At 31.7% G+C, this 72,089-nt stretch overlaps 3 protein-coding genes and 2 pseudogenes across 4 annotated transcripts; 4 read left to right on the top strand and 1 right to left on the bottom strand.

Moving 5' to 3' along the window:
* Positions 1 to 11,342: 11,342 nt before the first annotated feature.
* Positions 11,343 to 17,959, top strand: LOC123207486. 2 transcript variants are annotated; one of them, XM_044624964.1, is made up of 10 exons: positions 11,343 to 11,595; positions 14,445 to 14,567; positions 15,177 to 15,234; positions 15,375 to 15,463; positions 15,658 to 15,730; positions 15,848 to 15,936; positions 16,154 to 16,217; positions 16,331 to 16,419; positions 16,563 to 16,721; positions 17,221 to 17,959. In XM_044624964.1, exons 2-10 carry the CDS (start codon positions 14,463 to 14,465, stop codon positions 17,299 to 17,301), a joined length of 807 nt encoding a protein of 268 aa, XP_044480899.1. In that variant the 5' UTR covers positions 11,343 to 11,595; positions 14,445 to 14,462; the 3' UTR covers positions 17,302 to 17,959. The 2 variants fall into 2 exon arrangements, with proteins under 2 accessions (XP_044480899.1, XP_044480890.1); XM_044624955.1 differs by lacking the exon at positions 11,343 to 11,595 and having other exon boundaries at positions 13,869 to 14,567.
* Positions 17,960 to 29,131: 11,172 nt separating this feature from the next.
* Positions 29,132 to 34,145, top strand: LOC123207789 (annotated as a pseudogene).
* A 747-nt stretch (positions 34,146 to 34,892) lies between these two features.
* On the bottom strand, positions 34,893 to 36,086 carry LOC123209726 (cyclin-P3-1-like). Its single transcript, XM_044627855.1, has 2 exons — positions 35,348 to 36,086; positions 34,893 to 35,263 (listed from the first exon to the last, which is right to left on the bottom strand). Exons 1-2 carry the CDS (start codon positions 35,743 to 35,745, stop codon positions 35,044 to 35,046), a joined length of 618 nt encoding a protein of 205 aa, XP_044483790.1. The 5' UTR covers positions 35,746 to 36,086; the 3' UTR covers positions 34,893 to 35,043.
* Positions 36,087 to 40,049: 3,963 nt separating this feature from the next.
* LOC123208725 lies at positions 40,050 to 42,357 on the top strand (annotated as a pseudogene).
* A 13,185-nt stretch (positions 42,358 to 55,542) lies between these two features.
* LOC123208724 (putative UDP-glucuronate:xylan alpha-glucuronosyltransferase 4) lies at positions 55,543 to 60,503 on the top strand. The gene is made up of 2 exons (XM_044626241.1): positions 55,543 to 56,380; positions 59,476 to 60,503. Exons 1-2 carry the CDS (start codon positions 55,543 to 55,545, stop codon positions 60,402 to 60,404), a joined length of 1,767 nt encoding a protein of 588 aa, XP_044482176.1. The 3' UTR covers positions 60,405 to 60,503.
* Positions 60,504 to 72,089: the final 11,586 nt, after the last annotated feature.

Raw genomic sequence — 72,089 nt, 5'->3', positions numbered from 1 at the left:
AATTATTCTCATTTAGATACAATTTTTTTAATGAGAGACTGGCTAGAGATGATAAGATGCTATCATTGAATTTGTTTCCAGTTAAACTTAGTTGCTCCAAGTTTCTCAGCCTTGATAGCCTCTCAAAACCTGCAACTACTCAAACATTTTCAAGCCAATAAATTGTTTCATGTATATAATCATATAATGTATCACAAAATTATTCACAGAATATATGTGAGGACCTTTGTCAGTATTTTTATTAAATGCTTACAAATAATATAAATCTACAAAGGAGAAATTTTTGAGGAATTTGTAGATTATATTAAAATCATATGATACTAGGTAGATGTAACTAAATTAACAGAAAATTAAATATAATGCTAAATATAGAAATAATAAAGTTCAAAGGAGAAAGATAATTGACCTTTGCTCTCAACACAACCGTTTATATTATTGTTATCTAAATACAGTATTTGTAGTCGTTGGAAAGGAAAAAACAAAGATGCATTTAGATATCGGGGCTCTTCCAGATTCGAATAACTTTCTCTAGAAAGATCAAGTTCGATGACTCTGCCACTGATGTTGTTGCACTTAACCATTTCCCATGCATAACAGTCTGAATTCTCTACCCAATTGGAAAGCTTGAGACGTTTGTAATTAAAATCATAATAATTGAAAAAAGGTTTAAGTTGCAGAAGGGCACTTCTCTCTTCATCCAGACAACACTCATCCAAACAAACCAACTTCATTACTAACAACATCAAAATCCACTTACAACCCATTTCTAATCTGTATAATAAGCTATATATTGCTAGCTCTTGTGACTCACAACACAATGCCCTTACTCTATATATATTACAATGAGACCCTCATTTCTCTTGGATTTCCACGTGTTTTCCATTAATAAAATATTTTTTTCTTCTTTTATTTAAAATCAATAACTTTTTAGTAATGCAATTAAAAAGTATTAATACTTTGCTCAACTCTCAGTCTCCAAACAATGAAATATACATTAAATAAAAATAAAACAACTAAAATAAAAGGAAATTAATAAATGAATAATATTATCCATATAGACGAAAAAAAAGTAGAATTTTCACATCAATTTGTTAAAGATTGTTTGTATAATAAATATAATTTGTTTGCATAATATTACTTTTGAATATATACTAATATTATAATTTATAATTACTTTGTTTGTCTAATTTAAAAATACCAAACACATTTTAGACGTAATATTATTTTTCATTTCTGCGTTTATACAGTTTCTTAGACTTTGAGTCAATGCGAATGCAACAATTACCTCTTTTTCTCGTCTTTATTGCTTTAAATTGGAGTTGGCACATTTTGTTGGCATGATTTTCTTTCCATTCCTATTCTCTCTTTCCATTATCTTGTGAAAAATTATTATATAAATCTTTATTTGCAGTTTTTAGACCGTTCAGATTAATTAGCAACAGTTATTCTGGATGTGACACCGCAAATTTAAAAATATTAATCTTATTTGTACAGAGTATTTTCTGAGAATGGATTTTGTACAAAGTAATTTACTCAATATAATCTTTTCTCAAGCAACTATTAAAAAAAATTTTTACCCTAATAAGAATAAGGGAAATTATAATAAATGGCCAAATTACCCCTCTATTAAGCAAAAATGTCTAATTTTACTATTTCTAAGCAAAAACACCCAAATTCACCATTCTTAAGCAAAAATGCCCTAATGTTTTTAAAATATCAAAATTACTCTTCATCACATTTATATAAACTCCCTCACTCTCACTCTCATTACATACATATTTTATATCACTTAAATACTCACTTTCACTCTCATTTTTATTTAATATCAATTACTACGGATTCGTTTAGAAAGAAGAAATTCGTATTTCTGAATTCGAATTGAAAAACATCAATTTGTGAAAACTACATTGAAAATAATATGTTATGAATAAATAAATATATTGAAATACTTTAGAATGTCAATAATAAAAAAATTACTTAAAAATCGTGGAAACCGTGGGAATTCCTTGTTAATATACAAGGGCAGTTTTGTCATTTCACAAAAGTTGGGCATTTTTTATTAAACCTTATTGTTTTGGATAATTTTGCTTAAACCCCCTTAATTTTGGCCATTTATTATAATTTTCCTAAAATAATAAAAGAACAATATATTATTATATGATTGGACAATTAAAAATGTAATATAAAATAATATCCAATATTATTTGTACATATAGTTAGTTTTATATATATATATATATATATATATATATATATATATATATGAAAGGGGTAAATAACACTTTACTCCTAAAATTTTATTAAATATATTTACCCCTAAAATTTTATTAAATAATTTTATACCATATTTTCCAAGTTAATGTAAACTGGTTGACAGGTACCCTGCTTATTTACTACCCTAGTTAATGTAATTAAAGAAACACATAAGATTTTACTTGTATTGATTAAAACTATACTTTATGAATTTCTTCAATAGTAAATCATGGAAACAAATTTAACTTTTTTTTATTTAGTGGGAGCCTATTCATATTCGATTCACGTTTGTCTTTTTTTTATAGACTTTTTGAGTCAATGTGAATGCAACAATTGCCTTTTTCTCATTTATATTTGTACTCTATTAATATTCCAATTACATAGACTTAGAAGACCATCAATTTTTTCTAACAGTGTTATGAACGTAGCCTCATTTTTCAAGTCAAGAATTTATAGAAGCTAGGTGTTACAATTACATTGGTTGACATAAAGGAGTATTAAATTTTTCTTAAAGTATATTTACATTATTAGAGAAAATATAACCTACAATGATCATGATTCCTTCGCACTTTTATCGATGTGATTGTAAATATTTAAAGTTTTCTAAAATTAAATGAAATACTCCTAATTTTTCAAGTCTCTCAACAAAATTGTCTGAACTTATAAAAGATTAATTTCATTATGAGTTTAAATTTAGAATTCTAAGAAGGCTCCACCACCTTAACAACCATTGACCAAGACTTATGTTTGGAAGAATCTTATATGGAGATCCATCACTTTAATTTATTTAATTTAATCATTTTCTCCCACAAAGAAATTATAATAAATGGCCAAATTACCCCTCTATTAAGCAAAAATGTCTAATTTTACTATTTCTAAGCAAAAACGCACAAATTCACCATTCTTAAGCAAAAATGCCCTAATGTTTTTAAAATATCAAAATTACCCTTCATCACATTTATATAAACTCCCTCACTCTCACTCTCATTACATACATATTTTATATCACTTAAATACTCACTTTGACTCTCATTTTTATTTAATATCAATTACTACGGATTCGTTTAGAAAGAAGAAATTCGTATTTCTGAATTCGAATTGAAAAAAATCAATTTGTGAAAACTACATTGAAAATAATATGTTATGAATAAATAAATATATTGAAATACTTTAGAATGTCAATAATAAAAAAATTACTTAAAAATCGTGGAAACCATGGGAATTCCTTATTTATATACAAGGGCAGTTTTGTCATTTCACAAAAGTTGGGTATTTTTGCTTAAACCTTATTGTTTTGGATAATTTTACTTAAACCCCCTTAATTTTGGCCATTTATTATAATTTTCCTAAAATAATAAAAGAACAATATATTATTACATGATTAGACAATTAAAAATATAATATAAAATAATATCCAATATTATTTGTACATATAGATATTTATATATATATATATATATATATATATATATATATATATATATATATATATATATATATAAGGGGTAAATAACACTTTACTCCTAAAATTTTATTAAATATATTTACCCCTAAAATTTTATTAAATAATTTTATACCATATTTTCCAAGTTAATGTAAACTGGTTGACAGGTACACTGCTTATTTACTACCCTAGTTAATGTAATTAAAGAAACATATAAGGATTTCATAAGATTTTACTTGTATTGATTAAAGCTATACTTTATGAATTTCTTCAATAGTAAATCATGGAAACAAATTTAACTTTTTTTTATTTAGTGGGAGCCTATTCATATTCGATTCACGTTTGTCCTTTTTTTTTTAGACTTTTTGAGTCAATGTGAATGCAACAATTGCCTTTTTCTCATTCATATTTGTACTCTATTAATATTCCAATTACATAGACTTAGAAGACCATCAACTTTTTCTAACAGTGTTGTGAACGTAGCCTCATTTTTCAAGTCAAGAATTTATAGAAGCTAGGTGTTACAATTACATTGGTTGACATAAAGGAGTATTAAATTTTTCTTAAAGTGTATTTACATTATTAGAGAAAATATGACCTACAATGATCATGATTCCTTCGCACTTTTATCGATGTGATTGTAAATATTTAAAGTTTTCTAAAATTAAGTGAAATACTCCTAATTTTTCAAGTCTCTCAACACAATTGTCTGAACTTATAAAAGATTAATTTCATTATGAGTTTAAATTTAGAATTCTAAGAAGGCTCCACCACCTTAACAACCATTGACCAAGACTTATGTTTGGAAGAATCTTATATGGAGATCCATCACTTTAATTTACTTAATTTAATCATTTTCTCCCACAAAGAAATTATAATAAAGGCCAAATTACCCCTCTATTAAGCAAAAATGTCTAATTTTACTATTTCTAAGCAAAAACGCACAAATTCACCATTCTTAAGCAAAAATACCCTAATGTTTTTAAAATATCAAAATTACCCTTCATCACATTTATATAAACTCCATCACTCTCACTCTCATTACATACATATTTTATATCACTTAAATACTCACTTTGACTCTCATTTTTATTTAATATCAATTACTACGGATTCATTTAGAAAGAAGAAATTCGTATTTCTGAATTCGAATTGAAAAAAATCAATTTGTGAAAACTACATTGAAAATAATATGTTATGAATAAATAAATATATTGAAATACTTTAGAATGTCAATAATAAAAAAATTACTTAAAAATCGTGGAAACCATGGGAATTCCTTGTTTATATACAAGGGCAGTTTTGTCATTTCACAAAAGTTGGGCATTTTTGCTTAAACCTTATTGTTTTGGATAATTTCACTTAAACCCCCTTAATTTTGGCCATTTATTATAATTTTCCTAAAATAATAAAAGAACAATATATTATTGTATATTTTAGGAATATAACTGAAAATTTTGAAACTATTGAGAGGTATATTGTAAATTTTAAAAATTTTAAGAAAGCCCCAAACTTTTTTCAAATAAAAAGAAACCCATAAAATTTCATGAACACCCCTAATATTTTAAAAATTATAATTTACTTTCAATCATATAATTATACGTCATTAACACTCCGATCTATATTTGTATCAATGATTTTTTTATTATTTTTAATTAAAATTAATTAGGGTTGTTTAATAGTAAAGTGTAATTTAGCTTGAGGGTTTTTTTTTTTCTTTTCAGTAATTTTATAAAAAAGTTAACAAAATTTGTTAAAAAATTTAACATATGGGAGGGAAATTGGCTTTTCCAAACTATATATCATTTCGTCAAACCTTAGGTGGGAAATAGTCATCAGGCCTACTAAATAATATTGTATTATAATTATATATAACATGAAATGAATACATGAAATGAATATATAAAATAAACAAGTAAATTATATATATATATATATATATATATATATATATATATATATATATATATATAACAAGTGATATAAATCCCCATTTTGTTGTATTTTATTTGAGTCTTTAAAACGTAACTATCACTTATGAAACTATTGAAAGGGATTTAAAAAATTTCAAAAATACTCTCAAATTTTTCAAATTTCCAAAAACCCTTGAAAAAATTATTAACATCCCAAAATTTACAAAAATTACAAAACACCTCAAAGATACGATTATACATCATTGACACTCTTATGCTTATTTATACTTGCAATTTTTTATTTTTAATTGAAATTAATATAAATTAGTGATATAAAAAGTTATTTAATAAATTTTGGGGACAAAGTGTGATTTGGTTTGAGGGCTTTTTTTTCTTTTCAATAATTTTATAAAAAAAATATAACAAATTTTTTGATAAATTTTTGCATATGGTGAGAAAATAATTTTTTTTTTTAAACTTAAATGGTGAAAATTTGTCATTTCATCAAACCTTGGGTGTGAAATAGTTATTTGACCTATATATAATATAAAACAATACAGTTTATGATTTGGTTTGAAAACCACCTAACTTGCAACCCAAAACCGTAAATTATTTTTCTAAATTTATTAACCGAAACCAAATTTAAACCAAACCAAACCAATACATAAAATTTATTTGTGGGAGAAAATGATTAAATTAAGTAAATTAAAGTGATGGATCTCCATATAAGATTCTTCCAAACATAAGTCTTGGTCAATGGTTGTTAAGGTGGTGGAGCCTTCTTAGAATTCTAAATTTAAACTCATAATGAAATTAATCTTTTATAAGTTCAGACAATTGTGTTGAGAGATTTGAAAAATTAGGAGTATTTCACTTAATTTTAGAAAACTTTAAATATTTACAATCACATCGATAAAAGTGCGAAGGAATCATGATCATTGTAGGTCATATTTTCTCTAATAATGTAAATACACTTTAAGAAAAATTTAATACTCCTTTATGTCAACCAATGTAATTGTAACACCTAGCTTCTATAAATTCTTGACTTGAAAAATGAGGCTACGTTCACAACACTGTTAGAAAAAGTTGATGGTCTTCTAAGTCTATGTAATTGGAATATTAATAGAGTACAAATATGAATAAGAAAAAGGCAATTGTTGCATTCACATTGACTCAAAAAGTCTAAAAAAAAAAGGACAAACGTGAATCGAATATGAATAGGCTCCCACTAAATAAAAAAAAGTTAAATTTGTTTCCATGATTTACTATTGAAGAAATTCATAAAGTATAGCTTTAATCAATACAAGTAAAATCTTATGAAATCCTTATATGTTTCTTTAATTACATTAACTAGGGTAGTAAATAAGCAGTGTACCTGTCAACCAGTTTACATTAACTTGGAAAATATGGTATAAAATTATTTAATAAAATTTTAGGGGTAAATATATTTAATAAAATTTTAGGAGTAAAGTGTTATTTAATAAACCATAATCCAAACTTATTTGAAAAGTTTATTTTCTACAACTAATTTTTCAGTTACAAGTCATTATATTTTGACAATTAAATTTTTAGCTGCAAGATAGAGATAAACTTAATGTTCTACAACTAATTTTTTAGTTACAAATAATTTTATTTTGGCAACTAAATGTTTTGTTGCAAAATTATTTCATCCTTTCGATTATTTAGCAACTAAAATTTTAGTTATAAATACATTTGTTTGGCAACTATAATGTTAGTTGAGAAATACGTGAATAAAATTAATTTTTTGTAACTAAAAATTTAGTTACAATTAATTATGTTTTGACAACTAAATTTTTAGCTGTAAAATAAAGGTAAACTTAATGTTTTGTAACTAATTTTTTTAGTTACAAATAATTATAAATTGTTATTTTAGGAAAAACTTGTATTTTAGTAACTAATAATTTTTATATTGTTATTTTTAAAGATGTAAAGAAGAAAAAAATAAAATTTTATAAATAAAATAATAATTTTATCTTTAAAACTAATCGACTTAATACTCCATGAATAATAAAGTTTTTTAAAATTAAAGAATAAGAATTTAGAAATACAGCAACAACAACACTATATATACATATATATATATATATTCCATACAATCAAAAGTCAAATTCACACTACGTAACCACCGCGTTGAATCCAAGTCCTGGAGACTTTTCTCTTTGGCTTTAACTAAGAAGAGAAAGACAGTTTACATAGATAGAACCAAATGGGTCAATTTCTAAATCATCAAAACGCGTTGCCTTTTCCACAATCCCTCTGTAAATGTTACTGGGTGCAGCATTTACTGGTTGATAGACGACAGGAAGCAGAAGACTTGGACTCATAACTCATTGATTCATTTTAAACCTAATTTCCAAAAGTCCCGTTCACACTTAATTTTCCCAATCTGACTCTGCAATCAAATCATTCTTAATCATCTTTTCCTATGAATACCAATTGATTGTCTTTATGATTACCAAAGATTTTCATTTCATATTATGGCAGATTTACCTTTATGTAAAAGCTTGTCTGTCTGATTAATAAAGAGGTGCTTTTCAAACTGATCTAAATAGATAAGAATGATGTAAATAGTTAGATATTATTATTATATAATTTACTATATCAATATGATTAATTCAAACACTCTTGAATGGTCTATTTATAGTTTTGTGAGAAGTAATTTTTGAAAATATTTTCAATGCTCTAACAAACCCCAAAAATGACTTTGACCGTTGTTGAAGAGAAACCCCCTAAAGGAAGAAAAGAAAATCCAAATATTTATGAAAATATTGGGAAAAAATCCTTTAAAAATATAAATAAAACAGTTGAATTACTCTTTTAAATACAAAGAAATTGTAGTTATTACAACTGACAAAACGCCTCAAAAATCTCTAAAACCATGATAAAAATATTTTTGAAAAGAAACATCAATAATCATCCTAATCCTAGAAGAAGAATTCCAAATTAAAGATCTAAAATTTTTAATAAAAATTGTTTTTTCAAAGGGTTTCATTATGTCTCAATTGATTTTAAAAAATCACAAAAATTTTATGAATTTATTTGTGTAGATTGCGACTCTTGTAAGTTCAAATATTATCAAAATAAAAAAAATCTAAATTTCATAACTCATTTATGTATGCATATTACGAAAATTCTTAATCTTTTTAATTGAGGTAAAGATCTTTCAACACAAAATTTCTTGAATAAAGTTTGAAAAAAAAAAAACATGTTCCATTTAAATAAAAAATTAACAAATGATTGCAAAAGCCATCAAAGATATCAATGCTCCTGCAAAATAAATGATGCACAAGCACCCGTGCCTAATTTTCAAAAGAAAAGTTTGCAGGATCCAAGATTTCGGACAAATTCACATGCAAAGTTGCTTAATGATTCAAATGATGCACAATCACCCGTGACTAAGTTTCAAAAGAAAGTTTGCAAGAATCAAGATTTCTGACAAATTCGCCTGTACCAGGCTACAAAGGAAGATCTGATGGGTCTCTCCATAATTTTTAAATTAGATTGGTAATCAAATCAAATACTTTATTAGTTCACAATTTTACCAATTTAATCAAAAAAAATTAATTAATTCAATTTATTATTAAATTAAAATTTAAAAAAATTTAAAAATTTGATCAAATCTAATTTGATCATATATGATTGAATTAATAATAAAACTAACTTTTTATATTAATAAAACTAGATTTAAAATTAATTTTCAATTTAATCAATCGAATAAACTAATCTGATCTAATTTTAAAATCATTGGGATCTATTCGTATGCAGCTAAAAATTTCACATAACAGACAATACACTTTCATGAACGTGTATTTATTTTTACTTCATTTAATTGGTCCCAATGAACGTGAATCATCCTTCAGAGATTGCTGTCAAACTAAATTATTGTTGTCGTACATTAGTATATAAAATTATATACTTCATTTAATTCGTATGTATTTTCGGATAGACACTTATTATATAAAATTAAATACGGTAGATTCCAAAAAAAAAATTTAATTTTTTTTCAAAATAAATTAAATCAAATTAATAAAAATAATTTACTCTAATTTAAATTATAATTTGAATAATAATTTTTAATATTTTATAATATATAATATATATTATAAAATATATTAAATTAATATAATTTAATAAATATATCATATGGTATAATACGTGTTATATTATATAATAAATATTAGTGATATAAATTAATTTTACAAGAGAAAAAATACCGGGAAAATGCCACATGTTGCGTCACAATCTTGAGTGCAATACAGTTGTTTATTCTAACTCACAATAATGACACTGTAAAAGTCCTTTTTTTTTTATCAAGACGGAGATGACTGTTGCCTGTCAACGAGAATATCTGATCAACGAGTTGCTAACTGGCATTGGTAAAAGTCTTTTTCTGGTCAGCCCTGTATTTACAGGGTGCCTAGAAGCATTCGTAGTGTAGATAAAAAAGTTTACACTCCTGAGTTAATTTTGAAAGTTATATACAAATTAAATTTATTTAAATTTGAGTTTAAATTTAATTTAAATAAGTCTAAAATGAGTCAATTTTATACAAATTTAATTAAATTTAAATTTGAATTTGAGTTATTCGTTAAATTTATAAATTAAAAATTTTAATATAAAATGATATTATTTTAATTAATATGTATTAAAAGAATATTATTTTGATAACAAATTAATCAAAAGATCAAATTCAAAATAAACTGAACCAAATTTAAATTTAATTTTCATGCATTTGGACTCCAATTCGAGCTTAAAAGGAAGGTTTAGCTTTCCTTATCCCTCGATTAATCCAACCGACACTATGGAAGTGACAGGTACATCTCATATGGGAGGAATCAAATCTATCTTCTTTTGTACGGATCAATGGTGGGGTTGAAGTTGAAGACATCAGAAAATGCCCCAAGATGGTAACTGTGATTTCACGTCTTTAATCATAAATGTATATAATTACGGAATCACGTGAAATCAGGCCCACTTCATCTTCAATGCTCCTTTTATTAGGCCCCACAAATGGTGTCCCATAATGGGGAGTGTATGGAATATAAGTATGTATAATGGGGGTAAGTGAAATTTGACAACATGCGTTTGGGGGGTTTATTGTAATTTTAGTACACTATACCGGGGAATTAAATCCGACGAAGCATATCAATTTCACTAATCGTCTTAGGGGTTTATTGTAATATTATTAAACATAGGAGAAGGTAATTGAAATTTTTTCTATGCATGGGGTTATGAATGTAGACTTTCTTATTGGAGGGTTAATTGAAAATAGCACACATATTGGAGGGTTTAAGGGAATTTAGTTATACATAATGGAGGTCAATTTTTCCACCGTATAATCTATATGCAATACACGCGAAATCTCGGGTTCACTGAAAATTTTTATTATTCCCTAAATGTTTGTATTTGGTGTTGTTATAATTTGTTTGACTTTGCTCAATTGTTATGAGCATTAACCAAAACTTTCAGTTTTTTTTTCCCTGTTAAAGAAAAATGCAAGGTTTTGTAGGTCCAAATAACCAAGTGGTGAGAAGAACTTTGGATGGAAAGTATATATGAGAGGACACAAGAATATTATTAGTCTACTCAAAAATTATCTGGCATCATGATTTAGCTTGTACAATGAAGCTACAAATGCCAGCCACAGAAGTGGTTCATGATTTATCTTGTACAGTAAAGCTACATGAGTCAAAAATTGGTGGGAATGCAAGAATATAAGCATGCAAATTAGTCAATAATGGGGACAGTGAATTGTCTATATAAACATCCCCTCACCTTCATTTGTATACACACCTCTTCATCCAAACACTCTTGCTTCTGGCTTCCTATTTCTTCACTCTTGCTTCTTTCTTCTTCTTTTTCGCAGCCTTGGTTTAATGAAATTATATTTCTTATTTTGCAATTCACTCATTTTGCAATTTATTTAACTATATTTATAATATATTATCAACACGATCAACTCAGGTATATTGTAATCTTTTTATTATGTCATTATATTATTTGTATATTATAAATACAGATATTCTAATTATGATGTCTCAATTATCTTCATGTTTTTTTGTTTTGATTTTTATCTCACTGAATTTTTCTTTGACAAGGTTAATATAATTATCTGTAAGTAGTAAAAATCTAACAACACGATTAACTCAGGTATATTGTAATCTTTTTATTATGTCATTATATTATTTGTATATTACAAATACATATATTCTAATTATGATGTCTCAATTATCTTTATGTTTTTTTGTTTTGATTTTTATCTTATTGAGTTTTTCTTTGATAAAGTTAATATAATTATCTGTAAGTAGTAGAAATCTAACAATACGATCAACTCAGGTATATTGTAATCTTTTTATTATGTCATTATATTATTTGTATATTATAAATACAAATATTCTAATTATGATGTCTCAATTATCTTTATATTTTTTTGTTTTGATTTTTATCTCATTAAGTTTTTTTTTTAATAAGATTAATATAATTATTTGTAAATAGTAAAAATCTAAAAGAGAGTGTTGCATGTCTGATGAATTTTCCACCATATGCCACAAATTTAGAAAAATTGGTAGGAATGCAAGAATATAAACATGCAAATTAGTTAATAACGGGGACAGTGAATTGTCTATATAAACATCCCCTTACCTTCATTTGTATACACACCTCTTCATCCAAACAGTCTTGCTTCTTGTTTCCTATTTCTTCACTCTTACTTCTTTCTTCTTCTTTTCTGCAGCCTTGGTTTAATGAAATTATATTTTTCATTTTGCAACTCACTCATTTTGTAATTTATTCAATTATATTTATAACACAAATGACATTTATTATGTCAAAATTATTTTTAAAATTATTCAAAAAAGGTAATATCCACCTATCCATCTTACAAACAAAAACAAAAGTGATAGAAAGAAAAAATACAAAAATTCCCTAAACAAAGTTTGAAGAAACAAAATTTCACGCAAAAAGAAACAAAATAATTAAAACATGTTTGCAAAAGTCATTATACGATGATGCACAACCACATGTAACTAATTTTCAAAAGAAAAAGTTTGCAAGAATCAAGATTATGGCTGATTCAGGTGCAAGTATGTTCAATAATTCTGACAAAGCTGCAAAATGAAATTCTGATGGATCTATTCGTATCCAACTAAAAATTTCTCATAACAGCAAATATTCTTTTATCAACATGTATTTATTTTTTCTTAATTTAATTGGTCTGAGTGAATGTGAATCAAAGAATTCGGCCACCTAGAAGAGTTGCTGTCAAATTAAAATTATGAAGGACTTATTAATTAAATTTGTTATTTATTTTATTTTATATATATATATATATATAAAAAATTATTTTTTTAACATATAAAGATAATCGTTTTTTAAGTCGATTTTATCTTTGAAAAAAAAAAATTATAAGATTTAGAATTAGTCTGATGGTTGGTCAATCAACTAATTTTTTAAAAATAAATTGGTTTATTAAGTGTTTGACTAGATGGTTGGCCAACCCCCCGACTAATAAATTTTTAATAATAAATTAATTAACCAATCAAATTTTTATAAATAGATTAATTAGCTAGGTGTTTGACCCCCTGACCAACCATCCCAATGTCGAAATCATAAAAAATTTTCATATTTTCATCTCACTTTAACTCATATTTTACTCTTATTTCGGTGAGTGAGTGAGTCTTATGTCTTAATTAGGTGAGTTTATACTTGATTAGGTGAATCTTAACTGGATAAATATAAAATTTAAAAATATTTTAAATATTTTATATTTTAGGATATATATGTATAATAAAAAAAATGACTCTATATATGAAAAAAATAAATTATTTTATTCAATAACCCAAATAATGGTGTATGAACTATAATATTTTAATATTTTATTTATTGAAAAATGTATATAAAATATATAATAAAAAATTAAATTCTTAATATATAATCGGATCATCTTAATGAAAATCTTTTAAAATTATTCTTTTGTGTTATATTAAAACCATTTATTTATATATATAATATTAATAAAATTAATTAAATTATAATTGTTTAAAATATAATATAAATATAAAATATATTTATAATATATATTTGAAGAAAATAATAAAATAAATATAAAAATAAATTATACATCTAATTACTTATTAAAAAATTTTATCAAACACATATATTTTTTTAAAAAAATATAGTTTATAGTTTGTTTTGATTTGAAAATTGTTTAAACTGTAACTTAAATAGAAAAAAATGGTTTGAAAAATCTTTAATCTAAACTAAACCGTTTTACAAACCAACCGAACTAAAATGTAATTTTTAAATGGTTTGGTTTAATTTTATAATTTGAAGTAAATTATACACACCTTTAAAATCAAATATAAAGCCAGAAGAGGAAACACATTACAGATAAATATAGTAATACAAGGTGAGGCAGTGAGATGGCATAAGTTTAAGTGACACATTTATAAAATCAAATATATTATGGTACGAGCTGAAATATAATCAAGAGCGAGGAAGAACTCTCTGGTGCAATTCTTATTTTCCGGGGCCAAAAGATTCAGTTTCAATTTCACTTTTTTAGTTATTTTAATTAATGATATATTCTTATCATTTATTCATTTTCATCCACCCAAAATTAATCAAATGTTTATTTGAGCTTGGGATTTTTGTACTAACACATAAAATTATTTCAAAATTAAAAAACACCTGTTAGTTTTGAATAAACGAATCTAAACTCTATTATGTTAAAACTGATCAAAAAACAAAATTTGTCAAAATTTTCTTCTGAGGGTGATTATCAGTTGATTGTTATTGACTATTGTTATATACAGACCTTTGACTTCAGAACAATGAACAAGGAGATGAGTGCTGCCTCGACACAAGAGGATTTGGTCAAAGAGTCGTCAATTGACATTGATGAAAGCTCAGAGTCCGAGTCTGATCCTAGTTTAAGGGTAGGGTGTTTGAGTGTTTCGTGTGGGGGAATCATATTACTTGATAGAAGCTTCTAAATCGTTTAATTATCGAAGATATGATTATTGCTTGATATGTTTGTGTCTTCATGGACTGTCTTTTGATGATATTATCCCATCGTTATGTGACAGGGAGGTATCACTGAGAATGTAGTTTCGCCTCCTCCTTGTCTGTCCTCGAGTAATGGTTATCTATTAATTAAGGATACTTCTGTCGTTTCAATTTATGATTTTGAGTGATTATTTGAAGTTTGCTTGGTTTGATTTGGTCACTCTGTTTTGTATTTTCTTTATCTGGTGGAGGTAAGGGATGCTAGAAACCCTCCTCTGTCTCATTATCCCAAGCGTAATCAAGTATTGTATACTCAAACTCGTGATGGTAACATAGTAAGTGTCTTTTCTTCCTCAACATCTGGTTAAGAGGAAATTGCCACATGCTACCTCACAATCTTGAGTGTTTCGTGTGGTAGAATCATATTACTTGCTGGAAGCTGCTAAACCATTTAATTATCAATGATATGATCATTACTTGATATGTTTTTGTCTTCATGGGCTGTCTTTTGCTGATATTATCCCATCGTTATGTGACAGGGAGTTATCACTGAGAATGCAGCTCCGCCCATCAAGCCTGTTTTTGTTCCTTACTCAGGTAATGATTATCCTATTCCTTGCTCGGGTAATGGTTATCTATTAAGTGTACTTCTGTCATTTCAATTTATTATTTTGAGTGATTATTTGAAGTTTGCTTGGTTTGATTTGGCCATTCTGTTTTGTATTTTCTTTATCTAGCGTTTCCAAGGGATTTTGAAAACCCTCCTCTGTCTCAGTATCCCAGGCACAATGAGGGGGTGTACACTCGAACTTGTGATAATAACAGAGTATGGGTCTTTTCTTCCTCAAACATCATATATTTTTTCTGGTTAAGAGGAAATTGAGTATTTAGTGTGGTGGAACCATATTACTTGCTGGACGCTGCTAAACCAGTTAATTATCGAAGATATGATCATTGCTTGATATGTTTGTGTCTTCATGGACTGTCTTTTGATGATATTATCCCATCATTATGTGACAGGGAGGTATAACTGAGAATATAGTTCCGCCTCCACCTCCGCCTAGGTCTCCGCCTCGGAATTATGAATGCTCGAGTAATGGTTATCTATTAATTAAGTGTACTTCTGTCATTTCAATTTATGATTTTGAGTGATTATTTAAAGTTTGCTTGGTTTGATTTGGCCATTCTGTTTTGTATTTTCTTTATCTAGCGTATGCAAGGGATTTTGAAAACCCTCCTCTGTCTCAGTTTCCCAAGCGCAATCAAACATTGTCCACTCAAACTCGTGATAATAACAGAGTAAGGGTCTTTTCTTCCTCAAACATCATATATTTTTTCTGGTTAATAGGAAAATGCCACATGTTACCTCATAATCTTGAGTATTTCGTGTGGTAGAATCATATTACTTGCTGGAAGCTGCTGAACCATTTAATTATCAATGATATGATCGTTACTTGATATGTTTTTGTCTTTATGGGCTGTCTTTTGATGATATTATCCCATCGTTATGTGACAGGGAGTTATCACTGAGAATGCAGCTCCGCCCATCAAACCTGTTCCTGGTCCATTTCATTGCTCGGGTAATGGTTATCTATTAAGTGTACTTTTGTCATTTCAATTTATTATTTTGAGTGATTATTTGAAGTTTGCTTGGTTTGATTTGGCGACTCTGTTTTGTATTTTCTTTATCTAGCACATGCAAGGGATTTTGAAAACCCTCCTCTGTCTCAGTATCCCAGGCACAATGAGGGGGTGTACACTCGAACTTGTGATAATAACAGAGTATGGGTCTTTTCTTCCTCAAACATCATATATTTTTTCTGGTTAATAGGAAAATGCCACATGTTACCTCACAATCTTGAATGCAATAGAGTTGTTTATTCTAACTCACAATAATGACACTGTAAATGTCCTTTTTTTAACAGAACATGGAGATGACTACTGCCTATAAACAAGATCTGGTCAAAGAGTTGCTAAATGACACTGATGAAAGCCTGAAGCTCAAGTCTATTCGTGGTCAGTGCTCTATTTACAGGGTGCCTAAAAAGATTCGTAGTGTAAATGAGCAAGTCTACACTCCTGAGGTAATTTCAGTTGGCCCCCTCAACCATGACAAATGGGAATTATCTCACATGGAAAAGAAAGAGAAGTATGTGAAAAGCTTTTTTCAAAATTTAACAACAGGGAAAGAAGAGAAAATAGATAAGATTCTAAGTTTCATCAAGGACAATGAAAAAAAAATTCGTGATTGTTACGCAGAAACATTTTCACTTGAGAGTCATGAGTTTGTTATGATGATTTTATATGATTCTATTTTTATTATGGAGATCTTCTTAAGAGTGAGCTTAGATGTTGTAAGTGATATATTATTATTGGATACACCAGCAGCAGTCGATACTTTATGCACTGACTTGCAATTATTTGAAAATCAACTTCCGTATTTTGTCCTCAAGAAAATATACAAGTTGGCTTCCGTTGACACCTCCTTACCTCCCTTCATGGACCTTTGTGTTAATTTCTTTGGCAAATTTATGGGTGTTCGATTGAGTACTTCAACCGTTGATAAGGTTAAACATTTCACAGATTGGAGAAGAATTAGTCTACTCGAAGGCTACTCGTCAGTGTCAGATAAAAACTGGGTTTCTGATTTACCTTGTGCAGTAAAGCTACATGAGTCAGGGTTAAAGTTTAAGTGTATTGAAATTGAAACAGGACAGAGCGTACTTGATGTAAAATTTGAAGCTAATGAATTGCAGATACCACGGCTAGATGTATATGACTCTACGGAATGTCTGCTTAGAAACATTATGGCTTTGGAGCAGTGCCTTTACCGGGAGAATGCTCAGGTTTGCAATTATGTTGAACTGATGGATTACCTTATTAATGATGAAACGGATGTGGAATTGCTCATTGGAAGTGGAATTATTTCCAATCATATGGGGGACGATGCTTCAGTGGCAACTATGTTTAACAAACTTAATCAACATATACCTAAAAGCAAATCGTCTTACTATAACTTAAGCGAGCAGCTCAAAGAACACTACAACAATCCCTGGAATAGAGCCAAGACAACTTTGAAAAGAGTATATTTCAGCAATTCATGGAGAAGCACAGCAACTGTCGCAGCGATAATACTCTTGTTTCTTACTATTATAGGAACTATATGTTCTATCTTGCAGGTTGTGTAATTTTAATTGATAATTGTGTTAGATCTAGAATCTACTTGCATTACTGTAATATGCGGTGTGAAGCTCCTTGTTTTACTAAGAATATGTGTTTGTATACTTTCTAGTTCAATATTTCTTTCCTTTTCCTTCCCGTTCCTGGCGACAGTAATAATATTAAAAGATGAGTACGTGAATGCTCTTCTTCTATATATGAAACCAGACCACCAAGGCACCAACAAAGTTGTACTGATAAACAATAAAATTAGTAATAACAGGACGTCCAGTCTAAATATATTATTCACATGGATGAATTTACTTTTCAACTACTTTCGTGTTTGTGCGTGCGTGTGTATACATGTGTGTGTGTGTGTGTCTTGATTGTGTGTGTGTCTTGATTGAATAACTATATATGAATTGAAGCCGTAAAAGCCAGGCAAAGGGACAACCAGAATAAATTCATTTGACTTTATGATTGCCAGCCAACACAAGTGAAAGATACAAAAGTAGGTGGGCATTAGGATCATTGAAGAAGAAAAGAAGAGAGGGAGGAAGATCCAAATCTGGAAAACCCACCGTAGTGGTTGGAAAAATGTTTTACTATAAATGATGAAGATTATCAGGTGAAGAAACGACTATTTATTTTCTATCTGTGCGCTAAAATCTTCACTCTTTTGCACAAGCATCCTCCCTTTTTTTTTTTGGATATATATTTTCTTCTAAAGAATTTGAAATTGCTTATGCAATATCCATCTCAAATGCACCTACCCTTGGGGTTTAGATTTCCAAACACTTTTTTTTTTTTATATGTTTAAGGTCTTTGATTTCAATCTGTCTTAGATTTATTAAGAAGGAATATCAAACTTTCAACTAATTTGTATAAGGGGATAACTTAGTCCATTCTTCAATCTTGTATATGAGTCCACTCCTACGCTTCTTACTCTTTGAGCAACTCCCCACTCTTGATCTTATCATAAAACCAACAACCTCTTATGCTTTTCTCACACTGTTAACCATATCATCATTATTGCACCTTGAACCGTGATATATAACATATATTATATATGAGAGGAACTCAAAAAACAATACAACAATCCTTGAATAAAACTACGATAATTTAAGAACAGTTCACTATTAATCAAATTGAACATGACACAACTACTATTATAAATAACTTTAATTAGGTTTGACTCAATTATTGTTGAGTTAAACTCAAGCTTACTATTGCTTTGCTTAATAAATTTTTAGTTTGACATGAGTATAATATTAATATACCTTTAACATCTAAAATCCACTAAATCTTAGGCCATAAATATAATGGATAACTGATAAATTTATATATTTTAAATTTATAATGTTAGTTAATAGTTTCTATTTTAAATTTGAGTTTTATATAAATCTAATTGAAATGAGCTTAAATTTAATAATATTCAATTTGGCCCAGTTACAACCCTTAACACATCTGCTTGATATTATCACAAGGGTGCTTTCTATGGAGCAAAAATACTTATATAAATATTTATTTAGAAAATTAATATAATTATGGAGAAATTAATATAATTATGTAGAAATTTGTGCCTACGTGGAAGCATAGATGGTTCCACCTAAGACTCCATCATCTTGCCTTGTTGGATAGCATTTGCAAAATGATATTTATTATTAAAAATTAATTATATAATTACTATAATTCATCTCCTTCCCAACAGGATCAACTAAAATACGCCATGTGTGCATAATTAATCTACGCATTATTTCTCTACCCTTTATAAAAACTTAAAAAGTACTCTGAAATTTAAAGTCTATGAGCTCGCCAGACCTAAGACAAGCTATGACAACGATAGAAGACGACGATGACGAGGGATTCATGGAATTCACCTTTGCGCCAATCATTGTCCATTCAAATCCCAAAACCAATGGTTTTGATCATCAAGATAAAATCAATGACGACTAGTGCAATTTTGTAACACCTGCTTTGTTCTCCTACTGTAAGATGCTTCTTGTAAAATCACTACATTCGATTAATTTGTCCTTTGATCGTTGAGCTGATGGCTTAAAAAATGATATGGCACACCTGACTCAATCTCGAGTTGGATTCAGTCTCAATGGGAGAAACCCAAAGGCTTGTTATTGTCATCATTGTGGGCTTCATGTTCCAGAACACTTGCAAAATGGTCTTCGAATCCATCATCTTCATTTTAATCATGCATCTTTTTGACATTGGAGATCATTGTGTAATCGATGGTGCTCAGGTTAGTGTTGTAGAACATGGAAAAATTAGCTAGACTAAAAGATAAACAATTTCCAAATGAAAAGAGGATGTAAAACATATTTTTAAGGTTGCTTTTTTCTAGAGAAAACAGAGAGCTAAGTGAAAAAAGAGTTACGTACATATTTGGATGAATAATCTGAGTTCTATTTTCATCCCATACAAAGTCACTTATATACATCAAAGTATAAGATTACATGTCAAGAGTTAAGGTTGACCGTACTTATATTAACAAAAAGTACCATAAAATGTGAATCATCAACTATTTTAAACAAAATATCAACTAACCAAAATAGTTGTGCTAACTTGGATTAAATAAAAGGACACAAATAACCTCAAGTCACTAACACTCCTCCTTTGAGGTTTTTTCGATAACTCCAAGTCTTAACCCTAAGGATTCAAATTGAGGCTTAACAATAGCCTTTGTCATGATGTCAACCAATTGATCTTTAGAACTATAGTGTACTAAACTGATTTTTCACATCCTTTCTACTTCACAGATGGCATGAAATTTTGTATTGATGTGTTTAGTTCTTCCATGATGAACAAAATTTTTAGTGATGACAATTGTAGCCTTGTTATCCACATAAATAGTCACACTCTCTAGTTCAACTTGATTCAAATTAGATTGGAGTTTTCACAACCATATGGCTTAGTTTGCTGTACTTGCAGCAGTAATGTATTCTACCTCAACAAAAAATTGTGCAACCACATTTTGTTTCTTTGAGTTCCAACTGAACACTGCACAACCAAGAGAGAAACAATACCTTAATGTGTTTTAAAAATCATCTAAGCTCCCTGCCCAATCACTATCTGAGTAGCCTAGTAATTTGCCATTATTTTGTTTTGAAAATCATACGCTATACTACATAGTTCCTTTTATGTACCTAAGTATTCTTTTAATAGCACACAAATGATTTTTGCTTGGTGATTGCATGAACCTAGATAGGAGAGAAGTTGGAAAAATGATGTTAGGTCTGCTTAAAGATAAATGTAGCAAATTGCTAATGAGGCTTTTATAATGAGAGGCTTCCATTTTTTCCTCAACATCATCCTTTCATAACCAAAGGAGTAGATATTGATTTGCAATTTTCTATTTGAAACCCTTCTAGTAAATCTATAGCATATTTCTTTTGAGAGATGAATATGCCACTAGAATTTTGATCTATTTCTAAACCAAGAAAATATTTCATTTCCCCTAAATCTGACATATCAGACTCCTTTTTCATATTTTGTTTAAATTCAACAATTAACTTTATATCTCCTCATGTCCTTAAATGGTCATCCACATACAAGGAAACAACAATAATTGAATCATTTTTACCCTTTTTTTTCCATAAAAAAGGTACACTTATTTTGGCTGCAAAAGAAGTTTTGATTTAGTAGGTAAGAATGAATCCTACTGTACCAGGCTTTGGGTGTTTGTTTTAAGCCATACAAAGCCTTCTGAAGTTTATACGCTTTCTCTTCTTCTTCTGCTACCTTGAAGCCTTCAAGTCATTCTATATAAATGTCTTCTTTTAGTATGCCACTTAGAAAAGCAAACTTGATATCAAGATGGTACACCTTCCAGCTTGACTTTGCAACCAAAGCTAATAGAAATCTGATTGTATCATATCTAGTTACTGGAGCGAATGTATCTATAAAGTCTATCCCATGTTGCTGTAAATAACCTTTAACAACTAGTCTAGCTTTGAGTTTATTCACTAAACCATCAGGGTTGAATTTGGTTTTGTAGATCCATTTGACACCTATAATCTTCTGATCTTCAAGTCTTTCAACCAAGCTCCATGTGTAATTTTTATTAATCATATCAACTTCATTTTTCATGGCTTTGTTCCACCTTTTATAATTTACAGCTTCCTCTAGGACTTTGGTTCAACATGAGCAATATTACACCTATTATAGATGTCTTCAAGTGATCTAATTTTGGTTGTAGGGACAACCTCATCATCACTAGAATAAGAATAATTTTCTAGCAAAGCATTGATTCTGAGATCAAGATTTGAACCAAGGTTGCCTTCTTTATTTTCCTCTCAATTCCAAGTTCTTTGTTCATCAACCTTGACATTTCTACTAATAATTATCTTCTTGGTCTTAGGGTTATAAATTTTATACCCATTTGATACACTGCTATAGCCTATAAATATTCCATATTCTGACCTCTTATCCATTTAGTTTTTCTCTCATTAGACTAATAGATATAACACAAACTCCCAAACACTTTCAAATGATCTACTGAAGGCTTAAGACCATGCCAAGCTTCATAGGGAGTCTCGTAATTTAAGGTTTTGGTAGGCAGCAAATTAAGCAAATATACTATTGTATTGGTTGCCTTAGTCCAAAAAACTTCAAGCAAATTTTTTTCAAACATTAAACACCTGGACATCTCCATTATAGACCTATTTTTCCTTTCGCTAACTCTATTTTGCTATAGAGTATAAGGTGTGGTCAACTGGTGTACAATCCCTTTAACATTGTAGAATGTAGTAAACTCCTTTAAAATGTATTTAGATCCATTATCTGATCTGATCACTTTGAGCTTACACCTTAATTGCTTATCTGCTTTAGTTTTAAATTTTCTAAAAATGTCTAATACTTTTGACTTTTGCTTAAGGAAGTAGTCATCTATGAAGAGCAAGAAGAATATGCTTCCATTCAAGAATGAGACACTTATCAGGCCACACAAATTAGTGTGAACCAACTGAAGTTTATCACTTGCTATTGATTTGCTGATAGGAAATGAAAGTTTGGTTTTTTTTTCCTAGTTAACACACCTTGCACACTATATCATGATCACTTATAGCAAACAAATTCATTACTGAACTCTTATTATGCATTCGCTTCATTGTTGAATAATTAAAGTGACTAAGTCTTTTATGCCACAGATTAGAGCTTAGTTCAACATGTTGATATGCATGAACACAAGTTTGCTTCAGGTCTATGACAAAATTCTGGTCTTTCATGTCAATAGTAATTAATTCACAACCTAATAGATCAAAAATAATGCAAGACTTGCTTTCAAAGTGCAAAGTATAGCTATTTTCCAACATTTGTCCCATACTTAATAGATTATAATTAATTTTAGGAACTAAAAGAACATCTTTAATGACTTTAGTACTTGATGGAGTTTTAATGCATACAACTCCTTTTCCCTTGACATCCAAGAGTTCACCATTGTTGATCTTCACTTTAGAGAGGTAAGTTTCATCCATGTTTTTGAGAAGTTTAGCTTTATATGTCATGTGATTGGAGCATCCATTGTCTATCAATCAAGTGGTATGCATTTTGTTAGTTGCAAGTCACAACAAATAAATTTTCACTTGGTTGTTCTTGTTTCTCAACTTGTTAAGCTTGCTGAACTTGATAACTTAGGTTTCCTCCTTTGTTCTTACATATTATATCTACATGACCTAACTGGTTACAGATTCTACACCTTACATTAGGTCTAAACTAGAAATGGTTTTGTGAATGACTTTTTTTTTGTAGTGTGGACATAAAGGGTATCTCCTATTCTTCTCATTATTTCTTTGTCCTTCACTCCCTTAGTTCCATTTTTCCTTTTTTTCCACGGTATGTTTCATGCCTGAGCTACTGCCAAGTTGCTTCTCATTAAGCTTCACATTAAAAGCTCTCTCAATTGCGTCTTTATGCTTCAAAGCTCTCCTTTGATCTTGAGCTTTCAAGGCATTTACTACTTCTAGTAGAGCCAATTCTGAAAAGTCTTTTGAATCCTCTAATGAGGATATCTTTGCCTCATACCTTTTAGGGATGCTTACAAGGATTTTCTCTACTATCCCCATAAATGATAATTTCTCACCCATTAGCCTAATCTGATTCACTACTTTCATGATTTGGTCAGTGTATTCAATAATAGTTTTTGCTTCCTTCATCTTCAGGACTTCAAATTCTCTCCTCAAGTTTAGAGCAAACATTTGCCTTGATTTTTCATTGTCCTAGGAATCTTCTTTAAGCTATCCCCAGCTCTTTAGCAATTTCGCAAGCTACAATTTTGGTGAAAACATCATCAGTTACTCCTTGTTGGATTATGGACAAAACTCTTGGACCTTTGGTAACTTTTCTTCATGCATCCTTATTTGATTCAAAGTAAGATTAGACCCTAATAGAGGTAGTGTTTTCTCCTCCTCAACATAGTACTAGAGTCTTGCACCCTTTAAGAAAGCTTTCATTTTAACTATCCAAATGTAATAATTTTCACCATTATAAACAGGAGGTGACAAAGAAATGAGGATGAAGCCATTTACTTGATTGAAGAAATTTTTTTTTTTTTTTGCTGATGAGTTTTGATTCAAAATTTCATAGCTCCACTAAGATCATAGATGCTTTGATACCATGTTGTAGAACCTGGAAAAATTAGCTAGACTAAAAGATTAACAATTTTCAAATGAAAAGAGGATGTAAAACAGATTTTTAAGGTTGTTTTTTTCTGGAGAAAACAGAGAGCTAAGGAAAAAAGAGTTACATATATATTTGGAAAAATATTAAAGTTCTATTTTCATTCCTATACAAAGTCACTTATATACATCAAAGTACAAGATTACATGTCAAGGGTTAAAGATTACCATACATATATCAACAAAAAGTACCATAAAATGTGGATTATCAACCATTTTAAACAAAATATCAATAACTAAAATAGTTATGTTGACTTGGATTAAATAAAAGGACACAAATAACCTCAAGTCACTAACAATTAGTATCATCTCATACAATAATTCTAACTTTTTAACATCAAACTATTCAATGAGAAAGACAAATATATACATAATATTTATTCATGCTGTTTTGAATAGATGATTGTTGAAGAAACAAATGTATTAGTGACATGATTTCTCTGAAACGATATGGAGAAAATTTTTTATCCGAATGCGATGTTGCTCACAAACCGATAAGCAATTTCAATAGGCCCTCTTCATCATGGTAAAAAAGAATTAGCTAAAATGGAGAAGAAAAAACCAAGACACACAAAAAGTTTTCTTAAACGAATAACTATGATCAAAATAAAGGAAGTTTTAGCTTTCATAAGGAACAATGAACAATGCATTCGTAATTGTTATGCTAAAACATCCATGCTTTCAAGGAATGAGTTCGTAAAGATGATTGTAGATGATGCAATTTTCATCATCGAGCTCTTTTAGAGGTATCACCGAGGTGATACAAGCAAAGATGGAGATCATGGGGACCAGAGCCAAGGGTTGCTAATTAGCATAAGAGAAAACTTCAAGCCCAACCATCTCTTGGGTGTTGTATTTTTCGGTTAGCTAAACGCCTTCGCATGGTAAATGAAAAAGCTTACACTCCTCAGTGAGTCTCAATAGGGCCTCTTCATCATGGGAAAGAGGAATTAGATGGTATGGAAAAGCAAAAAGCATCATATTTGCAATGTTTTCTTACTAGAACATCTATTACTAAATGGGACATTTTAAGCTATATGAAAAACAATGAGCAACGAATTCATAATTGTTATGTCGAGTCTTCCGAGCTTGAGAGTCTTGATTTTGTAACAATGATTATATATGATGTTGTTTTCATCTTGGAGCTCTTCGTTGGGAAATTCCAGGCTGAGGATGATTTTTATTTAGATAACCAATAATGCACATAGACATATTTACAGACATTGTGTTACTGGAAAATCAACTTGCATACTTCGTCTTAGATGGATTATATAAGTTAGCTTTCGGCAAACTTGCTGGTAAATATCCTTCCTCTGAGCTTCTTTGTTTTAAGTTCTTCAGCGATACGATCAAGAGCATGTGTGGCGAGATAGCATAAGTTCTCCATTTCACGGATTTGGGTAGATGTGCACTTCTGAAAAACTACCCATCAAAAAAGTATTCGAAGGAATTTATTGCAAATATACCTAATGCGGTAAAGCTGTATGAATCAGAGTCAAGTTTAAGTGTGTAAATTTAGACTGCGTACTTGACATCAGAACCAATCCAAAGCAAAGTTGATAAGTGTGTATTTCAACAATCTTTGGAGAGGCACAGCAACTGTTGCAGCAGTTATACTATTGCCGCTCACTGTAACACAAACTGTTTTTACTAACTTGTAATCCCTGTGCTACTTTTATTATAATTTTGTATTAGAAGTGTTCTATTTCGGCGTTTAAGAATACTTCCTTTTGTAATAGTACTGCAACGTGTTTTGCTTTGCAATGTATAGTCAGAAATCAGACTTCTTCCCTTTTTTTCGGTAATTAAAATAAATAAGAATCTAAGCTCATCCTTCGAAAATGAAGGATAGCAAAAGCACGCTAAAGACTCACAAATCTGCAAAGAAAAACTACACAAAGAGATCCACTTGTCTTTAAGACCTATCAAAGTTCTTATAGTGATAGAGTTCAAGAAGAGTACCTTACAGGATCTTAACACTCCAAAGGTAACAAACACATAGCAAAATCCATATGCCAGCCCAAATCCTAGAGCTATACAAAATCTGGTTTACATCCAGATTTGTAGCACACAAGACACACTTGAGCCTGGAGCTTTTGAACTGGATATTGCTCGGGGCATTTGGGGATAAAGACATGCCAAACAGGTAAAAGGTGCAGCAGTTAATCTGAGTCAGCATCTTAATTGGGAGGCAGCTTCTAGCAGGATTGATCTTCATGAGGCTGTAGCAGGCAACATAAAGAGGACCCCCGGTTGTAGCAGCAGCTGTAGTAGCAATTAATCAAAGCCAGAGAGTGACATATTTTGGCAGCTGGAATCTGCATCTGCTGAAAAATGCAAAGGGATTCCTGGGTGCAGTAGAACAGAAATCCAGGCAGTGAAAAGTGACAAGGACAGCAAACTTTTGCAAGACAGTCCTGCCGTAACTGTAGAATTTCCTGCCTGGCATTTTGCTGCAGAAGCTGACATGATCTAGCCCAAGGTGGGTGTTGTAGAAACTGATGCTGAAGTAAGGAAGCAGAGTCCGACCTATAGAGATAGCAATGGGATAGTTTCCAGAGTTAGGCAAGATCCTGCTGAAATTCCTGCCAAGCCAAAACTGCCTCATCCTGCATAATCAGGAATGATTCTCAAACATGAACAGAATGTTAGCCCAACGATGTCTCACCTAATCACGATGGCAGTGCAAGCCCCAACAGTAGCAGCAATAATCAAGTTTGCTTTTGTTCCAATTGATTTGGAACCACTCTTTTCCAGATACAATCATTTGAAATAGCTGTGGCCATAGAACAACCATGCAGTGATTACACAATAACAACCGCAAATTGGAATTTTCCGGATCTGCAAAATCAAAAGCATTATGTCAACGTGCATACCAATCTACTAACAATTTCAAAGAAATCTCTAATGTCCAAAACTACTGCCAAAGTAAAATTTTAGTACTATTTTCAGCTCACTTGCAGCTACAAACAACAACTACAACTAGGATCGTTATTTATTTTTTCGTAAATATGAGCTTTAGTCAACACAGGCAGCCATTTTTTCGTCGATTCAACATTTTTAAAATTTTCATAAATAACAACCGAAATTTCCCAAGCGAATCAGTGCAGTTCAGTAAAAAATAAATTGCCTTCAAATTATAAATACCGAACAAGGTGCACTTAAACTCACGAATCAACCGATCAGACATAAACATCAAAACATAGAACACAGAGATCCAAACCCAGATGAGGAAGCAACAAAACAACAACAGAAATGAGATGAATAACCTGTATTTCTGCTGGCCATGAGCTTTGACCTCGGCCTGGTACTTGGTCTTACATGTGTCAAGCGGGTACAAGATCGTCGTGCTCAACAGTGATCCTACGGCACCAGAAGTCGCCTCCGATAAAGATTCGAGATCAACACCCATCTTCACCGTTCATTAACTGACTAATCCGATACAATTGCGGCGGTTCAGTTTTCGAGAGACGTAAAGGAATGAAAAATAAAACCTTTCAACACAGATGAAATTTTACAAATACGGAAACCGTCACTGTATGGGAAAGAAAAGAAACCGACTATTTGTGGTGTGCACAAATTTTGGCGTTACTTGTTATGAATTGACACCGTGATACCGGGCGTTGTTTCGTTTCGGTTTCGGTTCACCGTCCAGCTTTGACGGATCTTGTTAGGTTACGTCCGCTCCTACGCACTTGGAACTCGTTCACAAATTTGAGTTTGCACCTTTTCAGTCTTTTTAACAGTTATATTTGGTCAAACTTGCAAGCTATCTGAGTTTTTTTTTGGCAAAGTACAATTTCTACACAACGTTTGATGAAACAAACATTTTTAGTGATTAAATTTTAAAAAATTAAATTCTCATTTATGATAATTTAAACACAAAAAATAATAATATATTTAAGCTCAAAAAATTCAAAATTGATTCAAAAAATAATATCTAACTAGCTAAAAAATGATTCAAGGTAATTTAAAAGTAACTCAAGTTAATAATATTTATATAAATAGTTTGAATTGATTAATAATAAAATCAAATAGATGAATTGAAGCGAATAATATTATTAAAAAGATGAACAATATTGTTGGAAGGCAATCAAACCAAACATAAGTTGAGTGGGTTTGAATTCATCTTACTAATAAATAAAATATATAAATTAAGATATATTATTATATAATTAAATATTTTTAAATTAGAATAAAATAATATCTAATTATATAGTGATATATCATAATTTATATATAAGTTTGTATAAATTATTTATACACATAATTTTATTAAAATCTTATCTTATTTAATTTGAATTTTTTAAATCTAATGAACATGTCTTTTTTTAAATTAGAGTGTTTAATTACTTCAAAAAAATAAAATTAAAAAATGCTTAAGGTTAATATAATATTTTATTATCAAAATTAAAAATTATCTAAAAATAAATTATATAAATTATTAATATATTTTAAAAAACGGATAAAATCAATCCTACCCTCCTTAAATAAAGGTTTATATTACCTTACATACTTACCCATAAATTACTATATTATTTTTATTAGTTATCAAATAAGATAAAATTATCTTTTTTTTTAATAAATTATCATAAAATATGATAAGATTGCCGCTATAATGCTCAATCAAAACAACTTAAAAAAATATTTATTCTCCAAACTTTCTTTACAGACTCTCGTAACTTCACCGCCGCCACCACCGCCGCCGCCGACGACGATTGCCGCCACATCGCCTTACCCTAAGATATAAGGATCTCAGGAGCATTTCTACCACTCCACGTCTTGTTTATTACGCTTTTGCCATCACAATTTTCTCTCAGAACCACTAAACTAAGCCCCTCACTCACCCTGTCTGCTGTTTCTCTCGTCTAGGGGTTATCTTCTCTTCTGTGTTCTGTCTCTCAAACCTCAGGTTTTTTACGCTTTTGCCACTGCACAACCTGTCTTCTTTCTTCATTTTATTTAATTTTTATTTTAAAATTTTGTTTAATTTTTCCAACTTTCACGATTTTTTTGGCTTTTTTTTTTTTCAGTTTTGCAGTTGCTTGATCTTAAACTCTTTGATCACACCAAATTATATAATCAGTCTTTTTGTTAATTATTTTTTTTTCAATAACTTTTTGTTTCAGTTGTTAGATGGCTAAAGCTTCAGGCACGGACGCTTCTCCAGGTGGTAAGGCCGGCGTGAGAATTGTGGTTTGTGGCGGAAAGGGTAACGGAAAATCGAGCTTGATTGTAACTGCTGCCGCTGATATGTTTCCTGCCAATGTGCCGCCTGTTTTGCCTCCTACCCGGCTGCCGGACGAATTCTACCCTGACAGCGTGCCCATAACCATTATCGACACCTCTTCAAGGTCTCTCTTCTTTATTCGGATCAAAATTTGACACTTGTTTGTGACAGTTACGATATGAGCTTGAATTTGAATGTATCTAATTATTTCTGCCTGTGGGGTTTAATAAATTAGTGCGGAGGATAGAAGTAAACTGAGTGAAGAACTGAAGAGGGCTGATGCTGTTGTGCTGACTTATGCCTGTGATCGGCCTGAGACCATTGAAGAATTGAGTGGCCTGTGCTTCCAAATTTATAATAAATAATTGCGTTGCAGTGGGCGCTTATGGCACTTTTAGACCCAGCTCTTACCGTAGAAAATCTGATATACATTGGATATCCTGGTGATCCATCTTCTGCTGTTCGTGTGACCAGGAGAAGACGTAGATCGTAAAAAACAACAATCAGAAAGAAATGTTTTCAAGTGCTTTGTTTTTGGCCAAAGAATGCTGGAAAGTCTGCATTATTAAATTCTTTTCTGTGAAGGTCTATCACCTTAATCCTTCGCTGTAATTCATATGGGTTATTCTTTGGGTTGGTTTGACTTGTTAATTTGGAATCTAAACTTGACATGCTGACTGCAGACCCTTCAATGATAATCATCTGACAACTGATGAATGTTATGCTGTTCATATTAATCAACCTGGGGTAAGTGGATACGGTATGGAGTTTCTCTCTCTCAATACACATATTTGCACAAACTTCTTGCACATGGTCTTGTTGTAGGTCAAAATATCCAAAATGTGTAGTTGGACAGTTGGAAATGGATAGATATATGTTATTTCATAGTGTGTATAATTGACCTTTGGTTTCCTCATTTACAAGAGTTGAAAGAATGAACGTGTGAACTCTTATTGAATGCTGATGTTTAGTCATTGTTCGATATTACTACTTGTCTTTGCATGCCTTTCAGATTGTATTTCTTTTGAAGTCATCTTTTGTTGTTCTTAGCTTATGAAGTTGGTATTTTGCTGTATGTTATAAATAAATTTTACAGATTCTTGTCCCAATTTTATCAATGCTATAGACTATGAATTCCAAATATTATGTAAAATTGTGAATTTATTAACTCCATTAAACTATGTTGTCAAAGTGAGCATGGCTGCGACATCTTTCTAGCTTTTAAGTGGGATAACATAACTGCCATCAACTCTAGGTTCTAATATTAGTTTATTAGTATAATCTTTTAGAGATGACTTTCTTGTCTTGTTTCTATCTTTTATTAAAAAGTAGTGTTTAGAAGATCTTGTTTCTCTTTTAAAAAGATTTGTTAGATTTTTTTCTACTTAAAAGTAGTGTTTTAACAGTAAGTTTTTTCCCCTCTCAAATATTATCTGAGTTTCTGTTTATAATCTTAATTCTGTGGATAGGTCATTCCTTTGACAAAACTATTTTGCTTTTCTCTGCAGGGAACTAGAAAAATCCTTGTGTTCCCAGAAATTCCTGATGATAAGGGTGTAGCTGGAAAACTACTCTCTAATAAAGATTCTTTGGCTGCCTCTGATGTAGCAGTTTTTGTTCATGACAGGTAAACTAAATCTAGAATGATGTTGCTCTAATCATCCAATAAATTGTGATGTTAAAATCTTTTCAAATCATATGGTTCAACTATTTCTAATCCAGGACTTAAACCAGCTATCTCTCTAGGAGTTTTAATTTTTGTACTTGGGTATTTATTTTTGGTTCACTTGTGGTGATTTTGACTTCTGCAGTTCTGATGAGTCCTGGAAAAAAGCAACCAAGTTACTTGTAAATGTTGCTGATCATGGTGAGGATACTGGCTATCAGGTGCCTTGCCTTATTGTCACTGCAAAAGATGATTTGGATTCATTTCCAACTGCAATACAAGATTCTACCAGGGTATATACTTTCTTCACTAATTTGCTTTCTTTTTTAAATTATTTTGACTGATTTCAGCAATATTTAGTCTTTTCTTTTCTTGGGTTAACAAGTCATCATAGTCATGCTCTCAATCTGAAAGGTTTTTGCTTTATTAAGTACTTATCTCGGGGCTTCTGGTGGCTTTTTTTTTTTTCCTTTGTTGAGATAAATTTTGCTGCCTGATATATTAGTTGGCTGGGCAAAGATGCCTAGGCCATAGCATTGTCTGTCAACACTTTCTATTTGGTCATCTTTGGTTGCAACGTAAACGTTTTATAGTTGCAATCTTGCACAGTGCGAGAATTTGATTGTGTGGTGCTCATTTTTATCTCATTGCCTTAGTAAAATGCAGCATTATATGCTGTTTCACCCTTTTCCTTCTGAATTTATTTCTTTGTTTAAACTGGGTTGAAGATACAGTATCTTGGGATATTTTCTATTGTAGGTTAGTCAGGATATAGGAATAGAGGCTCCTATTCCAATTAACTCAAAGTTGGGTGATTTCAATAATATATTCCGGAAGATTGTAGTTGCAGCAGAGCATCTGCACTTGAGCATTCCAGAAACTGAAGCTGGAAGAACCCAGAAGCATTATCATCGACTCATTAATCGCTCCCGTATGTTTGTTTCAGGTGTGTTGATTGTCTGGATCTATAAAACAAATCTATAGAAATTTCATCTGTGTTAACTATATACCCTGTTATTTCTCATGTTTCAGTGTTGCAGTTGGAGCTGCGGTGGCCATTGTTGGACTGGCAGCTTACATTGTCTGTGCAGCAAGGAAACACACCTCTGGTTGAAAAACACCTCATGCAGTGTTTAGCTTAAACAATTTGAGTTCAAGCTTAAGATATTTAAGTTCTAACTCGGCTTAACTCGAATTGAAGTGCATCTCATCGACAATTTTTCTCATTTTTTAATGTTGGTTTCAGTTCTTCTTCTCCAATGATTCTCGTGGAGTCAAATGAGCTGAGTTTTAGTCTCGAGCGAAGTATTTTAGATTTGAGCCGAGTCCAAACTGACCCATTATTCAGGTTTGGTTTGGTTTGAATCAGCCTCGACTCCAAACACACTTAATCTCCAGCAGGTGAATGGTTCTGAACTTTGTTATAATCTCTTAAAGCTGATTGAAGGCAATAGCCTGTAATTAGATCACAAATAAATACCCTTTTGCATAGGGGATTTATATACATGTCTGATTTGTCAATTTGAGCTATGATGGAGATTAGTTACACAAAAGTTGTCGGAATCTTAACAATTGCACTAAGTGTCTTCAACTTCAAAATTCATTTAACTAGAAAGCTTTTATATTGAAACTATTTATGTAGTTCATTTTCCTTTTCACAGAGAAAAAGGGTTTCTGCTTTTCTCTTCTTAGATTGGCCTGCCAGCCTCCAAGGCACATCTCTGTGCAGATATCTGCCTATAATGCAAACAAGAAACCCCACATTCTTTGTCGTTTGTAGGATGGCCTTTCAACCTCTGTCAGAGCCCATCTTTACTGTCCTTCAGTACTTCCATTGCTGCATCTTCTCCAGGTTTACACCAATCTATTTCAGGAACTTCAGCCCCTTGGCTTTCTGATGAAACAAACAAACAAAATAACACCACACAGCCCAAGAATTCTCATTTCCTCGTCTCATTTCTTTCCCAAAATTAGTTAGTCTCTTCAACGTCTCCATATAAATTTTAATCCTTATTTTCGATATTTTAAATTTCATTCATATTCTAATAATCTCAAATTCTAAAAAGGACAAACCTGAAACAATAAAACTGCTATTTTTAAAGTTTCTTCAATACTTGTTTGCAGCTGTCGCAAACCCTTTAACGCAAACCCCAGCTGCCTGGCTTTATCAACCAAGAAATGATAAAAAAGATTAAAGGCTACACCCAAAGGGATGTTATGCTTGTCGGCTTGTTCATCGGCGTGATACAAAGCCCAGTTGTCTCTCAGCCGTTGATCTCTGAACATTCAGTAAACAGCCGGACCCAAATGCTGATCAGATGGAGATGAAACTTGTTTTAGCACCCAAATTCGCCGGGATGGACAGAGGACAATGGCGGAGATAGCGACGCCTTGCCCCAGGAGGTTAAGAGAAAAATGATGAAGAGCAATTAGGAAATGGAGGGAAGTGGAAACGTGTTTACAGTTGCAGCTGTGATTTTGAAATGGCACATGTAGCTAAGTTATAGTTTGAACACGTAAGTAGGCTTTGGATGCCATCAACAATTTAGCCCTTAAAAGTTTGGCACCTGAGCTTCTGAAAAGTGTTACTTTTGATCTAAACGTTTCATAGAATCATAACAAAAATAAATGAAACTCACAGGGACAGAGTTGCATTGTTGCCCCTAAAGATTATGATCTGGATTCATTTTCTACCAGGGTATTTACTTTCTTTGATATTCTTATTTTCCTTTTAAAGTATATTGAATGGTGACAGCAATATTTAGTATTTTCTCCTGTTGGGTTAACGATTGATTGTATGTTTGAGTCTGAATATAAATAACAGAGTAAACGTCCATGGTTATTGTTTCAATCTTGAACAATCTTAGAATTTTGATTCATGTTTGTCTCATTGCCTCTGTAAAAGGCAGCATTATATGCTGTTTCACCTTTATTTCCTTTTAAATCCATGTCTATTTTAAGCTGGGTTGGATAATACAGTAATCTTGTTGGAATATTTGCTATTGTCGCTCTTATCCCAATTAGCTCACGTTTTGGTGACTTCAATAATATATTCTGGATGATTGTGGTTGAAACAGAGCATCTGCGCTTGAGCATTCCAGAAACTGAAGCTCAGAATTTGGGATGAATTTGAGTCAAATCAAATCTGAACAAGAATCAGTTTTGAGTTCGGCTCAAATCTGGAATGGGATGCTTCATTTTGAGCCAGTTTGAACAGTAAACAATGACACTAAAGAAAATGAGGGGTTACCCAAGTAGGAGAAGGATTTAAAGAAGAATGACCAAAGAAATGGAGAATCGTTGAAAAAAAAGCTTAAGTGAAAATGTGTTGGTAAGCTCTCAAACTCAAGCAGTGCCGCCAAGCTGCCTGAACTAGCATCAGTCCCTCAATATATCCAAAAAAAATTCCCTGTATTTGCATTTCACAATAATTCTAGATGTTGTAAAATGTCTCGTTGATGGTTTAGCGCTAAACCCAACACTCAATTGACACCATAATCCTGAAAATTTAACATGAGCAGGCAATTTTTTTCTATATATAGTTCATTGTTTTACATTATTTCAGACATTTTTCCTGTACTGGAATCTGGGTGCTGTGATATATTGATGGCCCAGGGATATGCAGAAACTTTACATAGAAGGCAACTGCTGCTGCTGTTGTAGGCTTAGTTCTCATCTTTGTTTGGCCATCCTTTTTCCGACTGGGTTGGGGACATGTTCTCGTATTCTGCAGCTCCTTTCTCCAGAAGTAAACAGAACTTCCTGAAGACCTCTGCAGTGACATGAAGCCTAAACTCCAGAGTAAACAAGAAACTTATCTCCAGTCTGTTCATTTCTGCGGTGCTCACCCCTCCGATCTTGGCGAAATAAGCATTGTTGTAACACCTGCAGGATGAAAGATGTATACATTTTATCAAAATTCAATACAGATATGGTTTTCAGCAGAAATATATATGTATAAGACCTTACTCGTCATCTATGAATTTTGCAGCAATCATGATACTAGTAATCAGAAGGCGATGCGCGTTGACGCTTGTAAGGTAGGCGTTGAGTTGTTGAAGGAATCGATCGATGTATATGTATGCAACGACAAAGCAAGAAGGGCTGCAGCTTGAGTACTTAAATATGCGTTCAATATATTGTCTGATGCTCAAACTAGGAACTCTTGAGCCCTGAAATATGGTAACAACATCCTTCTTTTTGGACGCCTGAAGCAAACTCTCGTTCTTCTGAATTGCTCTCTCAAGAACAGATGAAACAACCGATACAACGCGAGGAATTCCAGGACAACTTATTCCTTTCCCAGAATCAACCAATTCTAAAGCCGAATTCACTTCTGATTCATCAGCCTTGCCATTGAGCACCATTGATCTCAGAAAATTATCAGATTCTTGCTGGGATTCGAGCTCTAAGAAGACTTCTTTTGTTTTAATTCTTGAAATAAGAGCACGGTTATTCTGGTGAGGCTCATTTCTGAGATATACCAGAGACAGAAGTAGACCAACTTTACTGATTTTATTTTTTATTCTTTTCTTCCAGGGAAAGATTCATTGGAACATATCAATAATATACTTATGCAACCTTGGAAATTAAAGAACTAAATTCCTAGCGGCCCAATTTGGCAGACGATTATTCAGCCTGAAAAGAAGATTAGAAGAGACTAAGAGCACTATATAAAATAGTATATGCTAAAAGTACATGGAAATGTGCTGCAACACAAGAAGATATAATTTTGATTTTGATTTAGAGACGCCATTAGTGTTCCAATATGGAGGATGAAGTGGAAGCTACTACTTTTTATAGGATTTAATGATCAACGTCTGCATTTTCTATTGAATTGCTTACAGGGACATAATAGCGTAAAAGAATCAAAGAACTTTTATCACATCCCACGTTATTTTTAAGTAACCTAAGTCATAGTTTCAAGTAAAAGTACAAGGGTCAGATTTAATGTGAGTAGTTAGAGTTTGAATTTGAGTTCAGATTGAATGAGTTAAGTCTGAGTCTAAGATTGAACTTGTCTTCATTAACAAATTAAGATTGAATTGATCTAAACATTTAAATCTAGTCAAGTTCGAACCTTAATTAATTGATTTTAAGTTAATCTCAAATTAAATCTTGTTTGGATTTTTCTTGAATCAAATTTAAAAAGTTTAGCTCGTGATGAGTTCTATATAAAAAAAAGAAAAATTATTGAAAAAAATGATTAACGAGACAATTTTCTGATGCGACGACATCAACAAGATAAGGGTTGGAGGTGAGTCGAACTTAGAATTGATATGTTTAAGTTTAACATTAATCTAAACTTAAATAGTTTAGATTGAACTTATCTTTATTAAATATTCATTTTCCTAAAAAAAAAGTTTACCGATTAAAAATTGATTTATGGGTTGGATTTTGATATGATCCACATATTTGTCTTTATCTTTGTTTCATGTCAAATTGTTGAAAGATAAGGAAGCAACCAAATGGAATAATTAGGTGGTGAGAAAAGGAGAGGAAGAGAATTTTGGTTGTGATTTTGGAATGGTTTAATAGTATTGGAATATGTAGTGGTGGCCACATTCTTTTCACATTAGTTGAACTTGGTTGCTCCATGGCTGCGTTGGACAAGAAAGTGACTGCTTGTATTGTGGGTGATGGGTCAATGCAAGTTATACCAAAATTATAGGGCCGAATTGGGTTGTAGGCCGATTTGACCCTTTAACACCTCTAAATCATTGTTAATTTATTTGGGAGAGAAATTGAAACTTAAAGATAGTATCATTTTAATATCAATTTGACAAGTCAAAATATTAAATGAAAGATCATGACCTTCCATCTTACATTATGAAAAAATGGCATAAGCGAATAATCTAAGTCCTTATAAGCTTTTACTTTGATTTAATTAATGGCCACATATATGATATATGTATAATTACCAATTCAACCTCATATCTTCTTGCAAATTTTGGTGACATTCCTTGGAATCACTTTGACTTAATTGAATATAATTATTGTCTAGTAGAACTTCTAGAATAAGTTTTTTTTAATGAAATTGTTTTACCCATTATTTACTTATAGAACCATTAATTAATATGTGAAATTTTAATTATGGTTTAAAAAATCTCGAATTCAAGTTTATTCTTTTAAAAATAGACTTAAAACAAATATTCTCGATATTAAAATTAATAACTAAATAATACATAATAACTAAAATAAAAAATTTTAACATAGACCTAATAAAAAATTTTATATAAAAATGTTATAAGAGAGAGCTCAATAATCTCTGATATTTTTTAATTTAGGCGGTTCAATGCCCCCCTCCCACCTGATATTGTGGCTTCATCTTCGGGTTGTATAGGATCTTAATCTTAATCATAACACAATCTTTTAAAGAAATAAACTAGACTTGGTTTGAGTATTACGGAAGGAGAAAATTCTTATACACAAAGCTATTGATCATGTAACTTTTTCCTTCATAAGTTTTAATTAGATATATGTTATATTACATCAAAATTATTCAATACATCTCTTAATTGAAGGCAACCTCGACTTGAAGACATACATGAACTTGACTTCATTTGTTTTAAGTATTATTGAAGGGGATATACCAATTTTCTTGTTAAGGTTTCAGGAAAGTAACAAATACACCCAAAGTTTTTGAATTGTAACAAATGCATCTAAAAAATTGATTGTTGTATGGCAATACACTTTATCTAATTATAAAACCTAAATTTTATTAAATTTCATATTAAAATTTTGAATTAAAAAAAATGGAACTGGAGTATAATTAGGTAAAAAATACTAAAATATTTTTGAGACAATGTTTTCACAATTTTTTCAATTTTTATATATTAAAATAACTAATATAAAAAAATAAAAAATGTATAATTAAATAGAGGGCAATTATAATCTTACTATCTCAAACCCTTCAAGTGTTACTATGCTGAAACCTTGAGGAGGAAATTGCTGTAACCCCCTAGAATATAATTATGTCAAAAATCATACGAGATATAGGTTCATATAAAAATTTAAGACGATTTTTTTGATTATTTATGTTATCTATTTAAAATTAATATATAAGTGTATGCATATAATTATTTTATAAATATAATATTTTAAAAATTATATTGAAAAAAAATTAATTTTATAACCTTCATATTCTATTGTTGTAGGAATGTCCTTTTCAAGATTTGTCCATGAAAGTGAATGCACAAAATATAAATTGCAAAATTTGACTACCAAAATCTTGATCTTGGCATGTAGTGGTTAAATACGTTAACTTGAAGAGGGTCCACACCAATCTTAGCTTCAAATTGAGATAGCCGATGAATGGATCAACGGCCAAGGTTTTTTTAAAAAAAAAACCTATATGTATCAATAAATTTATATAAATATTATTTTATTATTATATAATTAAATATTATTTTATATTTTATTTAAAATATTCTAATTAATAATACTTCAATATTTATGTCCATATTTGCATCATTAGTAGTGCATTTAAGTTTTATAGATATTTTGGGACTCTTTCTATGTATTTTTAAATTTGATTGCCTCCTTTGTGGCATAAAATATTAAAATGGGAAATATTATTCTATTCTAGGTAAGACTTAGAATTTTGAAACATTCTATTTTTAAATTAAAAAAATTAATGACGTGACTTTATATTATTAATCGTTCAAATAAAAAAGGTATCCAATACAAAGTCCTTAGTAATCTGATGTGGTATTTGGTGGGTTCGGTTGCTCTTATCTTTCATTAATTACTATAAAGTGAAGTTTATGTATACCTATTTGGCATCTATCTCCACACGCTGATAATATGCGTGGCATAAATTAAAATGTCGATCACTATTTTAATTTTTTTGTACATATTTCCCTGAAAATATATTCATAAAAAATTGAGAATTTTAGGTTTGAAAATGGAGTTCGCATTAATTAAATGTTAACCAATTAAAATCATTTTCTTAGAAGAACTTACTCTCATTAACCAAATATTTCTTCATGAAATAAATTTAAACTCAAACTAAATGAAAACAATCAAAGAAAAAGAAATAATATCACTGAAAATATAAAAAATAAAAAAATTATCTATTAATAAAAATAAGTTATTAGAGAAGTTATATATCACTATAAAAAATTAAAAATGATAAGAGATGATAAATTTATTGATAATTTTTTATAATTCTTTCATTTGATTTAAATTAACTTAAGTTTTATCTATTCGAATAGAATACTCAACCCAAATAACATTAAAAATGCATTACAAATTCTACTTAACTAATTAAATGTATTCATCCTTAAATGTTAAAAAATAAATAATTAATTTTAGCATAAGCTGTAATGCCCTTAAATTTCTGTCCTTACCACCCATGGAAACTCATTCGTGGCAATTTTTGAGGTAAATTGACTAAGTTAACGAAGATTTATTATTAATAGATTTTCTTTTTAATTACTAGCAAATAGAGTTTAAATATAAAATCCACAGCCACCCGCAACAATCGCGCGTGAGAAGATCCATTTCTTGCATCCCTAGCAAGGAAGACCAATCGGCAGCCTTAACGTGCAGCCATGCACGCCGCAAGCATCCTTTCATTTCTTCACGTCGTGAGTTATGACCTATAAATCACCGTCCCTTTAGCAACAAGCCTTCAAAGACATGAAAAACAACTCAATACAATTCAAAAATGGCCTTTTCTTCCTCCTCTAAACCTGCCAGTTTCAACCAAAAACTCTTCATCGTCTCCCTCTTCTTCCTCTCTTTCTCCCTCTTCATCATTGTCTTCTCCTTCAAGCCCCAACAACTCCATCTCCTCGACCCCCTCACAGTTCGAACCGAGCCTCTCCCCATCGTAAACAAGCCCAAATGGCTCGAACTCATTCAACAACAAGTCGCCGGTCAAAGACTGAAAGTTGGCTTAGTCAATTTAGATAATAATATACATGAAGTTCATGGAACATCAGTTGAAGCCGTTCACGTGCATTTCGATCGTGTGGCCGAGGATAAAACATGGAGTGATTTTTTTCCTGAGTGGATTGATGAAGATCACAAGTGGCACGCGCCGTCGTGCCCGGAGATTCCGTTGCCAAGGCTGGAAGAGTACGGGGACCTTGACTTGATAGTGGCGAGAGTTCCTTGCGGAGGAGGAGGTGGTGAGAAGGAGGGGATTAGGGATGTGTTTAGGTTACAGGTTAATCTTGTGGTGGCAAATCTTGCGGTAGAGAGTGGGCGGGTGAAGCCGGGTTCTGATCGGACGGTGTACGTTGTGTTTGTAGGGTCTTGTGGACCCATGATTGAGATTTTTAGATGCGATGATATGGTGATGCATGTAGAGGATTATTGGGTTTACAAGCCTGAATTGAGAAGGTTAAAACATAAAGTTATTATGCCTGTTGGTTCATGCCAAATCTCTCCCGGATATGCAGAAACAGGTGAGGTTTAGTCATTAGATTGCCAAGTACATGAAATTTAGTTTAGTTTCCTGACAAGCAGGGAAAGAGGGAGGGGGTCTAGGGTTGATTATTTTGTTATTATTCTACCTTAACCCTCCTACATTTTTTTGTTAATCTCCTTGACCCTTTACATTTATATGCTGTTACCCTAACTTGAGACCCCTATATTATTATTATTCTTGGCTCTCTCTCTCTCTCTCTTAAAGTAAAACAATATATGTGAGTGAACTTGAACTTGGCTTGAAGCTTGTTGGTTCAATCGAGAGTCAGCTGAAAATTTTTTGAAAATCATTTTTCCCAACTTTTTTGTTCCTTTCTGACATTTTCTGATAATTTTGTCTGACGATCTCGTTATTGGCTCTCAAATTGGATATATTTGATTTGAGTCAACTCTTGTTTGAACTTGATTGGAATTCAGCCCTTAGAAGAAAAGAAAATTTTCATTAATGCTTACGCCTGCTCACTTTGAAATTATATCTTGATTTCACTCTGAAATGATCTAAAAGTAATTTGAGTGTTGGTTCTTCAATTTGCAGCAAAAGAGGAATGGAGATATTTCCAGCAACCAGAATTGAATTACACAGCAGACCATGAAAGAGAAGCCTATGTAACAGTTCTTCATTCCTCAGAAGATTACGTATGTGGAGCAATTGCGTTGGCACAAAGCATAATCCAAAGCAACTCCGCAAGAGACCTTGTTCTTCTTCATGATAAATCGTTAACTGATAAATCTTTAAAAGGGCTTCGAGCTGCCGGATGGAAGACGAAGCGAATTTCACGTATTCGCAGCCCGTTTTCCAGAAAAGGCTCCTACAATGAATGGAACTACAGCAAGCTTCGCGTATGGCAACTCATTGAATACGACAGAGTTATTTTTATCGATGCTGATCTTCTTATCTTGAAGAAAATCGATAAGTTCTTCTATTTTCCGCAGTTATCAGCCGCAGGGAACGACCGTTCGTTGTTCAACTCAGGGATCATGGTGATCGAGCCATCTCTGTGCATGTTTGAGAAGTTAATGCTGAAGAGCTTCAAGGTGGCTTCCTATAACGGAGGCGACCAAGGTTTTCTGAACGAAATTTTTACATGGTGGCATAGATTGCCTTCGAAGATTAATTATCTCAAGGTGTTTAAGCTTGACAAGCATGGCAACGATGAACATCAAATCCCGTAAAATCTTTACACGATTCATTATGTGGGATTGAAGCCATGGCTGTGTTACAAGGATTATGATTGTAATTGGGATAAGGTGGATCACCATATTTTTGCGAGCGATTCAGCTCACAAGAAATGGTGGGAAGTTTACGATGCCATGCCCAAGAAGTTGCAGAAATTTTGTGCACTAACAAAGCACGGGAATTGGAGGATTAAGAAGTGGAGAGGGATAGCAAGAAATGCAAGTTTGGTTGATGGACACTGGAACATCAGAGTGAGAGATCCTAGACAATACCATCTTGCTGAATAATTGAAACACCATTAATGATTTCTATACTATGTATACAGCTGTAATTTTTTAATCATCACTGTTAATTCCTAACAGAAACTATGAACACCCTTGAAATAGATTTGCAAAAGTTGTACATCGATCAAATCAATTTAAGCCGGGTTAGCTTCAATCTAACCTTACAAATCACATTACGGAAATTAAATATAGGTCTGGTCTCTCTTATTAGACAGACTTCTCAGGCTTCGGCTCAGGGTTTTTTTGATGCAGTTATAATTGTTTAACCCATAAGATGTGGATACTTTCCAACCTTTCATGGCCCGTGGGCCTTTTTTTTTTTCTGTGATGAAACTCAGTCCAGGTTGTGTCTAAGTCCAATTTCTTGCCGTCTGATTTTATTGAGTAGAACCAGTTTATTTAATGTTGATGTTAATTTAGTCTTTCTCTAATCCTCTAATTAGCATTCTTAAATAGGTAATTATGAAAGCCGAGGAGGAACCGAAGCACGTGACCAGGTGTACTATATAGGCATGCGGATGCTGGTACCTTTTCCCCTTGTCAAATAGAAATTTTAAAATGCCAAATGACTAATTTTCACCTGAACTTTAATAAAAGGATCTCTTAAGTAAAAGTCTGAAAAATCAAGTTTTCACCATTTATAAAAGTTAAATGTTTCAGTAGTTGAAAAAATATTTTGTTATATAATATAATTATTATCACTTAAACCTTTAACTGATACAAACAAATTATATTTCACTCTAGCTATTTAATAATTTTTTTTTCTCATTTTTATCATTTTTTTATTATTAAAAACCACTCAAAAACAGTTGATAGATATGAATATTCTTAAGGTTTGTGTATATAATAAAATATCTCAAAATTGATGAAATGGTAAGATTCAAATGAATTAGAGCTTTTCAATGGTAAATCTGAGTAAAAACAACATATCCACCAACAACTAATTGAGCACGACGTAAGGATAACAACAATTGGAAACGAATAGTCTTGCTAATTGTTTAATAATTTTTAGTTTTATATTTATTAACCAATTGTGTATAAAAATCTATAATTTTTTTTATATAAACTATAATTTAACTTTAGTAAAGCCAGAAACCATTTTTGTTTTACCAATTTTATAAAAAATTTTATCATATTTTATTAATAAATTTAATAAATAATTGTAAAAATGAAAATTTCAAACTTAAAATGAGAACTTTCAGTTCATCAAAATTTGGGCGGGAAATAGTCGATCGGTCATTTTAAAATGGGGATATATCTGCAAAAGCCGAGGAGGATTAGAAAGCATGTGACAAGCCCGTTGTTTGCGCACGGCTGCCTGTTTCCATGTGATAATTGGTTGCTAGAACCTCGTTTTATTTATTTTTCTTCACCAAGAGGTTTTGATTGGATGAAATAGATTCATTTTTTTTTCTATGTTTAATTGTTCGATAGGGATGGAGAGAGGGGACCAGGCTGTTTAGTTTTAGTTTTTGAAAATTATAATATAATTTATCTTTTATTCTTTTATTTAGTTTGTTAGTAATGTAATCTTTTATTACTAATACTGACGTAACAAGTAATATAGGTGATAATCTGATTACCACCTTCATATTAGACATTTAAAGATTACCAAGGTAATCTTGATTTTATTATAATTATATTATTATTTATTAATTTTTGAGACAAAAATAAATTTATTTCTAATTAATATGAAAAATAATATAAAAAATATTTAAAAATAATTATATTCAAGAGCATTTAAGTAAAATAATTTATTAATAATATTTTATTACCTTTAACCAAACACAATAATTATTTATACCTATCAAATTTTATCAAACATAGTAATCATTTATACCCAGTAATTTTCTTTCTAAGTAATTTATCTTCAAGATAATCTTTTTATTTTGGTAATAAAACATTATCCAAACCAAATATCCCCTAAATTTTAACATTTTTCTTAATATACATGTCAAATGCATTACCCATATGTATTTCACTATCCTTGGCTCCGTCCTTGTTGTTCAATATGGATTACAGTAGATCTTAATCCTAGTCTTCTTTGTTTTTAGGAATATGGGTTTGAAGATGAGTACTGGTACAGCTCCCATTAAAGATGAGGACCAGAGCAAGGACTTGCTAATTGATATAACTGCAGAGCAGTATTTAGATCCTGAGCTTGCTGTTGAGTGTTATATTTGCAGGGTTCCTAAATGCATCCGTAGAATAAACGGAGAAGCCTACTCTCCTCGATTAGTTTCAATAGGTCCTCTTCACCGGGGCAAAGAAGAAATAGCTTTTATGGAAAAGACAGAAAGCCAGATACAAGGAAAGTTTTCTTCAGCGAATAACGAAAGAGAAATGGAACGAACTTCTAAGCTTCATCAAAAACAACGAACAACGAATTCGAAAGTGTTATGAAGATATAATTAAAATGGAGAGTCATGAGTTTACAACCATGGTTGAACACGACGCTGTCTTCATTCTCGAGCTCTTCCTCAGAAGCTACCATAGCGATGGAAGTGATGACTTTTTGTTAAAGATACCAACAACTAGATTTGCTCTAAGGATGGACCTGCAACCACTCAAAAATCAACTTCCATTCTTTGTCCTGGAGGAGCTATACAGTTTAGCTTTCGAAACCCCAACTTTCCGGGAACTTTCTCATAAATTCTTATGTTTATCCAATGCCTTACCAGCTGAGATTGTGGTTAAACATTTCACCGACTTGAGAAGAAGCACCCTTTTTAAAAAGTTCCCCCGGAGAAAGGATTTAGAGCAGGGATTCATTTCAGATTTGCCATGTGCAGTGAAGTTGCACGAGTCAGGGGTCAAGTTTAAGGGCATTTCAGGAACATCGTTGCTTGACATAAGATTTGAGAAGCGAAAGCCGCTGATTCCATGGTTTGAAGTGTAAGTTGTACTACAACTGTATTACAACTTATTTAGGCTATAATACAGCCCTGATCTTTGCACAAATTATAGCATATCAATAATCCCTACAATCATGTAATTTTCCTAATTTTTCTATTTTACTTTCTATGTATAGTTTATTGTTGTATATATTTAAAGGGTACAATGTATACAAGACGGTAAGAGATTTAGATCAATATTCTTGATAACCCAAAATAGTTGTCTTTCTTATAATTATCATGGTATCAGAGCTGTGGTAATTCAAACTTCTCTTCTGCTTTGAAAATTATTTTTGTTTTGGTGCTTCAACTATCACAAGCAATTCCTTGCCCGTACTGTGCTACTGTTCGGTATAAGCAAACCTTGTCTTCGACATTCAACAATTTCCAGGTGCAATCTATATCTCTTATAATTCCATGGATTGTGAAAAATTTGACTCCATATCTGTTAAGTTTAATGGGAAAAATTATCCTCTTTGGGAATTTCATTTTCGAATCTTTATAGAAGGAAAAGAATTATCTGGAATTCTAGATGGGTCATTGCGTGAACCAACTGATGATAAACAAAAGGCTAAATGGAAAGCAAATAATGCTAAAATCATTACTTGGATTTTGAATTCTGTTGAGAAAGAAATTGCTTTGGGTTTGAGATCTTTTAGTACTGCTAGTAAGATTTGGGCTCACCTTAAGAAAGTATATTCTCAAACAAACCAGGCTAGACAGTTTGAAATTGAATATATGATAGCTAAACTCAATCAAGATGATAGGGACATAAAAACATTTTACTCTGAATTGCTGGGATTATGGACTGAGTTAGATATGATATCCTTTAGTATTGTTGAGGATTCTGCTTTTCAAGAACTAAAGAAAGAAAGAGATAGGAGTAGAGTGCTTCAATTTCTTATGAAACTCAGACCTGAATTTGAAAATGCTAGAGCCAATATAATTAATCGAGGATTAACTGATATTGATTCGGTTTTGGGAGAACTTTTTCGAGAGGAAACTCGACTACGGACTCAGGCTGATTTGGATGCTAAAACTAATTCTGTTGATGCTGTTTTTTTAGCTTCTCGTGGTAGGCCCCAAATGAAACTTTCTTATGGAGATTACAGTAAAACCCAATGCCGATTTTGCAATGGTATTGGACATATACAGTCCCATTGCAAGAAAAGGAATGAATGCAATTATTGTAAAAAGAAGGGGCATGTGATCGCTGAATGTCGATTGTTGCAACGAAATAAACAAAAGCAACCTGCATTTCTTGCTTCTGGTTTCAGTCAAGAACAAAATACTAGTGGCTTAAACAGTGCAACTTCCGATCTTACGCAAGAGACCATACAACAGATGATTCAAACTACCATACAAACTGTCTTACCAGGTGCCATTACATCTGCTTTCTCTGCTGCTGGTTTATCAGGTAAAACAAACCAATTAGCTCCTTGGTTCCTTGACTCTGCAGCCTTTAATCACATGTCCAACCATACACGTCATTTTTCAAAACTTCAACCATATCCACCAAATAATTTTGTTATTACTGCTAATGGAGAAAAACTACCTATCAAAGGACTTGGAACACTTTCTTTAAACAAATCTCTTCCTCTTTCTCACTCTTTTTATGTCCCAAATTTAGCTGCGAATTTAATTTCTGTTGGTCAATTGGTTGATCAAAATTGTTCAGTTAATTTTTCATCTTCTGGTTGTTCTATACAGGACCTTCAAACTGGGAAGGTGATCGGGAAGGGGCATAAACAAGGACGATTGTTTCACTTGAACCTGAATGATCCAACCTCTCACAATCATAAGGATAATCAGTCTGCTCTTCCATTTTGCTGTTCTGTTTCTTCTCCAAATAATGTTTTGATTGCTAATAAAAAGTGGTGCCTTTGGCATCGACGCCTTGGACACCCTCATGCAAATAAACTCAAAAACATGTTTCAGTCCAAAGTTCTTCCTGTTTCGTTAAATGTTAATTTTGATTTTTTAAAATTAGATTGTGAAAGTTGTTCTCTTGGCAAGGCTGCAAAGTTACCCTTTGCTTCTAGTTCTTCTAATGTAGAAGCTTCTTTCGATTTAATACATGCTGATTTATGGGGTCCGTCACCTTCTTTGTCTAGGTTAGGATATAGATATTTTGTCTTGTTCATAGATCATTACACACGGTTTACTTGGGTATTCTTTTTGCGCGCTAAATGTGATCTTACCAATATTGCAAAAGCCTTTATCAATATGGTTGAGACACAATTTGGCAAAACCATTAAGATTTTTTGCTCTGATTTTGGTGGAGAATTTTGCTCTTCTCAACTTACCAATTTTTTTCAAGAAAAAGGAATTTTGCATCAATTCTCGTGTCCCCATACCCCAGAACAGAATGGTGTTGTCGAAAGGAAAAATCGTCATGTCGTTGAAATTGCTCGTACTCTCCTTCTTGAATCACATGTTCCACATAGTTTTTGGGTAGAAGCTATTCATACCGCTGTTTTTCTTATCAATCAGCAACCTACCCCTGTGCTTGAACATAACACACCTTGGTTTTATCTATTTAAGACACCCCCTAGGTACTCTTATCTTAGAGTCTTTGGTTGTGTTTGTTTTGTCCTCCTACCTCCAAATGAACGCACAAAATTATCTCCTAAAGCAGCAAAATGTGTATTTCTTGGTTATAGTGACAAACATAAAGGATATCTTTGTTATGATTTTCAAGCAAAAAGAATGCGCATTTCTCGCCATGTCAATTTTTTTGAGAATTTGTATTATTTTTCCTCTTCTGTTGTGACTCCTCCCTTATCTCCTGATAACGCCATTTCTTTTCTGCCTTTATTTTCTGATAATAATTCTCCGAATGGTTTAGAAACTGATTTTTCAGGTTCATCAGTGAATATATCGCAAGTGCCTCAACCTGATCACAATTCTGAAGGTCCACAATCTTTGCAATCATCAGCCACACCTTCTCATTCCTCCAACCAACCACGTCACTCAACCCGTTCTAATTTTGGACAACCTGCAGACCGGTATGGTTACTCTCCGGAACGGTATGGTCCTTCTATTGCTTATCTTAGTACTCTTGAATCCATTTCCATACCATCTACCTATAAACAAGCAACAGATAATGCATGTTGGAAGAGTGCCATGGAAGACGAACTTTTAGCTCTTGAGACAAACCATACTTGGGACTTAGTTCCCGCACTACCTGATGTCTCTTTAATTGGTAGTAAATGGATCTATACTGTTAAAATCAAACCTGATGGTTCTCTTGACAGGTATAAAGCCAGATTAGTAGCTCAAGGCTACACACAGGAGTACGGTATTGATTATGAAGAGACGTTTTCTCCAGTTGCGAAGATGACCACAGTTAGAACTCTTTTAGCTATTGCATCTGCCAAAAGATGGCCTTTGCATCAGATGGATGTCAAAAATGCTTTCTTGCATGGCGATTTACACGAAACTGTGTACATGAAGCCTCCACCAGGATACCCACTCTCTAATCCAAATTTGGTGTGTAAACTTCGCAAGTCTCTTTATGGACTCAAACAAGCCCCTCGTGCATGGTTTGAGAAATTTTCATCTACAATTAAACAAGCTGACTTTCAACAAAGCTCTAATGATCACTCATTATTCTTTTCTCATTCCTCTAATGGTATCATTGCATTGCTAGTATATGTTGATGATATGGTTATTACAGGTGATGATCAGAAAGGTATCAACAAGCTCAAACATTTTCTTCAATCCTCCTTCCATATGAAAGATCTTGGGAAATTGACTTATTTTTTGGGTTTGGAAGTCTCTCAATCAGAAGATGGGGTATCTCTCAGTCAACAAAAGTATACTACAGATTTAATCAAATTGGCCAATCTTCCTGATAACCAATCTTGTGCTACCCCAATGGAATTCAATTTGAAATTAACCAAGGATGCTGGTCCACCATTGCCTAATCCTACTTTATACAGACGTCTTGTTGGCAGCCTCATATATCTTACAATCACTCGACCCGACATCTCATATGCTGTCCAAGTGGTGAGTCAGTTTGTTTCTGAACCTCGTAAGTTACATCTCTCAGCCCTTCATCGAATCATTCGGTACCTTAAAGATACTTTGGGACGCAGTCTATTTTTTCCTTCCACTTCTTCTCTTGAACTAGTGGCATTTGCTGATGTTGATTATGCTGGGTGTCTTGATACACGCCGTTCTACTACCGGTTGGTGTGTCTTCTTGGGGTCAACACCTATTTCGTGGAAGTGCAAAAAGCAAGATCGGGTTGCTAAATCTTCCACTGAAGCTGAATATCGCTCCATGTCATCAGTTAGTTCAGAAATTGTTTGGCTTCGTCGACTTCTTTTGGATTTTGGTGTTTCATCTAATCAACCGACTTCTCTTTATGCTGATAACATCAGTGCTATTCGCATAGCCACTAATCCTGTTCACCATGAACGTACGAAACATATTGAGGTTGATTGCCATTACATCCGTGAACTTGTGCAAGACCAAACTCTACAACTTCATCACGTGCCTTCTCATGATCAAATTGCAGATTTGCTGACCAAATCTATGACATCTGCTCGACACAAGTATCTGGTTGACAAATTGATGCTTGTTGACACCTAGCATCAATTTGAGGGGAGGTGTAAGCTGTACTACAACTGTATTACAACTTATTTAGGCTATAATACAACCCTGATCTTTGCACAAATTATAGCATATCAATAATCCCTACAATCATGTAATTTTCCTAATTTTTCTATTTTACTTTCTATGTATAGTTTATTGTTGTATATATTTAAAGGGTACAATGTATACAAGACGGTAAGAGATTTAGATCAATATTCTTGATAACCCAAAATAGTTGTCTTTCTTATAATTATCATGAAGTTCATGAACTGCAAATACCTCATTTGGTTGTGGCGGATTATGGGACTGAACGTTTGCTTCGAAACAGAATAGCTTTGGAGCAGTGTCACTATCCATCGGATACTCAAGTTTGCAATTACGTGAGGCTGATGGATTATCTGATTAATACGGAAAAAGACATGGATTTGCTTGCTAGAAAAGGGATTATAAGGAATCGTATGGGGGACAATATTTCTGAAGTGAATTTGTTTAACAGACTTAGCTTGCAAATTCATAGAAGCAAGTTGTATTATTATAAAACTAGCATGGAATTGAAGGCACACTACAACAGCCCTTGGAACCATACAAAGGCGACATAAAAGTGTCTACTTCAAGAACCTTGGGCGAGGCACGGCCACTGTAACAGCAGCTGGAATTTCATTGCGAACGCTCTTGCAAACCATATCGTTTATGAAGTAAACTATGCAATTGATTTTAATTAATAGTTTATAAAATCGATCAATATCTAAATGTTGGTGTAATCTTGCATTAATTGAAGTTTATTATTCTAATAGCGAATACTACATACTATGACTTATTGTTTATAGAATATCAGCTTCCGTACTTTGTTCCAGAGAACTTGCAGAGGATGGCTTTTGCTAGCCGGCCCTGATGATCCTATGTTCATGGATCTTTCGTACAACTTCATTTCCACCTCGATTTCGTGGTCATGGCAGAGTTTCTGGTAGAGGTATTGGCGGCAGGGGAAATCAGTATGTTTTTTATGAGTAACGTTGGACAATCTGGTTACTGACAAGGATTTAGTGAAGATATCTGCAAAGGAAGCTGAACTAAAGCGCAAGATAAAGCAAAAGATGAGGTACATACATTCTTAACTTGACTACTGGGATTCGTGTAAGGGCAAGAAAGGAGTCACAATCACTCCCATGTAACTTTCAGCCAAGTGTTTAACAAGCTTCATAATCCGTTGGGTTAGCTTTTTTATGAACTTTTTTTTTTTTTAAATGGCAACCAATGATTGGAATTGGTGACTATTACAATTATAAGTCATTACGGTGATGTGCATGGAGCAAGGCCTTCGAACAAGTAAGTGGAGTTTAATTACCCACTACCTATTCTTTATTATATAACGAAACAGGTGTTACAAAGCATTACCTACTGTTTTTTGGTTTAAAGATGTTAATTTTAGTGTACATAAATGATAGGACCCGTCCCGACCAATGAATCTCATAACATCTTAATACTCTTATGGGACTTAGGAGGCCTAAATCCTGTAAACTGTTTAAAAATATTCTACAACACCTGTATGTATATAATACTTTATTATAACATTATATTTAGGCCTCTCACCTTAACATAATTACACACAAAACATCTTGATTTCCATTTCAAAATCATGAGGTTAAATCTTAGTTAAATCTTTGACCTTTCAATATTTACATAACTTTTTTAGAGGATTTATATATACATATGAAAAATAAGACATCTATTAAAGATGCTATGTTGTGATACAAACTTGAGCAAAATCACTGTTTGATACAATCCTAGAGGTAAAAAATTCTATAAAGATAAGTAGAAAACTCACTAAGTGGGTAATATATAAAACATTTCTAAAATATTTGAATATAAATTTGTGAGGAGCACATAACAATTCTTAATATGTCAACCAACTCAAGATATTAAATTTCTAAAGAAGAATTTGAACCATCATCACTACAATAAATTATTCATTACTAATAATCAAGATTTAACGAAAACATTATACTTAAACTAAATACTAAAATTCTTACTAAAAATAATACAACAACCTCCAAATAAAAACTTTAAGTTGCAATTACAACTTAATACGGTTATAAACTATTTCTAGATTTTTTTTCCAATAAAATAGTTTAAAATATCATCAGGGAGCAGAGGTCCACACATGCAAAGATGAGTATGATCAATCATGGAATAAACTTCTAGTTATCTCATCATCAACACCCATCATGAAATCGTTATAATTGATCCTAGCTCATATGTGAATTCGATCAGAGTTAAATTATAACAATTTATTTAAATTGATATAATATCATTAAAGAATTGTCAATGAAATTAAAGTTTTAGCTTGATTTAATTTGTTTGAATCAAACGTGGATTTGAGTTTAACTTGTCTCAAATAGAATCTATCCTACTTCCAAATTAAGTCATTGTCGTGGAAGTAATCAGCTGACATTTGGCATACACTAGCTCCAAGTGGTTGTCACATAATTGATGTTTCACGAATTTGATTCACCAAGTTGCTACAAATTAAATAAAAAAAATGAAATAGCTGTAGCTAGCTAGCATTACAATTGTGGCTATGTTCCCTTGACAAGACCTTTCTTCATAAAAATGCACTTCAATTCTTCTGAAACTGGGTATGAAAAACCATCTATTTATCTATCAATCTTGCAGACTTTCTATTGTAACTGATTTATGGTAAGCCTTTCATGTGACGCTTGCCAAGCACACTAGCAATATTGTAGGTTGAGGCTCCCTACAAGAACCCAGCAATTGCTTTTGCAAATTAAAATCGACCAGCGAATTAAATGATTGCACTAATATATATAGTAGTTTGATTTGGCCGACATACTGCGCGCCCCCGCCCCCCCGCGCCACCCCCCACACCCCCACCATCCCACCACCCCCCTTTTTTTGTGCCATCCATGCTACCTTCAATGGTAGCACTACTAGCAATGGGGTTGTCAACGGTTCCATGCATAATTAATATTATAAATTTAATTTAATGGAACAAGCATTGCACAAGTGACAGAATTATGTGTAAGGAATATTATAATTAAATAGAAAATCTGATTATCAATAATTTATATATTTATTTATGAATCTCTTATCAAATAATAACATGAGTTGTACACCTCTACTAGTATTCTAAAGGGGAAATTTGTCAAACTTGCTGGGTGTCCCCCTACGTAGGTAGAGTAAGAAAGAACTGATGTACTCGATATATTGTAATCTTGCTAGGACAGAACACTAAAATTTGTCATACACAGTGTAAAATATTGCACAAGTAGAATAACTAGAATCTGTCACATCTAGTGTAAATGACTACATAGACAGAACAACTGAAATCTGTCATACATTGCATAAAATATTGCACAAGTAAAGCAACTAGAATCTGTCATACCTAGTGTAAATTACTATATAGGCAGAACACCTGAAATCTATCATACCTTGCGTAAATTTTTACACATGTGGAACAACTAAAATCTGTCATACTTTGCGTAAATTACTATATAGATAGAGCAATTAAAATCTATCATATTTGGCGTAAATTACTGTACAGGTAGAACAATTGAAATTTGTTATACCTGACGTTTAATTACTACACAAGCAAAGTAACTTTTCGCTTCATATGCATTAGCAAAGAATATCTGAATGATACTATATCTTAATACTACATTCATAACATAATAACTCCATAATATAAATTTAGAATAATTGTCATAAGGCAACCACCACAATCACACCACACCAAATTACTACGTTTAACTCTACAGTCGCCTGTAACATCAAACTAGACAACAATTAACCATATAGTCATATTCATCATTGAATTCACTGAATTAAGATTTCCTTCCGATCTCTAGCTACACACACGTCAATAATGATTTATTCAACAAGTTTTGATCATCCATAAACTGAATTTAAATCACATTCAACTCTACAGCCTCACAAAACATCAACTTAAATAACATTAAGCCATTTTAGTTTTTCTATAGAACTAAACTAAATATCTTTCAGTTCTACAACTATACACAATGTCAAGTCAATTAACACTTAACAATTTAAAACACCTCAAGAACAAAATTAAATATCTTTAAGATATACAATTACACAAAACATCAAATTAATTAACACTTAACAATTTCAATTACTTGTAAAGCTGAATTGAATATCTTTGATCTTTACATTTATACAAAATATTAAATCAATTAACACTTAACAATTTCAATCTCCTCTAAAGCCTTGAGCTCTACAGCTACATAAAACATTATTAACTCAATAATTTAGAAATTATGGTTAGACCATAATTGAATTAAACAACATGCGTGAAAGTTCTATCATTTGTAAGGAAATTTTCATAAAATCTATAATATCATTTGTTAAGTATTTAAATTAAAGACTATAAATTTTGCTTAAGTAAAAGCTATAATTAAAAGTTTTGTATCCCACTCAGATATTTGAGTAGACTCAAAGTCGGTGTGGAAATTTCTAATGAATCTTTCTGATGAATCTTTCTTCTTCCTCACCTACTTGCACTAATTTAAAACAACATAGTTAAAATTTTAGAAATTCTTAATTTTAAACAGTGAGCTTAACCCTAGAATTAAATTGAATGAAATGGAATACCCTATCTCTTGTTTCCTATAAATTCTTTCTTCTCTTTCTTCTCCTCTTCTTCTTTTTTCATTTTTTCTTTTCTCCTCTCCCTTTCTCTCCTTTTCTTTCTATCTTTTCTCGCCTCTGCTTCAGGTTTTCCCGTACTGAAGAAGAAGCTAAATGCTTTATTCAGTGAAATAAAGGAAAATTTACACTTACCCATACTTGTACACAATTTTCAATAAGCCCACAAATTTTCACATAAACTTTCTACCGAGCACAATTTACCCCTTAACACAAAATTTGGGTATTTCAATAAACATATTATTTATTGATTGGGTTTTGGATGAACTTTACTATGTGATTATTTACTTTATTGTTATCATAAGCAATCCCATGTTCAGACATGGCAGGATAAAGCAAAAGATGAGGCATATGTTCTTAGCTTAATTAGCGGTATTGTATCTTTTGATCATGGGAATGTAACTTGCAGAGGAAAGGAATCAATACTATCAAGGACATGTATATATATGTACACACACACAAAAATGTTAGTAGGTGAAGTGGAAGAGAAAACACATTATCAATAAACAAAGAGGATGGGAGAGATTCACCATTAGTAACTCATCCCTGTGGCTTGGGGCTAGGGTATTCGAGATTAGGATTGTGGGCTCTTGATCACATTACTAGAAATCTCTTTCTATCAAAAAATTCAGGTGCACATATCGCTTCATCACTTAATAATATTCTTTCTTTTTCTTATTATTAATTATTGTTAATGTCTTTGTCATAATATTCACGACAATGAGCTCAGAGATAACTCCTTCTGTAAGCGTAGATGAAGATCATGGGGATCAGAGCCGAGAATTGCTAATTAGCATAAGAGGAACCGATCCACCTTATTAGTGTAGTATTTATCAGGTACCTAACATCCTTCGCGTGGTAAATGAAAAAGCTTACACACCTCAGTTAGTCTCAATAGGGCCTCTTCATCATGGTAAAGAGGAATTAGCTGGAATGGAAAAGCGAAAAGCATCATATTTAATACATTTTCTGAAGAGAACATCTCTTACCAAGCAGGACTTTTTAAGGTATATAAAATGCAAGGAACAATATATTCGTAATTGTTATACCGAGTCTTGCAAGCTTGAGAGTCCTGATTTTGTAACAATGATTCTATATGATGCTATTTTCATCTTGGAGCTCTTCGTGAGGAAACACAAGCATGAGACTGATTTTATTTTAGATAAACCAATAATGTACAGGGGCATATCTATGGACATTGCATTACTGGAAAATCAACTTCCATACTTCGTCTTAGACGAATTATGTAAGTTAGCTTTCGAAAACCTTCATGATAAATATCCTTCCTTTGACCTTCTTTGTGATGAGTTCTTCAGGAAGTTATGGATCAGGAGCATACCTAGCAAGACAGTAAAAGTTCTCCATTTCACGGATTGGGTTAGATATGCATTTCTACAAAACTACCCATCAGAAGGCCATCAGAAGGGATCTATTACAAAGATACCTAATGCCGTAAAGCTGTATGGATCAGGAGTCGAGTTTAAGCGTCGTGATGTTGCAGACTGCTTACTTGACATCAAACTTGCAGAGCAGAAGCAAAGAATCCCGTGCTTCAAAGTGAAGGAGTTGAAATTACCATTTCTTCTGGTAGATGACAACACGGAGCCTCTGCTCAGAAATATAATGGCTTTAGAGCAGCTTCACTACTCAAACGATCCGTGGATTTGCAGTTATGTTAAACTTCTGGATTATCTTATTGAAACTGAAGAAGATGTGGATTTGCTTCATGGAAAGGGGATTATTGAGAACCGTTTGGGCGATAATGCTTCTGTGGCAAATATATTTAACAAAATTTGCAACGAAATTTCTTTGACAGAATCTTCTTACTGCAGCATCGCCAGGGACTTGAAAGCACACTATAGAAATCCTTGGAACCATTCCAAGGCAAAGTTGAGTAGTGTGTATTTCAACGACCTTTGGACAGGCACAGCAACTGTTGCAACAATTGTACTGTCGCTGCTCACTGTAACGCAAACTGTTTTTTCTATCTTGCAATCACAGTGCTATTTTTATTGTTGGAAATAATATGCCTAATTTTGTAAATCAAAAAATGTAAATTGACATTCCTGGATTTGACGAATCTGTAGTTGAATGATCCGCAGCGTCCCAATTTAATGATTTCCATAACAAAATTGCTTATAGTACTTTGTTTTTGGATTCTGTAGAGAGACCTTTTGTCTAATTGGCATTGGGAGGCTTTTCTATCTTTTCTGAAAAAATTGGGATGAGGGAAAAACGTTCTGTTTTCTTTTGTTTTTCATTAATGGTAGAAAATGGTATTTTTAGGACATTTATATGAGCCTCCCTGCCACTTTCTGCCAATTGGTAGTTAATTATAAACGGGTCACGTTGACCTGTTGTAAATGGATATTGATTTAATATCTCTTATTCACACATAAGGAAAGATTTAAATCAAATTCTTAAACACAAAATTCTTATATAATAGTATATTTCATTCTTATAAATATGTCGTGCAACTTTGTGAGTAACCTGTACTTGAGAGTTTATTAATCTATATCCGTTAGAAATAACATAATTGTTTTAACCTAGAAAAATATATGATAAATCATGAGTCTCTTTGTACTTCAAACTTACTCGATAACACTAGCTCATTTCAATTTTTCAAAATAATATTGTCATTTTTTTATGTATTCATGATCAAGTCAATTCTCTCATATAAGTGATAAAATTGGCCAACCAATTGACACACGCAATATGTAAGTCATGTTTCATAGACTGAATTGTATGTGGTTATAGGTGTCAAGCTTAAATAGCAAAAACTAAGAATAAATATCAAATAACAGTTAAGTGTCTAAAGGGACCAACATGAGGTAAGTCTCATAAGGTCTTACATAGTGAGGAAGTAGGGATTCATTCACTTACTACTTTAATTGGTTTATGCACATATAGTATGAAGCATGTGCTACAATGTCTATTTTCCACAAATGTCATTACATCAACACTATACAGATCTTAGTTTAGTTGCTACACCCAACACCTTACTTGAGTTCTTAAACATCTTTAAACTTATAGGTATTTATATTTATTAAGAACTTACATTGAACATTCAAAAGTTATTTGGATGTAAAGAATCCAAACTAGTCATTATCAAATGTATCTATCCATGATTTCATCTTGATTAATCATCAAAGTGATATTTCAACTCTAAAAATTCGTTTATCAAGAAATATGTCTCTCTTTTTATGCTCTCTTAGTGCTATATTTCTCAAGAAATATCTCATCTTTGCACGCTCTCTCAACGTCAAAGACTATTGCTCACGTGAGTAAGTCAATTTCTAACTTATGGGACATTATAATTTTATTAAGCTTTCAAACAAAACGATGTGTATGCAATGAGACACCGAGAATTTGGGGATGCAATTTCAAAACAAAATTAACTTGAATTCATGATTTTCAACATTGTGTCACTAGTATAATATATAAGTTCAAAAACTTATCAATTATAAACTATGTAATCTAAGAGATTTAACATGTATAAGTATACGTATTTTGAAAAAAGTTTGGTAAAAGGATCAATAACCATACGATGTGTAGAAATATATTGCACGTATACTTCCCTCTTGGAAATGATGTTTCTTATAAAATTGTGTCTAGTGTCGATGTGTTTGTTCTACTATAAAATTTGAGATCATTTGTAAAAATTATCTCAACATGGACAACCTATTGCTCCAATCATATCGTCTTGTATACCCAAATTCACAAAAAATTTTCTTAACCAAACAGTTTCTTATACAATCAGTGAAAATTATAAACTTGACTTCTATTATAGGTAAGATTATACATATCTATTTCTTATTGCTTTATGATATAATGCACTTTTAGAGTAATAATGCATAACCAAAAGTAGATTTTGCGTTGGTCTAAATTATCTCCCTAACTGGCATTTGAATAATTAATTAAACACAAATTTGATCTTTGATAACATAAACAGTAATCTACAATGCCTTTTAGATATATCAGTATCCTTTTGACAATCTTTCAGTACTCTTTTCCAATATTTGACTGATATCGACTAATTAGCCCAATAACAAAAAGTAAATGTGTAGGTGTGTACACATTACACATCATAGTATACATAAGACATCTAATGATATTTCAATATGATACTTTTGATATTTCTCTTCTTTTATTTTAAGTTTTTGGGACATATCCCTTAGTTCAACAATTCACATTTTGACACAGAAAAATCAACAGAATTGTGATTTACTATATTAAATTATTTTATAATCTTTTGAATATAATATTATTGTGACAGAGTTAAAAGTCTATTTAAAGAATCCATTTTAATTTTTAATTCCTAATATGTAATCTGTTATACTCATATCTTTCAGGTTAAAATTTATAGGTGACCAACCTTTAATAGTCATCATATACTTTAAATTGTTTCCAACTATTAACTTATCATTTACATAAAATGATAGAATTGTAAATTTGTCATAAAACTTTTTTATATAAATATAATAATTTTGATAAATCATTTTAAAGTTATAAGACATTATAGACTTATAAAATTTCAAGTACCAATGTTTGGACGACCATTTTAGATTATATAATGATCTTTGAAATTTGCATACCTTGCGCATCTGGCCTTTAACAACAAAATCTACAAGTTGTTTCATGTAGAGTTTTTCATCAAAATTTTCCTCAACTCCCAACAAACTTAATCTCTAGCAGATAAATATCTGAGCTAGTTGTCTTGAATTTTACTTGAAATTTGTTGTTTCAAATTGGGAGTCACTGAAAATTTGTTGGAAATCGTTTTTCACGACCTTTCTTGTTCTTTTCTAACGTTTTCTAATAATTTTTCCAACAATCTCTTCACGGCTCTTAAGTTGGATATTTTCAATTTGAGTCAACTCTTGTTTGGATTCGAATGGAATCCACCCCTTAAAAGGAAAGAGAAATTTCATTAATGCTTATGCTTGCTCACTTTCACTACAAAAGTAGTTATATCTTGACTTCACTCTGAAATTGGAGCGCTGGTTCTTCAATTTGCAGGAAAAGAGGAATGGAGATATTCCCAGCGACCAGAATTGAATTACACAGCAGACCATGAAAGAGAAGCCTATGTAACAGTTCTTCATTCCTCAGAAGATTACGTATGTGGAGCAATTGTGTTGGCACAAAGCATAATCCAAAGCAACTCCGCAACAGACCTTGTTCTTCTTCATGATAAATCGTTTACTGACAAATCTTTACAAGGGCTTCGAGCTGCCGGATGGAAGACGAAGCGAATTTCACGTATTCGCAGCCCGTTTTCCAGAAAAGGCTCCTACAATGAATGGAACTACAGCAAGCTTCGCGTATGGAAACTCATTGAATACGACAGAGTTATTTTTATCGATGCTGATCTTCTTGTCTTGAAGAAAATCGATAAGTTCTTCTATTTTCCGCAGTTATCAGCCGCAGGGAACGACCGTTCGTTTGTCAACTCGGGGATCATGGTGATCAAGCCATCTCTGTGCATGTTTGAGAAGTTAATGCTGAAGAGCTTCAAGGTGGCTTCCTATAACGGAGGCGACCAAGGTTTTCTGAACGAAATTTTTACATGGTGGCATAGATTGCCCTCGAAGATTAATTATCTCAAGGTGTTTAAGCTTGACAAGCATGGCAACGATGAACATCAAATCCCGGAAAATCTTTACACGATTCATTATTTGGGATTGAAGCCATGGCTGTGCTACAAGGATTATGATTGTAATTGGGATAAGGTGGATCACCATATTTTTGCGAGCGATTCAGCTCACAAGAAATGGTGGGAAGTTTACGATGCCATGCCCAAGAAGTTGAAGAAATTTTGTGCACTAACAAAGCACGGGAATTGGAGGATTAAGAAGTGGAGAGGGATAGCAAGAAATGCAAGTTTGGTTGATGGACACTGGAAGATCAGAGTGAGAGATCCTAGACAATACCATCTTGTTGAATAATTGAAACACCATTAATGATTTCTATACTATGTTCATTGTACTTTTTGATATTTTAGTTAGGGATCATACTTAAAATTTTGAAAAATTATTTTTAGGGAATATCATAAAATTATTTCATCATAATTTCCTTTCTATTTTTTTAAGAGAAATTTATATTAGTATTGTTAAATGCTTCAAGCTGGGTATTTTTCATTGCAGAAGTTTTGTTAACAATCCTGAATTGTAATTTGCCGTAACGAAAAAGAATGAACTTTAATTGTAATAGTATGTATACAGCTGTAATTTTTTTTTATCCTTACCGTTAATTCTTAACAAAAACTATAAACACTCGGCAAAATTGATTTGCAAAAGTTGTACATCGGTAATATACATTTTTACCTACTTACTACCAATTTTTTAATCAATAAAAATTAGTAGATAATTTTAAATTAATATTTAATTATATGATAATATATATAAATATATATTTATTTGTATACTTAAAATAAGTATATATAATATTATCTTTTTATTGTCTTATGTTTAGTGAGAGGAATTTTAATGGCTCACCTCACTATTTATGAATATGTTTAATCTTTTAATAAAATTATATATATAAATAATAATATATTATTATATAATTAAATAATTTTAAATTAAAAATAAATTAACACCAAATTATATGATGATAACTTTTAAAACCATATCTTAAATTTGAGTCACATTTATTTGTTTTAGATTTGACCGAATCAATTTAAGCTAGTTTAGCTTCGATCTAACCTTACAAATCACATTACAAAAATTAAATACAGGTTTGGCCTCTCATATATGACAGACTTCTCAGGCTTCGGCTTAGGTTTTTTTTGATGCAGTTGTAATTGTTTGACCCATAAGATGTAGATACCTTGCAACCTTTCATGGCCCGTGGGCCTTTTTTCTTTCTTAGGCTATCCTGCTTCTTGTCAGTTCTTTCTGTTTCCGGTAAGAAAAATTGGGTTTTGCAGATCTTTAACATGTCGGTTAATCAGCATTTGCCTTCCAAAAATTTCATAGAAGATATATAACTAAGCCTTGGATTTCTTCCCCTTCCCTCCAGCAGGTCACAAATATAATATTTAAAAAGATGAGTGAATGCTCTTCTTCTATGTAAAACCAGACCGCCAACAAAGTTCTACTGACAAACAATACAACATATTTCTAACAGAAGGAGGTCCAGTTTATATATATTCACATTGATGAATTTACTCTTCAATTACGTGCATGTGTGTATATATATATGTTGATTGAATAACTATATATGAATTGAAGCCGTAAAAGCTAGCTAAGGGACAACCAGAATAAATTCATTTAACTTTATGATTGCCAACCAACACAAGTGAAAGACACAAAAGTAATTGGGCATAAGGATCATTGAAGAAGAAAAGAAGAGAGGGAGGAAATCTGAAAAACCCACAGTAGTACTTGGAAAAATGTTTCGCTATAAATGATGAAGATTATCAGGTGAAGAAACGACTATCGGTGCTCTAAATCTTAGTTCACTCTTTTGCATAAGCCTCCTCCCTCTTTCTCTGGATATTTCTTTTAAGAATTTGGAATTGCCCATGCAACATCCAGCATCCATCTCAAATGCACCTACCCTTGGGGTTTAGATTTCCATACACTTTTTTTACACGATGAGGGTCTTCGGTTTCAATCTATCTTGGATTCATCAAGAAAGAGAATCAAACTTTTAACCAATTTGTGTAAGAATAACTTAATCTATTCTTAATCACTATCATCCAAAATATATGTTCCATCATGCAAGCAGCCTGATTTCTTGCACTGTATCCATCATGTGCTTGTGCAATTCAACATTTTAAACTTCTTATTAATATTTTAATGAAGTACTTTTCATCATTAAATTGAGTTAATCGAATAGTGTTTGACTCAAATTTAAACTTAACAATATTAAAACAATATTTGAGTTTGAATTTATCAAATCAGAAAGTTTTTGGTTTGAGATTTTCATTGTAAACCCAAAATAAAGACTAGTAAAATTAAGATTTTCATCCTTTTTATTAGGCCTTATTATTACTTTGTATCAATTAGACGGCAAAGTATACTCTTACTAATTAGAACCCATTTGGAAAGTTAAACCATATATACATAAAATGAGACAGGCCCATTTGTCCTCAATCAAAAATTTCCCATAACAGATAATACTTTTTCATTAATAAGGCTTTATTTTTTCTTCGTAATAATTGATTGCAGTGAAGGTCAATTATGCGTGATTTTGAGAGTTTTCTAAGTGATTTATGACAATCATAAAAAGTTGCTCTCAACAATTAAATTATTGTTACTATAAAATAACTCTATGATGCGACAACTAACCACTGTGATAATATATTAATAGATTGACAATCTTATTTCATCTTCATCCATCTCTTGCATGGTTTTCCTATTCATTCAATTTTTGTCATTTTTTATTGCTTGTCTGTCACTCTATTTACCATCTTAGTTATCAACTCTTTTGTTAAATATGTATTAAATGTCTATATTTTTTCTTTATAATAATTGGTTGTAGTGAACGTAAACCACGCATGATATTAAGAGTTTTTTAAGGGATTTATAACCACCGTGAAAAGTTGCTCTTAACAATTAAATCATTGTTGTTGTAAGACAATTTTATGATACATGACAACCAACCACTATGATAATTTACTAATGAATTGACAATGTTATTTCATCTTCATCTATTTCCTATAGATCTTCCCTATTCATTCAATTTTTGTTATTTTTAATTGTTTGTCTATCACTCTATTTATCATATTAATTATCAACTCTTCTGTTAAATATGTATTGATTGTCTATAGTTTTTCTTCATAATAATTAGTTGTAGTGAACGTGAACCATGCATGATGTTAAGAGTTTTTTAAGAGATTTATAACTACTGTGAAGAGTTGCTCTTAACAATTAAATCATTGTTGTTATAAAACAACTCTATGATGCATGACAACCAACCACTACAATAATTTATTAATGGATTGACAATCTTATTTTATCTTCATTTATCTCTTGTAGGTCTTCCTGTTCATTCAATTTTTTTCATTTTTTATTGTTTGTCTGCCACTTTATTTACCATATTAATTATCAACTCTTTTGTTAAATATGCATTAATTGTCTATATTTTTTTCTTTCATAATAATCGGTTACAGTGAACATGAACAATGCATGATATCAAGAGTTTTTTAAGGGATTTATGACCACCGTAAAGAGTTGCTCTCAAAAATTAAATTATTATTATTATAAGACAACTTTATGATGTATGAAAACCAACCGTTGCAATAATATATTAATGAATTGATACTCTTATTTCATCTTCATCTATCTCCTATAGATATTTCTTGTTCATTCAATTTTTGTCATTTTTTATTGTCTGTCTATCACTCTGTTCACCATATTAATTATCAACTCTTCTATTAAATATACATTAATTGTCTATATTTTTTCTTCATAATAATTAGTTACAATGAAAGTGAATCACACCTAATCTTGAGAGTTTTTTAAGGGATTTATGCCCACTATGAAGAATTGCTCTCAATAATTAAATCATTGTTGTTGTAAGACAACTCTATAATGCATGACAGCCAACCACTACAATAATATTTTAATGGATTGACAATTTTATTTCATTTTTATCTATCTCTTACAGGTTTTCCTTGTTTATTCAAAATTTTCCATTTTTTATTGTTTGTCTCACTTTCTTTATCATATTAATTATCAACTCTTTTGTTAAATATGCATTAATTGTCTATATTTTTTATTCATAATAATTGGTTGCAATCATGCATAATGTTAAGAGTTTTTTAAAGGATTTATGACCACCGTGAAAAGTTGAAGAGTTGCTCTTATAAATTAAATAATTGTTGTTGTAAGACAGCTCTATGATGGATGACAACCAACCACTATGATAATATATTAATGGATTTACAGTTTTATTTCATTTTCATCTATCTCTTGTAGGTTTTTCTGTTCATTCAGTTTGTCATTTTTTATTACTTGTCTCACTTTATTTACCATATTAATTAACAACTCTTTTGTTAAATATGCATTAATTGTCTATATTTTTTTCTTCATAATAATTGGTTGCAATGAACATGAATCGCGCATAATGTTGAGAGTTTGTTAAGAGATTTATGACCACTATGAAAAATTGCTCCTAACAATTAAATCACTGTTATTGTAAGACAACTCTATAATGCATGACAACCAACCACTACGATAATATATTAATGGATTGATAGTCTTATTTCATCTTCATCTATCTCTTACAGGTTTTTCTTGTTCATTCAATTTTTGTCATTTTTTATTGTTTGTCTGTCACTCTATTTACCATATTAATTATTAACTCTTCTATTAAATATGTCTTAATTGTCAATATTTTTTCTTCATAATAATTTGTAATGGTGAAAGTAAACCATGCATGATCTTGAGAGTTTTTTAAGGGATTTATGACCACTGTGAGAGTTTCTCTCAACAATTAAATTATTGTTGTTGTAAGACAACTCTATGATACATGACAACCAACTACTGCAATAATATATTAATGGATTGATAGTCTTATTTCATCTTCATCTATCTCTCGCAGGTCTTCTTGTCCATCCAATTTTTGTTATTTTTTATTGTTTATCTCTCACTCTATTTACCATATTAATTATTAACTCTTCTGTTAAATATGCATTAATTGTGTATGTGCCATAAAACTAGAAGTGAAGAATGATACAAGTCTTTGGTGTCATCTGTGGGAAGAAATGTAACCACCGTTTTACATATGCAATTGGTCCTGGATTGCCAGACATCTGCCCGCTACGTTAGGTCTTTGTGGTGGCGGAATCTGGGAGCTACGGAGAAGAGGAAGGAAAGTAGGTAGGAAAAAAGAGGAGAAGAAAATAAAAAACAGAAATATTGGGTTATTTCTTATATTCGTTCCTAGGCATCTTTATCAACATAATTTAATTTAATTTACATTTCAAGCGATTTATGAGAAATTGTGTATTATTCTGAAAGCTCTTGATAGAAATGAAAATATTTACCTCATGCTTGCAGCCTAGTTTTCTTCTGAAGGTTAGATTATCAGTTGATTGTTATTGACAATTGTTATATATGCACCTATGACTTCAGAATAATGGACACTGAGATGATTGCTGCCTTTAAAGAAGACGATCCGGTTAAAGAGTTGCTAACTGACATTGATGAAAGCCAGGAGTTTGAGTATGTTCCTGGACAGTTTTGTGTTTCGAAGGTGCCTAGAAGGATTCGTAGAGTAAATGAAGAAGTCTACACTCTTGAGTTAATTTCAATTGGTCCTCTTCCTCATGGTAAAAAAGAATTAGCTAACATGATAAAGAAGAAGAAACAGTATGTGAAAAGCTTTTTTCAATGAACAACAAGAGAGAAAATAAATCACATTCTAAGTTTCATCAAGGACAAAGAAGAACAGATTCATGCTTGTTAAGCAGAAGCATGTCCACTTAAGAGTCGTAATTTTATTACGATGATTCTATATAATTCTCTCTTCATCATAGAGATCTCTAGAATAAACAAATTTAAAGATAAAAATGATATATTAGTAGATATAGTGCCAGTAAAGTCTTCTTTACGGAGTGACTTGCAATTATTTGAAAATCAACTTCCATATTTTATCCTTGAGGAAATATACAAGTGGGCTTTCAATGGCATCCCGGAAGCTACCTCCATGGACCTTTCTGTTGACTTTTTGGGTGTTAGATTAAGTAGTTTAACCCCCGAGGTTAAACATTTTACAGATCAGAGAAGAATTAGCCTACTCGGAAGCTACCAGCCAGTGTCGAATGAAAAAGGGGTTAGTGATTTACCTTGTGCAGTGAAGCTACATCAGTTAGGGATAAAGTTTAAGGGTATTATTAAACAAGAACAGAGCTTACTTGATATAAAATTTGAAAAGCGAAAGCGGCTGATCCCATTTTCAGAAGTCCATGAATTGCAAATACCACAACTAAAGATAGATGATGAGACTGAACGTCTACTCAGAAACGTTATTGCTTTGAAGCAGTGTGTTTACCCAAATAATGTTTTGGTTAGCAATGACGTCGACCTAATGGATTATCTTATCAATACTGAAAAGGATGTGGATGTGCTTGTTAAAAATAAAATTATTTTAAATTTTATGGGGGACAATGCTTCAATGGCAGTTATGTTTAACAAACTTAATCAAAATGTAGGTGTACGCGATTCGCCGTACCATAACTTATGCGAAGAGCTCAAAAAACACTACAAAAATCCTTGGAACCGAGCCTGGGCAACTTTGAAAAGAGTATATTTCAACAATCCATGGAGAGGCACAACAACTATCGCAGCAATAATACTCTTGCTTCTTACTATCACACAAATCGTATTTTCTATACTTTTTTAGTTCAATAATTAAAATGACAAGATTACAAAATAAGGCTATCCTGCTTCCTCGTCAGTTCTTATTGTTTCCATGCACTAAGAAAAATTAGGTTTCTCAGATCCTTAACTGGTCAGTCAATCTGCATTTGTCTTCCAAAAATTTCATAGAAGATAATATGACTAAGCCTCGGATTTCTTCCTTTTCCCTTCTGGCCAACAAAATAATATTAAAAGAAGAGTGAATGCTCTTCTTCTATATAAAACCAGACCAACAAGGCACCAAAAAGTTCTACAGAGGGACAACCAGAATTAATTCATTTAACCTTACGATTGCCAGTCATCACAAGTGAAAGACACAAAAGTAGTTGGGCATTAGGATCATTGAAGAAGAAAAGAAGAGAGGAAGGAAGACCCTAATCTGAAAAACCCACCGTAGTGGTTGGAAAAATGTTTTACTATAAATGACGAAGATTATTAGGCAAAGAATTGACTATTTATTCTCTGTAAATCTTAGTTAACTCTTTAGCATTAAAGAATTTGAAATAAATAAGTTGAATATAGTTCGACTTAATCATTGTCAGTCAAACTCAAGATTACTATTACTTGACTTAATGAACTTATTGTTGGACTTAAATAATATTTAAAATTCATATAATCTTACATTTAAAAGATAATTTATAAATTTATAAATTATGAATTTAAATCTTTAATGAACCGTTTTTATCTAAAGCTCAAGTTTCATATAAAGCTAATTGAATTGAAGCTCAAATTTTGTGGAGCAAAAAGCTTATAAAAATATTTATTTGGAAAATTAATGTAATTATGGTCTTAAATGGGAGAAATTTATGCCACCGTGGAAGCATAGGTGGTTCCACCAAAGACCCCGTCATCTTGCCTTGTTGGATCGCATTTGCAAAAGAATATTTATTTTTTTAAACTAATTATATAATTACTAAAATTCCCCTCCAAGTCTACAAGCTAAAATATGCAGGTGCGCAATAAATTTACGCATCATTTCATCGGCCTTGATAGAAAAAAAGTACTTTGAGATTCAGAGTCTATGAGTCGCTAGGCTTGAGACAAGCTATGACAATGACATAAGACAATGATGGCGAGGGATTTAGGGAATTCACCTTCACGTCAATCACTGTCAATTCAAATCCCAAAACCAAGATCTCCAAGACATGGAAAACCAAAAAGGGAGATACGTAAAATGGCTTTCCGAATGAACAAATAACAAGAAATGCGAGGAAGTCTTAGCCTTCATCAAAAACTATGAGCAAAAGATACGAAAGTGTTATTCGACCTGCTGTTAAAGCCCTTAGAGTAAGAGTCAATGCTGCTAAATACTCTCCTAATAAACAATATTAATGTGATGATATTGAACTAAGGAAAAAATAGAATTATATAAAAAAACATTAGAATGGATTAAAAACATCTAATTCAAACCTCAATTTATAGATTTGAAATAATATGTTTATTGACACTAAGAGTCAGGATTTTTTAATCAAAAGTTATATTTTAAAAAGATATAACTTTTCAATTAGACATATATGATCTGAATAATCACAATTTTTATTTTAAGTTGAAATAACGTAACTTTTAAAAACAAAAGTTATATTTAGTTTTATAAAATAATACCAGTGTTAAAAGTCATTACTAAATCATATATGTATTCATAGTTTCTTAAATTTCCTGCAAGCTTGAGAATCATTAGTAGGTAAGGATTTTTTATCATAGAGCTTCTCATGAGGGATTTTGAAGAACATGAAAGTGACTTTTTGATAAATACACCAGCGGAAATATTGGGTTTACAATTGGACTTGCTTTTACTGGAAAATCAACTTTCATATTTTTTACTCGAGGGAGTATACAATTTAGTCGCCAGTAGCCCTTCCTTCATTGATCTTGGTTTCAAATTCTTCAGGGTTCAGATGTTTTCTCAGCGTGCACCCAAGCAAAAAGAGTTCAAACATTTCACCGATCTGCAAAGAGCTCCTCTAGTGGAAAATTTCCCAGCAGAAGAGTATACTGAAAATTATACCGTTGATATAAGCGAGTTAACCTTGAGCCACAAAGCTACAAGAGTCAGGAGTGAAATTCAGATGTGCTTCTGAGGAGGGACGCTTACTGGTGATAAGATTTGGGTAAGGCGAGTTGAGAATCCCACAATTAAGCGTCTTCCACGAGACAGACACCATGCTACAGAACATCATGGCATTGGAGCAATGTCGCTATCCACGTTACTCTCTCGTCGTCTGTGCTTATGTTCGACTTCTGGACTCTCTTATAGAAGACAAAAGGGATGCGCAGCTGCTTGTTGACAAGGGAATTATCTGCAATTGGATGGGCGACAGTAAGACATTAGCAACTTTGTTCAACAAACTCTGCGTAGAAATTGCTTTAGTCGGAGATCATTATGCAAAACTTTATAAGGCTCTGAACGATCACTATAACAATCAATACAACCACAACAAGGCAAGATTGAAAAGCGTGTATTTTGGCGATATCTGGAAAGGCACAGCAACTGTTGCAGCTGCCATCATCTCACTTTTATACGGACCATTTACTCTGTCAAGCAATAGAACTAGATGCATTAGATTGATTAATTATGTTGCATTTGAAGCTGTGTGGTTATTTTAATTGATAACAAAGACTTTCTATTTATATATAATTCACTTCTTATGTAATAAAATTATGCAATCTTTAAAAATGTCAATAAGTTATATATGGATTTATTTTACAATATGTTCTCAAGTCCTGCCATAGGATAAGTTATATATTGGATGAATCGATGTAAAGATTTCAGGTTCAAATTACTGCACTTGTTTATGCTCTTAATTTGTTTTAGGATAATGGATAGGATTGCTATTTGCTTCAAATGCATAATATACCTCATTCCATCTTTTATGAGTTGATGGTTATGCACCTTTGACTTCAGAGCAATGAACATGGAGATGACTGCTGCATTAAAACATGAAGATCTGATCAAAGAGTAGCTAATTGACATTGAAGAAAACCTGGAGTCCGAGTATAATCTTAGTCAGTGTTGTATTTTCAGGGTACCAAAAGACATTTGAAGCATAAATGAAATAGTCTACACCTCCGAGTTAATTTCAATTGATCCTCTTCACCATGGCAAACTATAATCAGCCGACATAGAAAAGAAGAAAAAAACATGTGAAAAGTTTTCTTAGACGAACAACAATAGAGAAAATTGCTATGATTTTAAGTTTCATAAAAAAACAATGAAAAAGATTCGTGTTTGTTACATAGAAACATCAACACTTCGGAGTTTCAAGTTTATTATGATGATTCTATATGATATTATCTTCACCGTAGAGATCTTTTTAAAAAAGAGATTTGATGATGGAGATGATATATTACTAGACAACTAGTTATAACACCACTATAATATGCTTTATGCGTCCTTGCAGTTATTTGAAAATCGACTTCCATACTTATTCTTTGAGGAAATATTTTTGTTGGCATTGGCATACTTACATTCATAGAGCTTTCTTGTTATTTCTTTAACGAGTTTAGAAGTCTAAAATTAACTAGAACTCCGAGGTGGCAGTTAAACATTTCACTTACTGGAGAAGATATACACTACTCAAAGGCTACCCAATGTCAGTGTCAACCAAATGATTGGTCGGTGATTTACCTTGAGCAGTGAAACTACATGAGTCGGGTGAAGGAGAGCACAACTTATTGGATGTTAGATTCACTTATTCTTCTTTGTTTTAGCTTAATTTATGTTATAGTTTGAACAACATTAGTTCGCTTGAATTATTTACCTCTTCAGCTGATGTTTATTTGAAGCAAGAAATAAACAAATACCTTATTTAAGTAAACACATGTTTGTATAAAAAAAACTACAAAAGGTAATATAGAGGATAAAAATTAAGATACTAACCTCAATTTATTGTTTTCAGATCTAATCAAAATGTCATCTCCAGGTTGATGATTGTGTCAGTTTAATTCAATAATTTAAATGAGTTTCAGCCATAATTAGAATTATATTTATCATCAGTTTTTTATTAGACTGATCGGTTCTATTTTCATTTTAAAACACTACCCTATTATGATAAGTAGCATAATTGAGTTTTCAATATATAATTATGGCAATTTTTACTTTTACAAGTTTTTGTATTTACTGCAAAATATTAGACTCTTATCATTCTTTTTCTTGTTTACTTGATTTTCATTTGCTTAATTATCTTGTTACTTTTTTCGGTAAATCAAATTAAAGAACAGAGGTACGGCCGGACTCTAACACCAGAAAAAAAAAATGTTTAATCCAAATTATTTTCAATATAAATTTGTATTAACCAAATTGATTCACTCCAAAACTTTTACTAACCAAATAATTTAATTGATACTGTACATTTCAAGTGATTTATGAGAGATTTCGTGTTATTCTCTGAAAGCTACATATAGAGAAGAAAATAATTATCTCATGCTATTGTTATCTACCTTTGGCTTTAAAGCAGTCAACATGGAGATGACTGCAGCCTTTGAGAATGGAGATCTGGTCAAAGAGTTGCTAATTGACATTAAAATCCTTAAGCCCAAGTCGAATCCTGATCGGTGCTGTATTTTCAGGGCGCCTAAAAAGATTTGTAGTTTAAAAGAAAAACTCTACACTCCTGAGTTAATTTCAGTCGGTCCTCTTCACAATGACAAACTAGAATTAGCTGATATGGAAAAGAAGAAAAAACAGTATGTGAAAAGCTTTTTTCAATGAACAACAATAGAGAAAACAGATAAGATTCTAAGTTTCATCAAGGACAATAAAGAGCAGATTCGATGATTTTATATGCAGAAGCATCTGTTTTCTTCTCTAAAGGATTATGGTGATCGAGCCATCTCTGTGCATGTTTGAGAAGTTAATGCTGAAGAGCTTCAAAGTGGCTTCCTAGAACGGAGGCGACCAAGGTTTTCTGAACGAAATTTTTACATGGTGGCATAGATTGCCTTCGAAGATTAATTATCTCAAGGTGTTTAAGCTTGACAAGCATGGCAACGATGAACATCAAATCCCGTAAAATCTTTACACGATTCATTATGTGGGATTGAAGCCATGGCTGTGTTACAAGGATTATGATTGTAATTGGGATAAGGTGGATCACCATATTTTTGCCAGCGATTCAGCTCACAAGAAATGGTGGGAAGTTTACGATGCCATGCCCAAGAAGTTGCAGAAATTTTGTGCACTAACAAAGCACGGGAATTGGAGGATTAAGAAGTGGAGAGGGATAGCAAGAAATGCAAGTTTGGTTGATGGACACTGGAAGA

This window comes from Mangifera indica, chromosome 2 (genome assembly GCF_011075055.1).
Source record: "Mangifera indica cultivar Alphonso chromosome 2, CATAS_Mindica_2.1, whole genome shotgun sequence".
In the NCBI taxonomy this organism is placed as follows: domain Eukaryota; kingdom Viridiplantae; phylum Streptophyta; class Magnoliopsida; order Sapindales; family Anacardiaceae; genus Mangifera; species Mangifera indica.
Note: the sequence above shows the minus strand (reverse complement) of the source record. Positions and strands in the feature narration are given on the sequence as shown.

Excerpts from the sequence above, each read along its gene's own strand:
- LOC123207486 (XM_044624955.1), top strand. The coding sequence starts at position 14,355 with ATGTTAAAACTGATCAAAAAACAAAATTTGTCAAAATTTTCTTCTGAG. Across the intron at positions 15,731-15,847 it reads TCGGAATTATGAATGCTCGA|CGTATGCAAGGGATTTTGAA; the intron begins GTAATGGTTATC and ends TTCTTTATCTAG. Across the intron at positions 16,218-16,330 it reads TGGTCCATTTCATTGCTCGG|CACATGCAAGGGATTTTGAA; the intron begins GTAATGGTTATC and ends TTCTTTATCTAG.
- LOC123209726 (XM_044627855.1), bottom strand. The coding sequence starts at position 35,745 with ATGGTGCTCAATGGCAAGGCTGATGAATCAGAAGTGAATTCGGCTTTA. Across the intron at positions 35,264-35,347 it reads GCAAAATTCATAGATGACGA|GTGTTACAACAATGCTTATT; the intron begins GTAAGGTCTTAT and ends TTCATCCTGCAG.
- LOC123208724 (XM_044626241.1), top strand. The coding sequence starts at position 55,543 with ATGATTCTATATGATGCTATTTTCATCTTGGAGCTCTTCGTGAGGAAA. Across the intron at positions 56,381-59,475 it reads TTTCAACGACCTTTGGACAG|GAAAAGAGGAATGGAGATAT; the intron begins GCACAGCAACTG and ends TTCAATTTGCAG.